Source organism: Bos indicus x Bos taurus, chromosome 6 (genome assembly GCF_003369695.1).
Source record: "Bos indicus x Bos taurus breed Angus x Brahman F1 hybrid chromosome 6, Bos_hybrid_MaternalHap_v2.0, whole genome shotgun sequence".
NCBI classification, from domain to species: Eukaryota; Metazoa; Chordata; class Mammalia; order Artiodactyla; family Bovidae; genus Bos; species Bos indicus x Bos taurus.
In genome coordinates this window covers 51,987,997-52,060,085 of record NC_040081.1, presented here as the reverse complement: position 1 = coordinate 52,060,085, position 72,089 = coordinate 51,987,997, and positions in this window count along the sequence as shown.

The following is a 72,089-nucleotide window of genomic DNA, read 5'->3' as shown; positions in this document are numbered from 1 at the left end:
TAAACAGCAAAATACCTAAAGTTAGAAATGGAGCCTGAAGACTTGACTGAATTGCTACAATCTCTTGAAAACACTTTGGGGCTTCCCTGGTGTTGGGATTCAGGCAGTAAAGAATCTGCGTGCAATGTGGGAGACCCAAGTTCTATCCCTGGGTTGGGAAGACCCCCTGGAGAAGTGAATGGCTATCCACTCCAGTATTCTTGCCTGGAGAATTCCCTGTATTGAGGAGCCTGGTGGGCTATAGTTCATGTGGTCGCAAAGAGTTAGACAAGACTGAGCAACTAAAATTCACTCATTCAATGATAACACTTTAGCAAATGATAATTTCTTTCTTATGAATGAGCAAAGTGAGTTGTTTTTGCAATAGAATTTACTCTTGGTGAAGACAGTGTGAGGATTGTTGAATTGACAACAAAATGTTTATTACACAAGCTTAGTCAATAAAGCGGTAGCAGGGTTTGAGAAGATTGACTCCAATCTTGAAAGAATTTCTACTGTGGATAAAATTATATCAGAGAGCATTACAAGCTACAAAAAAAAAAAAAAAAAAAAACAGCTCATGAAAGAAAGAATCAGTCGATGAAAGACAATTCACTGTTGTCTTGCCACAGCCACCTAAACCTTCAGCAATCACCACCTTGATCAATCAGTGGCCACTAACTTCTAGGTAAAACTCTCTACCAGAAAAAAATATTAGGATTTACTGAAGGGTTAGATAATCATTAGCACTTTTTAACAATGCTGCTGCTGCTGCTACTGCTAAGTCGCTTCAGTCGTGTCCAACTCTGTGCGACCCCATAGAGGGCAGCCCACCAGGCTCCCCCATCCCTGGGATTCTCCAGGCAAGAACACTGGAGTGGGTTGCCATTTCCTTTTCCAATGCATGAAAGTGAAAAGTGAAAGTGAAGTCGCTCAGTTGTGTCCGACTCTAGCGACCCTATGGACTGCAGCCTACCAGGCTCCTCCATCCATGGGATTTTCTAGGCAAAAGTACTGGAGTGGGGTGCCATTGCCATCTCCATTTTAACAATGAGGTATTTTTAAATTGAGGTGTATACATTACTTTTATGTACATAAAATAAATGTACACATATAAATTTCCCTGCTCCTTGGACAGCAAGGAGATCAAACCAGTCAGTCCTAAAGGAGATCAACCCTTAATATTCATCAGAAGGACTGGTGCTGAAGCTGAAGCTGCAATATTTTGGCCACCTGATGTGAAGAGCTGACTCATTGTAAAGACCCTGATTCTGGGAAAGATTGAGAGCAAGAGGAAAAGGGCATGACAGAAGATGACATGGTTGGATGGCATCATGGACTCAATGGACATGAATTTGAGCAAACTTCGGGAAATGGTGAAGGACAGGGAAGCCTGCCATGCTGCAGTTCATGTAGTCACAAAGAGTTGGACACAACTGAGAGGCTGAACAACAACAAATTTTAAAATTAAGGTGTGTACAACTTTTTTTACAGACATAATGCTATTGTGCACTTAATAGACTTCAATATACTGTAAACATAACTTTTATATGCATTAGGAAACCAAACATTTGCATGAATGTCTTTATTGTGATATTTTGTTTATTGTGGAAGTCTGGAAAAAACTTGCAATTTCTCTGAGGCATGCCTGTATTCACATGTAACCAAAGTCTATTGTAAGGTATTTTTCAAAATTAGATTTCAGAAATTTAACACAGTTAACTTTCCATGATCTTATTTTCATCATAGAGTGATAGATGCTCTTATGTCAGCCAAGGCAGAACTGAGTTACCAGAACAAAGTGAGCCCTTGATATCTCTATAGTATCTATAAATATCCACTCCAAATAACTTGTTTTATACTTATAAAAGACTCTCGATAAACATCAATTCAGTTAAAGCAAAAAATAAAAGTTTAATCTCCAGCGTCAACTACCACAGATATTCCATATGTCATTTTCTGAAGGCACCAAGTATTGTATAGTTTGCAAAACACCTAAAGGGGCCAATTTTGCTAAACAATTTGAAGCTAATGGGATCTCTTGTCACCAATGGCAGTGGGAATAGTACAGATGGCTTCATTTCAAAAAGGCACTACACTGCTCTGAATCAGTCCTTATAATAGAAAATTGAGAACATACTTGATATGGTTTCAAAATAGGAATTTTAGGGAAAACTATTACCTGATACATTCCAACATAAAAGAATGTTCACAATATAAATACCAGCTCTCACAAAAAAAGTCTCAAATCTTAATTTGTTGTTGTTCCATTGCTAAGCTGTGTCCGACTCTTTGCAAACCCATGGACTGCAGCACAGTACTAAGTGATATCATTTCTAACATAAAAATTATATCTTATATTTATGTGTAACACATGGTATATATTATATATACTTACAGTTAAAATTGCCTTATGATGCTAGCATTAAAACAGTCTTTTTATTTCCTTCAAAGGAAAAAAAAATGAATTGAGTCTGAAAGTTGAATTGTCTGATCAAGATTTAAGTACAGCTGTTAAATTACATTGTCAGCCTTGTAATAAATTCTGATTAAGATTTACACCTTTGTGAACAGATTAGCAGACCTAATTGATTTTGATCTGTTAACTTCAATTTGCAGTTTTAAAAGGTGTGACTCACCCAGATTTATGGGTTGAAGCTCTTGTACTTGAATTAGTGAATTTTGCATTTGATTTCATATTAAGAAGAATTTTGGTTAAGTACATATATTTCTGAATGGAAATTTGCGTTAACTCCTGGGTATTGAATATATTTTCATTATTGTCCCCACTTATTAATCTCCAAACATTTGAAACAATAATTTTACATCTCATTTATTATCTGTCAACCATCGGTTTCTATTTTCATGCAATTATGAGGAGAATTTATCCTGTGTTTTTGTCTTCACGTCATCCCCCTGGACTTTGCCTGCAGTGATAGACATATGGCCAAAATGTTTTAATTCAGTTGTTAACACATCATATTGCACATAACAATCATTTATCATAGAAGCTGTTAAATACTGTGGGAGAAGCCTGGACAATAATTATAAATTATCTCATAATTATATTTTAAGGTTTGAAAAATCAGTGTTTATAGATATTCATTACATGGCAATGGGTTCTTGTTCAGAACGAATATAAAAGCAGAGTGTAAGGACTGTTTCCTGGTTCTTATTTCACCCACTTTATTAAATTTTGACATCAGGTACAACAAAAATATTTTGGCAGTTGACAAATGATACAATGATTCTATATCATACAGTACTTAAGTAGGCTTAGAATATTTTATTTCAACAAATAAAATTATTTTTTATTTAAATAAAAATGGTAAAACTTATTGGGGCAGGTAATTAGCCTAAAGTACAATTGTAGCAATATTTATAAAATATTTTCTGTTTTTTTTTTAATTTTTAATTGAAGGATAGTTGCTTTATAGAATTTTGTTGTTTCTGTCAAACATCAACATGAATGAGTCATAGGTATACATACATGCCCTCCTTCTTTAACCTCCTTCCTGTCTCCCTCCCCATCCCATCTCTCTAGTTTGATACAGAGCCCCTGTTTGAGTTCCCTGAGTCATACAGCAAATTCCCTTTGGGTATCAGTTTTACAAATGGTAATGTAAGTTAATTGACATCATGAAGATTTTTATTCAGTCATTTTCTTTATTATTGCCAGTAGCTTCACTTTCCCCTAAAACTTGATCTCAGGAAATCTAAGTTGAGTTCAGTTGCTCAGTGTGTCTGAATCTTTGCAACTCCATGGTCTGCAGCACACCAGGCTACCCTGTCCATCACCAACTCCTGGAGTCTACTCAAACTCATTTCCATCACGTTGGTGATGCCATCTAACCATCTCATCCTCTGATGTCCCCTTCTCCTCCTGCCTTCAATCTTTCCCAGCATCAGGGTCTTTTCCAATGAGTTGGTTGTTTGCATCTGGCACCAAAGTACTGGAATTTCAGCATCAGTACTTCCAATGAATATTCAGGACTGATTTCCTTTAGGATAGACTGGTTGGATCTCCTTGCTGTCCAGGGGACTCTCAAGAGTCTTCTCCAATGCCACAGTTCAAAAGCATTGATTTTTCAGTGCTCAACTTTCTTTACAGTCCAACTCTCACATCCACACACGACTACTGAAAGAATGATAGCTTTGACTAGATGGACTTTTGTTGGTAAAGTAATGTCTCTGCTTTTTAATATGCTGTCTAAGTTGGTCATAACTTTTATTCCAAGGAACAAGGAGTAAGCCTCTTTTAATTTCATGGCTGCAGTCACCATCTGCAGTGATTTTGCACCCCAAAAAATAAAGTTTTTCACCATTTCCATTGTTTCCCTATCTATTCGCCATGAAGTGACAGGACCGGATGTCATTATCTTCGTTTTCGGAATGTTGAACTTTAAGCCAACTTTTTCACTCTCCTCTTTCACTTTCATCAAGAGGCTCTTTAGTTCCTCTTTACTTTCTGCCATCTGCATATTTGAGGTTATTAATATTTCTCCCAGCAATCTTGATTCCAACTTGTTCTTCATCCAGCCCAGCATTTTGCATGATATACTCTGCATATAAGTGAAATAAACAGCGTGACATGATAGAGCCTTGACATACTCCTTTCCTGATTTGGAACCAGTTTGTTATTCCTTGTCAAGTTCTAACTGTTGTTACTTGACCTACATACAGATTTCTCAGGAGGCAGGTCAGGTGGTCTGATATTCCCATCTCTTTAAGAATTGCCCACTGTTTGTTGTGATTCACACAGTCAAAGGCTTTGGCATAGTCAAGAAAGCAAAATAAGATGTTTTTCTGGAACTGTCTTGCTTTTTTGATGATCCGGTAGATGTTGGCAATTTGATCTCTGGTTCTTCTGTCTTTTCTAAATCCAGCTTGAACATCTGGAAGTTCACAGTTCATGTACTTTTGAAGCTTGCCTTGGAGAATTTTGAGCATTACTTTGCTAGCATGTGAGATGAGTGCAATTGAGTGGTAGATTGAACATTCTTTGGTGGCCATGGGACTGGAAAAGGTCAATTTTCATTCCAATCCCAAAGAAAGGGAATCTAAACTCTGAACAATGCTTCCTGATCTTCCAGTTTTCCTTCCTCCACCTCTTCTCCAAAATATACGTCACTTCTCCAAGAACTTTAGCTTTGACTGCCTGTCATTTCTTCTTTAGTATTCCTTTTATCTGCTTATTTTCCTCGATAGCCATTTTACTATCTGATTAATTCTATTACCACTCCTTTACACGTAGGCTCCAACCACTGTTCCTTTTTTCCTTCCTATATGTATGGAACAGAGGAGTTGGTTGTGGTATTTACCTTCTGCCCAACATGTGAAGTGGCAGTGAAAGCTTATAAATAAGATAATGGCATTTTAATGTAATTTAAAAAAAATTAGTGCATATAAGTTTTTAAGAAAAACATCAAACTATACATAAAGATAAGAATGGTATTTTTCCTTTTGTCTCAGGCTTCAACATGGCTCATGGAAGCACTATTATATATACTACCTACCAAAATCATATAACTTCTTATTTTTGAATAAGCTGATTCACACTATTCTTATTTTCTATAGAGTACTTATCTTTTTCATATGAGAAACTGGGTATAATATTTGAAAGAGTAGAAACTTTGGAGTCAAACTAACTGGTTTTTACATCCTTGTTCTGCTGTATGTTATATATTTACTTTGGTGAATTTACATTTATATCTGGATCAGCTGGTAAAGCATCTGCCTACAATGCGGGAGACCCAGGTTCGATCCCTGGGTTGGGAAGATCCTCTGGAGAAGGAAATGGCAACCCACTCCAGTACTCTTGCCTGGATTGTGGTTTATCCCATTTGTCAAAGTTGAAATGATTGATTTATGCAATTATTGGTTTAATATCTTCCCCTTATAGTCAGTTGCAAGTAAGAGTTCAGCTTCTTTTTTCCTCACTATTTTATAACCAACATATAACATAGTATCCAATAAATAGTAACAAACAGAGCAAACAAATAAAACATTTTTATGAGTAATGTTTGAGTGATGATATCAACTTTGTATTAGTTGAGTTTCTTCCCCTCAACATTCTAATGAAGAGATCTTGAAAAACAGACAAAAAGCATTCCAATCAAATAATTTATTATTATTTTTTTTTTGTGAGTAAAGTCCATTTATTACCATCCTTTTACTTTATTATTCATCCTTTAAATGCTAACCTATGTGTGTCCTTCCTTTTATTATTTTTTTGTTTTTGTTTTCCTCTTTTATTTTTTTTATTTTATTTTATTTTTAAACTTTACAACATTGTATTAGTTTTGCCAAATGTCAAAATGAATCCACCACAGGTATACCCGCGTTCCCCATCCTGAACCCTTCTTCCTCCTCCCTCCCCTACCCTCCCTCTGGGTCGTCCCAGTGCACCAGCCCCAAGCATCCAGTACCATGCATCGAAAAAAGCAGGTTGAGATTAACACCAGAAATCAGGATATTTTATAATCATATAACTTATCCTATTAGGTTAATCTGTTACTGATAAATTCTCATAGGTATCTCCTGGCATACTTAAAACACATATTATACAATTCAACATTTATGCCTCTAATGTACCTTGAAACACTAAAAGGCAACATTCTTAAAAAATGACAAATTTTTATTTAAATGCTAATGATGCAATAGCAAGCCATTAAATCCGTTTGTATATTCTCTGAAATATTATAGCTACACAGACATAAAAATATGACTATTAGGAACCAGGATATAAATTATTATTATTTAGCTAAAGATCACCTTTTAGTTGTGTGACATTAGGGGACTTCAGAATACCTGTATAACTTTACACTACACAGTTATTTATAAAAACATGATTAGTGACATTTTAAAACTGCAAGACAATACAAATATTTTTGTTTATATAATTATGACATAAAAGGTGATTTTTTTTAATTCTAAAGGTTTATTTGGAGTTTACAAAAAAAAATTACTATAGCAAAGAATGTGCCTTATATTGTAATTAGTCAATCATTTTAAAAACTAAATTCACTAATTTAATAAGTTAGACATTTTTAACATTTGCCATTCAGGAAATTATTCTCCTTTCTTTTTAAAACATCAGTTGGTCCTTTGGTGAGTCAGTGGGCATGGTTTTCTGTCCCCATAGATTACAGCATGCTACAGAAAGTCCATCAAAATTCAGCTCAGGTGTCTGCAATCCAGTATAGGGTTCTCATCTTTAGTCATGATGTCATGCTTCAAAGGACAGCATGATAAGAATATACTTACTCCATGACAGCTAACAGCACTGCTCAGAAAACCTTAGTTCCAGAAAAACAAAAATTTTAACTCAAAGATGTGATCACGTTAAGCCTCTTCATACCCACCTGAAACACAGAAAAGCAGAGTCTGAGGCTACTCAGCTGTGAAATAACAATGCTGTTGCAAGGCCATCACCAAACTATCTTCTTGTTTTCCCATGAAATGCATTTTGCCAAATCTATTGGATCTGATAACAAAGCAAAGAGGTGTTATATTGGACAGAGTGTTCACATATGAAACTGCTAACAGTTGGGATTGTTCATGATGGAGACGACAATAATTAACTATATTTTGTGAGCCTAATTTTAATATGGTCATCAGAAAAAGTGTTAAAACAAGGTACATAGCTTCTAAAATTAACTTTAAAAGTATTAGTAAATATGCAAATAGTTTTGATTCATATACACATATATTTTATAGACATCAGACAATATTCTAGTTACTGCATAAATTCTTTCAAAAGTTTTCAATGGATGCACTTAATTTAATGGATATAAATTTTACTCTTCACATAAATGATTTCCTGAAGTAATCTTTCCATAAATCCAAAATGTAACTTAATTAAAAAAAACACTGTAAACAAATTTATATGTTTGTATTTTCAGTAATTTTGCTTACTACATTTATTCTTTTTTAAAAAATTAATTTATTTTAATTGGAAGATAATTACTTTACAATATTGTTGTGGTTTTTGCCATACATTGACATGAATAGTCAATGGGTGTACATGTGTTCCCCATCCTGAATCCCCCTCCGACCTCCCTCTGCAGCCCATCCTTCTGGGTTTTCCCAGTGCACTGGCTTTGAGTGCCCTGTTTCATGCATCAAACTTGGACTGGTTATCTATTTCACATATGGTAATATACATGTTTCAATGTTATTCTCTCAAATTATCCCACCCTCACCTTCTCCAACTGAGTCCAAAAGTCATTTCTTTATATCTGTGTCTCTTGCTGTCTCACATATAGGGTTGTCGTTGCCACCTTTATAAATTTCATATATATGCGTTAATATACTCTATTGGTGTTTTTCTTTCCGACTTACTTCACTGTATAAAAGGCTCAGTTTCATCCACCTCATTAGAACTGATTCAAATGTGTTCTTTTTAACAGCTGAGTAATATTCCACTGTGTATATGTACCACAGCTTTCTTATCTATTCATCTTCCAGTGGGCATCTAGGTTGCTTGCATGTCCTGGCTATTGTAAACAGTGCTGTAATGAACACTGGGGTGCACATGTCTCTTTAAATTCTGCTTTCCTCAGTGTGTATGCTCATCAGTGGGATTGGTGGGTCATATGGCAGTTCTATTTCCAGTTTTTCAAGGAATCTCCACACTGTTCTCCATAGTGGCTGTACTATTTTGCATTCCCACCAACAGTGTTAGAGGGTTATCTTTTCCCTACATCCTCTCCAGCATTTGTTGTTTGTAGACTTTTTGATAGCAGCCATTCAGACCGGCGTAAGGTGGTACCTCATTGTGGTTTTGATCTGCATTTCTCTGATGAGTGATGTTGAGCATTTTCTCATGTGTTTGTTAGCCATCTGCATGTCTTCTCTGGAGAAATGCCTGTTTAGTTCTTTGGCCCATTTTTTAAATTGGGTCTTTTATTTTTCTCATATTGAGTTGTATGAGCTGTTTGTATATTTTTGAGATTGATTCTTTATCAGTTGCTTCATTTGCTATTATTTTCTCTCACTCTGAAATCTGACTTTTCACTTTTCTTATAGTTTCCTTCATTGTGCAAAAGCTTTCCAGTTTAATTAGGTTCCGTTTGTTTATTTTTGCTTTTATTTCCATTACTCTGGGAGGTGGGTCATAGAGGATCTTGGTGTGATTTATGTCACAGTGTTTTACCTATGCTTTCCTTTAGGAGTTTTACAATTTCTGGTCTTACATTTAGATCTTTAATCCATTTTGAGTTTATTGTTGTGTGTGGTGTTAGAAAATGTTCTAGTTTCATTCTTTTACAAGTTGTTGACCAGTTTTCCCAGCACCACTTGTTAAAGAGATTTTCTTTTCTCCATTGTTTATTTTTGCCTCCTTTGTCAAAGATAATGTGTCCATAGGCACATGGATTTATCTCTGGGCTTTCTATTTTGTTCCATGTATCTATATTTCTGACTTTGTGGCAGGACCATACTATTTTGATGACTGTGGCTTTGTAGTATATCCTGAAGTCAGGCAGGTTCATTCCTTCAGTTTCATTCTTCTTTCTCAAGATTGCTTTGACTATTGGACGCTTTTTGTATTTCCATACAAATTGTGAAATTATTTGTTCTAGTTCTGTGAAAAATACCTTTGGTAGCTTGATAGGGATTGCATTGAATCTATAGATTACTTTGGGTAGTATACTCCTTTTCACTATATTGATTCTTTCAATCCATGAACATGGTCTATTTCTCCATCTATTTGTGTCATCTTTGATTTCCTTCATCAGGGTTTTATAGTTTTCTATATAGGTCCTTTGTTTCTTTAAGTAGATTTATTCCTAAATATTTTATTCTTTCATCAAAATGGTGAAAGGGATTGTTTTCCTTAATTTTTCTTTCTGTTTTCTCATTGTTAGTGTATAGGCATGCAAGGGATTTCTGTGTATTAATTTTATATCCTGTAACTTTACTATATTCATTGATTGGCTTTAGTAATTTTCTGGTGGTGTCTTTAGGGTTTTCTATGAAGAGGATCATGTTCTGCAAACAGAGTTTTACTTCTTCTTTTCCAACCTGAATTCCTTTTATTTATTTTTCTTCTCTGATTTCTGTGGCTAAAACTTCTAAAACTATTTTGAACAGTAATGTTGAGGGTGGGCACCTTTATCTTGTTCCTGACTTTGAGGGAAATGCTTTCAATTTTTCACCATTGAAGATAATGTTTGCTGTGGGTTCATCATATATGGCTTTAATTATGTTGAGGTGTATTCCTTCTATGCCTGCTTTCTGGAGGGTTTTTATCATAAATCAGTATTGAATTTTCTCAAAGACTTTCTCTGCATCTATTGAGATAATCATATGGTTTTTATCTTTCAATTTGTTAATGTGGTGTATCATATTGATTGATTTGTGAATATTGAAGAATCCTTGCATCCCTGGGATAAAGCCCACTTGGTCATTATGTATGATCTTTTTAGTATGTTGTTGGATTCTGTTTGCTAGAATTTTGTTGAGGATTTTTGCATTTATGTTCATCAGTGATATTGGCCTGTAGTTTGTGTGTGTGTGTGTGTGTGTGTGTGTGTGTGTGTGTGTGTGATCTTTGTCTGGCTTTGGTATTACGGTGATGGTGGCCTCATAGAATGAGTTTGGGAGTTTAACCTTCCTCTGCAATTTTCTGGAAGACTTTGAGTAGGATAGGTGTTAGCTCTTCTCTAAAATTTTTGGTAGGATTCACCCATGAAGCCATCTGACCGTGCTTTTGTTTGTTGGAAGATCTTTGATTGCAGTTTCTATTTCTGTACTTGTGATGGGTCTGTTAAGATTTTCTATTTCCTCCTGGTTCAGTTTTGGAAGGTTATACTTTTCTAAGAATTTGTCCATTTCTTCCAAGTTGTCCATTTTATTGGCATATAATTGTTGATAGTAGTCTCTTATGATCCATTTTATTTCTGTGTTGTCTGTTGTGATTTCTCTATTTTCACTTCTAATTTTCTTGATATGATTTTTCTCCCTTTTTTTCTTGATGAGACTGGCTAATGGCTTGTCTATTTTATTTATGTTCTTGAAGAACCATGTTTTAGTTTTGTTGATTTTTGCTCTAGTCTCCTTTGTTTCTTTTTCATTTATTTCTGCCTTAATTTTAATGATTTCTTTCCTTTTAATCCTCAGGTTTTTCATTTCTTCTTTTTCTAGTTACTTTAGTTGTGAAGTTAGGCTATTTATTTGATTTTTTTCTTATTTCTTGAGGTAAGCATGTATTGCTATGAACCTTCCCCTTAGCACTGTTTTTTAATGAATCACATAGGGTTTGGGTTGTTGTGTTTCAATTTCATTTGTTTCTATGTATTTTGATTTCCTTTTTCATTTCTTCCATGATTTGTTGGTTATTCAGAAGCATGTTATTCAGCCTCCATATGTTTGTATTTTTAATAGATTTTTCCCTGTAGTTGACATCTATTTACCACATTGTGATCAGAAAAGATGCTTGAAATGATTTCAATTTTTTTTTGAATTTACCAAGGCTATATTTATGGTCCAGGATGTGATCTATTCTGAAGAATGTTCCATGTGCCCTTGAGAGAAAGGTGAAAGGGATTGTTTGGGGGTGAAATGTCCTGTAGATATCAATTAGGTCTAACTGGTCCATTGTATTGTTTAAAGTTTGTGTTTCCTTGCTAATTTTCTGTTTGGTTGATCTATCCATAGGTCTGAGTGGGGTATTAAAATCTCTGACTATAATTATATTGGTGTTAATTTCCCCTTTCATATTTGTTAGCATTTGCCTTATTTATTGAGGTGATCCTATGTTAGGTGAATATATATTTATAATTGTTTTATCTTCTTTTTGGATTGATCCTTTGATCATTATGTAGTGTCTTTCTTTGTCTCTTTTCATGGCCTTTATTTCAAACTCTATTTTATCTGATATGAGTATTGCTACTCCTGCTCTCTTTTGGTCTCCATTTACATGAAATATCTTTTTCCAGCCCTTCACTTTCAGTTTGTATGTGTCCCTTGTTTTGAGGTGGGTCTCTTATAGACAGCATATATAGGGGTCTTGTTTTTGTATCCATTCATCCAGTCTTTGTCTTTTGGTTGGGGACATTTAATCCATTTACATTTAAGGTAATTATTCATAAGTATGATCTCCTTGGCATTTACTTTGTTGTTTTGGGTTCAAGTTTATAAACCTTTTCTGTGTTTCCTGTCTAGAGGAGGTCCTTTAGCATTTGTTGAAGAGCTGGTTTGATGGTGTTGAAGTCTCTCAGCTTTTGCTTTTCTGTAAATCTTTTGATTTCTCCTTCACATTTGAATGAGATCCTTGCTGGGTACAGTAATCTAGGTTGTAGGTTTTTCTCTTTCCTTACTTTAAGTATGTCCTGCCATTCCTTTATGGCCTGAAGAGTTTCTATTGAAAGGTCAGCTGTTATCCTTATGTGAATCCCCTTGTGTGTTATTTGTTGCTTTTCCCTTGCTGCTTTTAATATTTACTCATTGTGTTTGACAGAGAAGGCAATGGCACCCCACTCCAGTACTCCTGCCTGGAAAATCCCATGGACAAAGGAGCCTGGTAGGCTGCAGTCCATGGGGTCGCTGAGGGTCAGACACGACTGAGTGACTTCACTTTCACTTTTCACTTTCGTGCACTGGAGAAGGAAATGGCAACCCACTCCAGTGTTATTGCCTGGAGAATCCCAGGGACGGGGGAGCCTGGTGGGCTGCCATATATGGGATCACACAGAGTCGGACACGACTGAAGTGACTTAGCAGCAGCAGCAGCATTGTGTTTGATATTCATTAGTTTGACTAATATGTGTCTTTGGGTGTTTTGCCATGGATCTATCCTGTTTGGGACTCTCTGGGTTTCTTGGACTTGTGTGGCTATTTCCTTCCCCATTTTAGGGAAGTTTTCAACTATTATTTCCTCAAGTATTTCCTCCTGCCCTTTCTTTTTATCTTCTTCTGAGACTCCTATGATTCAAATGTTGGGGCATTTAACATTGTCCCAGAGGTCTCTGAGGTTGTCTTCATTTCTTTTAATTAGTTTTTCTTTTTTCTCTCTGCCACATTTATTTCCACCATTCTATCTTCCACCTCACTTATCCTATCTTCTGCCTCATTTATTCTACTGTTTGTTCCCTTCACTTTGTTTTTGATCTCAGTTCCTGCATTATTCATTATTTATTGACTCTTCTTTATTTCTTCTAGGTCCTCATTAAACATTTCTTGCATCTTCTCAATCCTTGTCTCTAATCTATTTATCTGTAACTCCACTGTGTTTTCAAGATTTTGGATCATCTTTACTATCATTATTCTGATTTCTTTTCTCAGGTAGACTCCCTATCTCCTCTTTTGTTTGGTTTGGTGGTCATTTATCATGTTACTTTACCTGCTGAGTGTTTCTCTGCCTTTTCATCTTGTTTAGATTGCTGTGTTTGGGATGCCCTTTCTGTAGGCTGGCTGTTTGTGGTTCCTCTCTATTGTGGAGGCTGCTCCCTGTGACTTTTCATGGTTTCCTGGTTAGGGGAACTTGTATATGTTCTGGTGGGTGGAGCTGCATCTCTTCTCTCTGGAGTGCAATGAAGTGTCCAGTAGTGAGTTTTGGGGTATCTATGTGTTTGGTATGGCTTTGGACAGCCTATCTTTTAATGTTAAGGGTTGTGTTCCTGCTTTGCTGGAGACTTAGCATGGTATGTCTTGCTCTGAAACTTGTCGGGTCTTGGGTGGAGCTTGGTTTTAGTGTGGGTATGGAGGCTTTTGGATGAGTTCTTATCTACTAATGTTCCCTAGAATCAGGAGTTCTCTGATGTTCTCAAGTTTGGGAGTTAAGTCTCCTGCCTCTGGCTTTCAGTCTTATAGTAGCCTCAAAACTTCTGCATCCATGAAGCACAGATGATAAAACATCTAGGTTAATGGTAAAACAGTTCTCCACAGCAAGGGACACCCAGAGAGGTTCAGAGTTACATGGAGATGAGAAGAGGGAGGAGAGAGTTAAAGGTGACTAGGAGAAGGAGGGGGAGTCAAAAGGTGAGAGAGCAATATAGCCAGTAATCAAGCCCCTGTGTGCTCTCCACAGTGTGGAACACTTAGAGAGATTCACAGAGTTACATAGAGAAGAAAAGAGAGAGGAGGGATATAGAGGTGACAAGGAGGAAAAGAGGGGGAAGTCAAAAGGGCAGAGACCAATCTAGCCAGTAATCAGTTCCCTAAGTGTTCTTCACAGCCCAGAACACCCAGAGAGATTCACAGAGTTAAGTAGAGAAGAGAAAGGGGAGGAAACTGATAGAGGTAACCTGTGGGAGAAAAGGGAGAGACAAAAGAGGAGAGAGCAATCAAGCCAGTAATCACACCTCTAAGTGAAAATGGATACTAAAGATTAAAGGTACAAAATTGATAACATACCAAAAAGCAAAGATTAAAAATCTAGAGTAGAGGTTAGACTCTCAACAATACATTAAAAATACAAAACAAAATCCATCACAAAAATTATAAAAAAATGTATATATGAAATTTGATTTAAAAATAGGTCTTTTTTGCAAGGTAATAGTAGGTTATAAAAATGAAAATTAAAGGAGTAATAAAGAACTTAAATTTAAAAAAAAATTAAAAAGTGATAATAGTTAAAATATAGCTCAGAATTTCTCTGGAGCTGTTGTGGGCAGTGTGGGGTCAGCTCAGTTTCAGATAGTTTCTTGTTCCAGCTTGTACTTGTTCTCAAGATCTATAGGCCTCTCCAATGCTTAGTCAATGTTGACTACAGGGTTTTAATCTGTTGCACCTGTCACTTCCAGAGTGGTTCCCTTTTCTTTGTTTGTTTTGGCTTCCTCTGTTTGCAAGTCTCTTTGGTGTCTAATTTCTGCCCTGACACAAGGGGATGAAGGTGGTCACTTATTTAGGCTCACTTGTTCAGTTGTGTTGTGGGGAGGGAGGAACATTGCAAACAAATATCACTGGTGTGTGTGGGCAGTGCTCACAGTGTATGGGCCACACTGGGTTTGCCCCAGCTCACAGTGGCATGTGCTTTCTGGGTCTACACTACTCAGACTCCAGGGTACTATGCAGGACACTGTCCAAAGCAGACCCTGCATTTTGTGCACTTCCCAGGTCTAAGCCACTCTGGTTCAGGTTCTCGGGTACTCCACAAGGGCATAGACTCATTTGGGCATGCATTTTGTGCCTTTTCCAGATCTGAGCAGCTCAGGCAATCAGGTGCTTGGTGAGCACACTGTTCCAGGTGGGGCATGCATCTTAATCACCTCCCTGGTACTGGCCAGTTGGTTTCCCAGGTATCATCTCAGGTGTGTCATGTGTCTCCTCTTGGGAGCTGATCTCAGGCTGTGACCCTCCTGGCAGATATCAACTGTCCCAGGAATACTTGGTTAGCAACTGGGAGCCCTCTCACAGTTTGATGGAGGATGCCAGTCTCTGGGGCCAAGATTGGAGCAGCCCCTTACCTTCCAGCTCTGGCTGTCACACGGCTATCTCTCTGCATCCAGCAGGGTAGAGGGACCTATAAACAGCAGGCTAGCTCTCCTTTGGTATTCACTCTACCCTTTGTTCTTTAGAGCCTTTTGCAGGGAAGTTCTCTCTCTATCTCTTGCTTTTTTTTTTCCTCTTTGGAGATCCCACAGTTTGGGTTGCTATCTCACATTTGTTCCCTCAGATTGTCCTCAGGGCATTCAGGCCCAGTCCTTACCTCCCTGTTCATCCCCTGCTCATGGGTAGCATATGCAAGCGTCTGGGCTACTTCTCCGCTGGCAGTTGCGGTTAGGTGTCTATTCTGTGTTTTTTTTTTTTTTTTTTTTAATCCTCCCAGTTATGTTGCTCTCTGAGATTTCAAAACTCCCCAAAGACCAGCCTGTGAGAGAGTTTCCTGCTATTTGGAAACTTCTCCTCCTTCATGACTCCCTCCCTAGGACGGATCTCCATCCTTAACTCTTTTGTCTATCTTTTATATTTTTTCCTACCTCCTTCTGAAGAGAATAGGCTGCCTTTCTGGGTGCCTGGTATCCTCTGCCAGCATTCAGAAGTTGTTTTGTGGAAGTTGCTCTGCATTCAAATGATCTTTTGATGAATCTGTGGGGGAGAAAGTGGTCTCCCTGTCCTATTCCTCTACCATCTTGGGACTGTCCCCTATTTACTCTTATGTTTAGGGAAAGAGTGCAGTTCTAGTTCATTGCTATGTGCTTTAGGAGCCTAGTAAACTGAAATGTTGACAGCCTTATTTACATCTGAAATGATATTTGTAGAAATAGTAAAATCAAATTAAATTTTACTCTTTAAGTATTCAGACACCCAGATTATTTAATTAAAGTCAAAGAGATTTAGAGTCATATTAATCATAGAAGGTACTTGTTGCTTTCCTGGTGGGTCAGACAGTAAAGAATCTGCCTGCGCTGCAGGAAACTGGGGTTAGATTCCTTTGGTTGGGAAGATCCCCTGGATAAAGGAATGGCTATCTACTCCAGTATTCTTGACTGGAGAATTCCATGGACAGAGGAGCCTAGTTAGTCACAATTTTCATGGATGAATATGCTTAGGAACAGAAGGGTTTGGGGATCTATAAGTGATCACCCTACTGGTGAATGATAAATCTATATCTGATGACCATAACTCTGAATGTTAGAACCCTACACAAATGTGAATTTTATTCCAAAATTATCTTAAATACCAGCTAAATCTAGGGCAATAGATTTAATATAAATGAACAAATTCTTATAAGATTAATTATTAGGAAGATACTTTATGAATTATAAACCTATAAACTATAAATTTATATTTTATATACTATAAATTAATATTATTTAACCATAGGTTAATGTATGATAGCCATTCTCTTAGCCTAGAATGGGAGATTTATTTTTATGATAGAAAAAGGAAACCCTCAATATTAATCTAGAAAATAGAAAATTCTGTTTAAGTATTTGGTTTGTTATATGTGAAGCAATTACAGATAGAGACTTATTTCTACATGACATGCATTGATGATATATATTTCATATACAAATGTATGTAGCACATTCAATTCTACATTAATTTTTGCTTTAATTTACCATTTAGTAGTAATCACATTGTTTAAAAAAATGAAGTGTAAGAATATGTTTATAGTTAAATAAAACACTTATGACTCAGGAGATTAAAATAAAATTTTAACTTGTTAAACGATTCATATTTATTATTGTTGCTGTTGTTCAGTTGCTATATTGTGTCTGGCTCAGTTGTGTCCTGGACTGAAACACAGCAGGCTTTCCTGTACTTCATAATCTCCCAGAGTTTGCTCAAAATCATGTTCATTAAGTCAGTGATGTCATCCAACCATCTCGTGCTCTGTCATCCCCTTCTCCTCCTGCCTTCAAACTTTTCCAGCTTTAGGTTTTAATGAGTTGGCCCTTCACCCTCCTAATGAATATTCAGAATTGATTTCCTTTAGGATTGACTGGTTTGATCTCCTTGGAGTTCAAGGGACTCTCAAGAGTCTTCTCCAACACCACAGTTCAAGAGCATCAGTGCTTCAGTGCTCAGCTTTCTTTATGGTCCAACTCTCATATCCATACATGACTGTTGGGAAAATCATAGCTTTGACCAAATGGACTTTTGTCAGCAAAGTAATGTGTCTGCTTTTTAATATGTTGTCTAGATTGGTCATAGCTTTTCTTCCAAGGAGCTAGGGTCTTTTAATTTAATGATTGCATCACCATCTGCAATGATTTTGGAGCCCAAGAAAATAAAGTCTGTCACTGTTTTCATTGTTTCCCATCTATTTGCCATAAAGTGATGGGATTGGATGCCATGAACTTCATTTTTTGAATGTTGAGTTTTAAGCCAGATTTTCACTCTCCTCTTTCACCTTCATCAAGAGACTGTTTAGTTCCTCTTCACTTCACTTACCATAAGGGTGGTGTCATCTGGATATCTGAGGTTATTAATATTTATCCTGGCAATCTTGATTCCAGCTTGTAGTTCATCCAGCCTGGCCTTTCTCATGATGTACTCTACCTATAAGTTAAATAAACAGGGTGACAATATACAGCCTTGATGTACTGCTTTCCTGATTCACAATCAGTCTGTTGTTCCATGTCCAGTTCTAACTGCTGCTTCTTGACCTGCATACAGGTTTCTCAGGAGGCAGGTAAAGTGTTCTGGTATTCTCATCTCTAACAATTTTCCAGTTTGTTTTGATCCACACAGTCAAAGGCTTTAGCATAGTAAATGAAGTAGAAGTAGTTGTTTTTCTGGACCTTTCTTGCTTTTTCTATCATCCAACAGATTTTGACAATTTGATCTCTGGTTCTTCTGCCTTTTCTAAATTCAGCTTGAACATCTGGAAGTTCAGAGTTCAGGTACTGTTGAAGCCTGGCTTGGAGAATTTTGAGAATTACTTTGATAGTGAGTGAGATGAGGACAATTGTGCAGTAGTTTGAACATTCTTTGGGGTTGAATAAAAACTGACCTTTTCCAGTCCTGTGGCCACCGCTAAGTTTTCCAAACTTTCTGGCATATTGAGTGCAGCACTTTTACAGCATCATCTTTTAGAGTTTGAAATAGCTCAACTGGAATTCCATCACCTCCACTGGCTTAGTGACTCTTCCTAATGCCCACTTGACTTTGCACTTCAAGATGTCTGGCTCTATATGAATAATCACACCATCATGTTTATCAGGGTCATGATGATCTTTTTTTGTATAGTTCTTCTGTATTCTTGCCACCTCTTCTTAATATCTTCTGCTTCTGTTAGGTCCATACTGTTTCTCTCCTTTTTTTATACTTATTGTACAATATCATGAAAGTAAAGCCAAGCCTTAGAAAAGTTGTAGTCACACAAACAGAAATTATCTTCTCAATATAAATTTAAATATATAGGTAGGAATTCATATCATAATATTCTGAACTGCACAATATCATTTGACCCCGAATGTCAGTCTACATATAATATACCTTGGGTTGAATTTTATCAGTGATTTGATCGAATAAGAAAAATATATACTGAATTCCAGTTATACCTTTCTTGTAGTCTTGCCATTCGTAAGCATTCATGCTGAAAGCATCAGCTTCCCAAGCAGACAGTAGTTGAATACAATGTGATCATTTCCTTTGCTATAAAATATTCAAATTACTTTTAATTAAAGACACTAAAATTAACAAAAGGCCTATTTTTTTCTTATATATATATATATATATATATATAAATTGAAAATAAATTGTATAGGCTAAAAAATAAAATATTAAAAAAATAAGCACATCCATAAGAACAAATAAGATCTATTTTCTAAATGTATACAGGAAATAGGCAAGAGAGAAAGTAATATTAAATTTGAAATTCTTTAAGACAACTTAAAGTTTAAGACTTTCTTATCAAACCTTCAAAATAAAATTTAGCACATTGAAATTCTATAATCCTTATTTTACTCAATTCTTGGTACATCATGGTTGATAACTGGCATTTTTGCTGTTCGAGGTGTCTGTCTGCCTACCATTTATTTACATAAAGATGAATGGAAATGTCCTATTAAAGTTACTACCTTTTTAATTGTTACATTGTAAAAAAACAAAATTTTTCTGGGATAATTTTTTCATCTCTGGAGTAATTGTTTGAGTCTACAGTAGCAAATTTTAGGAATTTGCACCAATCATAAAACATTCTGTGATGAGACAGGGATCCAACTGGAACATTTTTATATTGTTCACATACAATAATAAAATTAATATTTATATTTATATAATTAATTATCTATAATAGAATTAAATATATGTAATCATTATAATTCAGTTATTTGATAATTAAATTGTTGCATGTGACTTCAGAGAGCAAAAAAAGGAACAATTTTTTAATAAAATGCATCAATAATCTAAGAGACAAGTAGGTTTTGGTACATATGCTGTAGGAGCTGCCTAACAATTTATGATGTCCAGCTTTGAACAGATGGCTCCTCTTGATAATGACATTCAACTTATAGATACGAACACTGAGAGACTGAGTGACAGTGTGTTCAGTGATGATGAAGAAGGAATTTATGTAACTGAAAGCATTTTGTGTAATGTGATGTTATGATCATATGGAAGTTACACTATAAACAGTATTTTAATATTCATTATTATGTAAAATATAAGTTGCATGTAGATAAAAGAACTTCTATGATTTTAATTTGAAATTACAAAGACCATGGGAAGATATTGGGATTGGAAAAAGAGATATTTAAGCAAACAATTATCTTGGAAAGTTATAAATCATGATAAAAGAAACACAGTGAATAAAAACTACACAGTTTATGAAGTAGAATGTTATCAATTGCTATAGATTGAATGTCTTTCCCTCACAATTTGTATGTTGAAATCTAATTCCCAATGTGATAGTATTTGGAGGTGGGAGTTTAGGAAGATGATTAGGCCTTGAGGACAGAATCTTCATGAATGGGATTAGTGTCCTTATAAAATAGACCTTGGCGTGCTTCCTTGCCCTCTTCTGCAATGTGAGGTTATAGTGAGAAGACAGTTAACCAGATACCTTGATCTTGGACTTCCCAGTCTCCAGGACTGTAAGAAATATGTATATGTTTTTATATATTTCTGCCTAGTCTACAGTATTCTGTTGTAGCAGTCCTAGTGAACTAAGGCACCAATATAGATGAAGTGTATACTCTTTCTCTACTAGAAATCAACTTGATATTAATTTCAGTACTATGTTATTATTCTTCCAAGGTGCACTTTATAAACTACTCTTAGACTAGTCTGGAAAAGCCCTATCTGTGGGTTCTACACTTAGAAAGTGCTTCATTATTACAATTAATATAAATAATGCATTTTTTAAGAGTAAGTATCTTTTTCTCTCAGGACCCAGTGATGGCACAGTATGACCCATAACTCTAAACATCCACTCCTGTAACTAGTTCTGTTCAAGTTGCTAAAGGATACTCCTCCACATCATTTTTTAAAAAAATCTTTGAGGGGAAAAAAACGTGTCTACTCTGATTGTCATGTGCTTCCACTTAAATAGAACATAAACATTCTTTCTGAGGGTGAGGAAAGTTTGTATGATTGGAACACTTAGATAAGGGGGAAAACACAATTTAATTAATGTGTCCAATAGCATAAATAGCATATGTTCTTCTAGAAGGAATTGTCATTTTCCAGAGTGCTGAACATTTTTATTTTTCTAAGTAGATTGATTCTTTAGTATGCAGGATTTGGTATTGAATTAACAACAGGTACATGATTTGCAATATTATGCAATTCATGTCAATCACTTTTGTAGATGAATGGATAAATAGATATATAGTTAGAGACAGAGAGAGATATACACACACATAAAGAGATAAATGTAAAAGCAACATGAATATTTGATACTAATTATATGCATTACTGAGAGATCTAAATACTTTTTTAAAAGATAGCATTTTATGTAAATCATCATGTTCTCAAATATTTTCTTTAGCTCAATGGCTTTCTTTATACTTCTATAATCACAATAACTGTATATTGCTTATTCTATTCACCATTTCTGTAAATATCTACTTCCTATTTTCCATCTCTTATTTCTGAGTTAAATTCACTTAATTTCTTTAGTTATGTTGTCTGGCTTAGTAATTCTTCTGTTTGCCTAATACTCTGTATCTATTAAGTTGTTAATATAAGAAATCTTTTTTATTTCTAAATATACTGACTCACACTTTTAAAACCTACTTACTCAAACTCATGTCTTGAGTCAGTGATGCCATCCAACCATCTCATCCTCTGTCATCTCCTTCTCCTTCCACCATCAATGTTTCCCAGGATCAGGGTCTTTTCCAAAGAGTCAGTTCTTCATATGAGGTGGCCAAAGTATTGGAGTTTCAGCTTAAACATCAGTCCTTCCAATGAACATCCAGGACTGATCTCCTTTAGGATGGACTGTTTGGATCTCCTTGCAGTCCAAGGGACTCTCAAGAGTCTTCTCCAATACCACAGTTCAAGAGCATCAATTCTTTGATGCTCAGCTTTCTTTATAGTCAAACTCACATCCATACATGACTACTGGAAAAACCATAGCATTGACTAGATGGAACTTTGTTGGCAAAGTAATGTTTCTGCTATTTTAATATGCTGTCTAGGTTGGTCATAGCTTTTCTTCCAGGGAGCAAGTGTCTTTGAACTTCATGGCTGAAATAACCATCTGCATTCATTTGAGCCCCCCAAAAATAAAGTCTGTCACTGTTTCCATTGTTTTCCCATCTATTTGCCTAATGACCAAGTTATTAAGTTTCAGAATAAATAAATTCTTGTTAACTATGCATTTATATAACTGTATGACTATTATATTTGCTAAAATTTCCAAATTTGGACTAAGAATTATGAGAGATAACTATCTGAATTTTCATTCTGTTTCAGTGCTTCATAGAATTATGATTTCAGATTTTTTTCTCCCATGTTAGAGAAGAAATTAAGTGCATACAGCTAATGATTCAGTTCAGTTCAGTAGCTCAGTCGTGTCCGACTCTTTGTGATCCCATTAACTGCAGCACACCAGGCCTCCCTGTTCATCACCAACTCCTGGAGTTCAACCAAACCCATGTCCATTGAGTCAGTGATGTCATCCAACCATCTCATCCTCTGCCGTCCCTTTGTCCTCCTGCCCCTAATCCCTCCCAGTATCAGGGTCTTTTCCAATGAGTCAACACTTCGCATGAGGTGGTAAAAGTATTGGAATTTCAGCTTTAGCATCATTCCTTCCAATGAACACCCAGGACTGATCTCCTTTAGGATGGACTGGTTGGACTTCCTTGCAATCCAAGGGACTCTCATGAGTCTTCTCCAACACCACAGTTCAAAAATGTCAATTCTTCGACACTCAGCTTTCTTCATAGTCCAACTGTCACATCCATACATGACCACTGGAAAAACCATAGCCTTAACTAGACGGACCTTTGTTGGCAAAGTAATGTCTCTGCTTTTGAATATTCTATCTAGGTTGGTCATAACTTTCCTTCCAAGAAGTAAGCGTCTTTTAATTTCATGGCTGCAGTCACCATCTGCAGTGATTTTGGAGCCCAGAAAAATAAAGTCTGACACTGTTTCCACTGTTTCCCCATCTATTTCCCATGAAGTGATGGGACCAGATGCCATGATCTTTGTTTTCTGAATGCTGAGCTTCAAGCCAACTTTTTCACTCTCCTCTTTCACCTTCATCAAGAAGCTTTTTAGTTCCTCTTCACTTTCTGCCATAAGGGTGGTGTCATCTGCATATGTAAGGTTATTGAGATTTCTCCTAGCAACCTTGATTCAAGCTTGTGTTTTTCCAGCCCAGCGTTTCTCATGATGGACCCTGTGTATAAGTTAAATAAGCAGGGTGACAATATACAGCCTTGACGAACTCCTTTTCCTATTTGGAACCAGTCTGTTGTTCCATGTCCAGTTCTTACTGTTGCTTCCTGACCTCCATACAAATTTCTCAAGAGGCAGATCAGGTGGTCTGGTATTCCCATCTCTTTCAGAATTTTCCACAGTTTATTGTGATCCACACAGTCAAAGGCTTTGTCATAGTCAATAAAGCAGAAATAGATATTTTTCTGGAACTCTCTTTCTTTTTCGATGATCCAGAGGATTTTACAATTTGATCTCTGGTTCCTCTGCCTTTTCTAAAACCAGCTTGAACATCTGGAAGTTTACGGTTTATGTATTGCTGAAGCCTGGCTTGGAGAAATTTGAGCATTACATTACTCACGTGTGAGATGAATGCAATTGTGTGGTAGTTTGAGCATTCTTTGGCATTGCCTTTCTTTGGGATTGGAATGAAAACTGACGTTTTCCAGTCCTGTGGCCACTGCTGAGTTTTCCAAATTTGCTGGCATATTGAGTGCAGCACTTTCACAGCATCATCTTTCAGGATTTGAAATAGCTCAACTCGAATTCCATCGCCTTCACTAGCTTTGTTCATAGTGATGCTTTCTAAGGCCCACATGAGTTCACATTCCAGGATGTCTGGCTCTATGTGAGTGATCACACCATCGTGCTAATGATTAATGATACCTATATACTGACCATACTATATTTATTAGTATTGATTTCTGAGCTTCTATAATGTTTCATTCCCAAAATATTAAACTATTATGTGATTGTCTGGATAGATCCTTCTATTCCTATTATTAATTTATTGTATCTCATTATCGGTGTATTCATTTAATCTGTCTGTGATTGTCTGTCCTACATAGTGTGTGTGTGTGTGTGTGTGTGTGTGTGTGTGTGTGCATGCACATGCAATCATGCATGCTCAGTCCCTCAATTGTGTCTAAGTCTTTGAGATCCCATGGAGTTTGGTATGCCAAACTCTTCTGTCTATGAAATTTTCCCATCAAGAGTACTAGACTGGGTTGCCATTTCCTACTCCAGGGTATCTTCCCAACCCCAGGATCAAACCCACATCTCCTACATCTTCTGAATTCTCAGGCAGATTCTTTACCCCTGTGCCACCTGGTAAACCAATATCAGTTCTGGGAAAACTCTACATAATTTTCAATAAAGTATGCATTTCCTTAAAGATAAAATTATAATAATATCAATCTAAGAGGCAGTATCACTTAGTGATTACTGAAAATGAACTTTGGAGTTTAAGAAATTTGATCCTAACTCAGGTTATGTCACTAATAGGCTTGTGATCTTATTTCCTCCACACTCCAAGCATTGATTTCCATCTCTATAAAAAAGTAGTAAGAATACTACCTCATTAAGTTTTAAGGTTTCCGTGAATATTATTTGGAAAATACTTAGTAAAGTGCTTAGCCAGTAAGGGGGGCGTCCCTTGTTTGGTTCAGCTGGTAAAGAATCCACCTTCAATGTGGGAGACTTGGGATTGATCCCTGGCTGGGAAGATCCCCTGGAGAAGGGAAAGTCTATCCACTCCAGTATTCTGGCCTGGAGAATTCCATGGACTGTATAGTCCATAGTTGTAGTGGGAATTCCTAATAATGTATTTTCACAGCCTTGAGAATTTTGACAGAAACAGCACCTGGAAAAATAGCATAAATTAAGAAACTTTGTTGATGATTATTTTTCATGTCTTTCTTAGAATAATAGCCTTTTTACAAACCTGAGTGCCAGACCCAGAAGGGAGAATGACTGGGATCATAAAAGCATGGACCTTGGAACACCAGGTTGGCGCCAGGCATGAACACTGCCTGTGCACTTGCTAATTGTTCCCACACTTGCTAATTGTTCCCAAGACTAGCCCAGAAGGGAAAGGCCTGGGGTAAACACAAGGAAATCTGGACTATGTCAGTGTATTCCATGATATTTAGGGATATGTGATTAACACAGCATGTGTCTTGAGAAAGATAAGATCTGAGAAAGTCTTATAGTCTGCACTTAGGAATAAAAGCTGGACTGAGAGTGGACTCTGTACCTCAGTCCATTAGAGGCTGCAGGTCCGCTGACCCATTGCACCAAATTTTGTGTTCTGTCTTCATTCTCATTGCTCTGTCCCAGATCTTTTGGCAGCACATGGGGTCACAGAGTCAGACACAACCGAGTGACTTTCTTGCTAGCCCATAAGGAGCTGCTCACTATGTAGCCACTGCTGCTGCTAAGTCACTTCAGTCATGTCCAACTCTGTGCGACCCCATAGACGGCAGCCCACCAGGCTTCCCTGTCTCTGGGATTCTCCAGGCAAGAACACTTGAGTGGGTTGCCATTTCCTTCTCCAATGCATGAAAGTGAAAAGTGAAAGTGAAGTCGCAACCCTATGGACTGCAGCCTACCAGGCTCCTCCATCCATGGGATTTTCTAGGCAAAAGTACTGGAGTGGGTTGCCATTGCCTTCTCCGATGTAGCCACTACAGTTACTTTTTAAAATAATTCAATATTTGAATACCTATTTTGCAACATATTCAAGAAAATGATGTTATTCTGATTCCAAGGACCACTTGGTAGCTATAATAATATCATAATATGAAGTCATAGAATAGCATTGCATCATGGTTAAAAGAGATTTTCAGTGCTTGCCATGATATAGTTGAATATGCTGATTTAAGTAACTATACTTTGAGTTTCAGAGGTTACTTTTATCATCTAAGTATGTGTGAAGGATTGAGGAAAAGTGACAGAATGGTGAATTCCACTGTCACTGTGAATTCAGTAGACCTTCCCAGAAGTAAAGTTAACTTGTGACTTTTTTTTTCCATGTTCTCCAGTTGTCTAGTCTATTTCTGATTGGCAATATCAACTCCACATCTGGACAGCTCACATATAACCAGTGATGTGCTCTCCCTCCTAAGGAGCTGCCATTCTCTCTGAGCCTTTTTCCAAGATCCCTGACTCAGTGCTTGTTGGCTTTGTAGAAGGTTTCTTTGAAATTGCTTTTGCAACACAAAAGTAAAACTCTGTAGGGAGTCATGCTGTGCTTTGCTTGGTGAGAAGTTGGAAGTAAGCAGGGTACTTTTTGTATCCTGAAATAAACAGCAGGGTCTTAAACAAGGCTTCTAAACCATGCTACTCTGAGTTTTGACTGCCAGGGGGATAAAGATAGGCACCTATCTAAACACACTGAATAGGGAGTATCCTAGCCTGATCAGGCCTTTGCTTTACAGAATTGAAGATGAATTGAAGAGAATCATGCTTGGTCTAGTTCATGCTTTTGTAGACCAATGAGAATTAGATGCCTGAGGTTTATATATAGCGTATGGTAAAATAACAGATTTCCTGTTTACTTTACATACTAATGTGACATCATTCAATTTCAACATTTAATTTCAGAAAATTTGCTCAGTTCAGTTCAGTTGCTCAGTCGTGTCCGACTTTCTGCGACCCCATGAATCACAGCACGCCAGGCCTTCCTGTCCATCACCAACTCCTGGAATTCACTCAAACTCATGTCCATCGAGTTAGTGATGCCATCCAGCCATCTCATCCTCTGTCCTCCCCTTCTCCTCCTGCCCCCAATCCCTCCCAGCATCAGAGTCTTTTCCAGTGAGTCAACTCTTTGCATGAGGTGCTCAAAGTACTGGAGTTTTGGCTTTAGCATCATTCCCTCCAAAGAAATCCCAGGGCTGATCTCCTTCAGAATGGACTGGTTGGATCTCCTTGCAGTCCAAGGGACTCTCAAGAGTCTTCTTCAGCACCACAGTTCAAAAGCATCAATTCTTCAGTGCTCAGCGTTCTTCACAGTCCAACTATTACATCCATACATGACCACTGGAAAAACCATAGCCTTGACTAAATGGATCTTTGTTGGCAAAGTAATGTCTCTGAAAATTTGTTACTAACTTATTAATTAGAAAATGAAAACATATACTGTTGTCTATGATAAATGGTAAGCATGACTTTTCTCAAGCAAAAATAATAGTGTTTATCTATTGGTTCATACTTTCTGTAGAAACAAGATACTTTAAATACTTTTTGAGTTATAAATTATAAAACGTCTTCTTTGGCCTCCTGAGCTTCAACTGTGAGGATCCCAAGTACTTTTCAGGGGGTTCACTAAGCAGTTTAGACATTTTGGGCAGGGTAATTGTTGTAGGGTATTTCTTGTGTTTCATAAGATGTTTAGTATCAGTGCATCACTTCTACTCACTAGATTCCAGTAGTCATCCGACTACCTGTGTGAGTTAACAAAAACGTCTCTAAATACTGCCAAATTTTCTACTGTTGAGAATCACTGTCCTAATATCTTATCTATGTTTTAAACTCTTACCCTATCCTGAATTGCAGTGAAGTTTTTCAGAGGCTACATGATTTGTGATTATCAAAAGAGATTATTCTGTTCACCAAAAGATGTTTCAATTTTGCTTTCTTTGTTAAAAAATTAATGTAATAAAATATATAAAAATTTGTCATTTAAAAATTTAAGTGTATTCTTTTTTAATGGCTGAGTAATACTCCATTGTGTATATGTACCACTGCTTTCTTATCCACTCATCTGCTGATGGACATCTAGGTTGCTTCCATGTCTTGGCTATTATAAACAGTGCTGCCATGAACATTGGGGTACAAGTGTCTCTTTCCCTTCTGGTTTCCTTGGTATGTATGCCCAGCAGGAGGATTGCTGGGTCATATGGCAGTTCTATTTCCAGTTTTTTAAGGAATCTCCACACTGTTCTCCATAGTGGCTGTGCTAGTTTGCATTCTTACCAACAGTGTAAGAGGGTTCCCTTTTCTCCACATCCTCTCCAGCATTTATTGCTTGTAGACTTTTGGATCGCAGCCATTCTGACTGGCGTGAAATGGTACCTTATAGTGGTTTTGATTTGCATTTCTCTGATAATGAGTGATGTTGAGCATCTTTTCATGTGTTTGTTAGCCATCTGTATGTCTTCTTTGGAGAAATGTCTATTTAGTTCTTTGGCCCATGTTTTGATTGGGTCGTTTATTTTTCTGGAATTGAGCTGTAGGAGTTGCTTGTATATTTTTGAGATTAGTTGTTTGTCAGTTGCTTCATTTGCTATTAATTTCTCCCATTCTGTAGGCTGTCTTTTCACCTTGCTTATAGTTTCTTTTGTTGTGCAGAAGCTTTTAATTTTAATTAAATTCCATTTGTTTATTTTTGCTTTTATTTCCAGTATTCTGGGAGGTGGGTCATAGAGGATCCTGCTGTGATGTATGTCGGATAGTGTTTTGCCTATGTTCTCCTCTAGGAGTTTTATAGTTTCTGGTCTTATGTTTAGATCTTTAATCCATTTTGAGTTTACTTTTGTGTATGGTGTTAAAGTGTTTTAGTTTCATTCTTTTACAAGTGGTTGACCAGTTTTCCCGGCACTACTTGTTAAAGAGATTGTCTTTTCTCCATTGTATATTCTTGCGTCCTTTGTCAAAGATAAGCTGTCCATAGGTGTGTGGGTTTATCTCTGGGCTTTCTATTTCGTTCCATTGATCTATATTTCTGTCTTTGTCCAGTACCGTACTGTCTTGATGACTGTGGCTTTGTAGTAGAGCCTGAAGTCAGTCAGGTTGATTCCTCCAGTTCCATTCTTCTTTCTCAAGATTGCTTTGGTTATTCGAGGTTTTTTTGTATTTCTATACAAATTGTGAAATTATTTGTTTTAGCTCTGTGAAAAATACTGTTGGTAGCTTGATAGGGATTGCACTGAATCTATAGATTGCTTTGGGTAGTATACTCATTTTCACTATATTGATTCTTCCAATCCACGAACATGGTATATTTCTCTATCTATTGGTGTCCTCTTTGATTTTTTTCACCAGTGTTTTATAGTTTTCTATATATAGGTATTTAGTCTCTTTAGGTAGATATATTCCTAAGTCTTTTATTCTTTTCATTGCAATGGTGAATGGAATTGTTTCCTTAATTTCTCCTTCTATTTTCTCATTATTAGTGTATAGGAATGCAAGGGACTTCTGTGTGTTGATTTTATATCCTGCAACTTTACTATATTCATTGATTAGCTCTAGTAATTTTCTGGTGGAGTCTTTAGGGTTTTCTATGTAGAGGACCATGTCATCTGCAAACAGTAAGAGTTTTACTTCTTCTTTTCCAATTTGGATTCCTTTTATTTCTTTTTGTGCTCTGATTGCTGTGGCCAAAACTTCCAAAACTATGTTGAATAGTAGTGGTGAAAGTGGGCACCCTTGTCTTGTTCCTGACTTCAGGGGAAATGCTTTCAGTTTTTCACCATTGAGGATAATGTTTGCTGTGGGTTTGTCATATATAGCTTTTATTATGTTGAGGTATGTTCCTTCTATTCCTGCCTTCTGGAGAGTTTTGAATCAGTTCTAAATAGGTGGATGAAACTGGAGCCTATTATACAGAGTGAAGTAAGCCAGAAAGAAAAACACCAATGCAGTATACTAATGGATATATATGGAATTTAGAATGATGGTAATGATAACCCTGTATGCGAGACAGTAAAAGAGACACAGATGTATAGAACAGTCTTTTAGACTCTGTGGGAGAGGCAGAGGGGGATGATTTGGGAGAATGGCATTGAAACATGTATAATACCATATAAGAAATGAATCGCCAGTCCAAGTTCGATGCAGGATACAGGAATCTTGGGGCTGGTGCACTGGGATGACCCAGAGGGATGGTATGGGGAGGGAGGTGGGAGGAAGGTTCAGGATTGGGAACACATGTACACCCGTGGCAGATTCATATTGATGTATGGCAAAACCAGTACAGTATTGTAAAGTAATTAGCCTCTAATTAAAATAAATAGATTTAAATTAAAAAATAATAAATGAAAATAAAAAATAAAAATAACCTAAAAAATAGAAAAAAAATTAAGTGTACAGTTCATCATCATTAATTGCTTTCATAATGTTGCACAACCATCTCTACTATGTTCAAATATTTTTTATCACTTCCAATAGAAAATCAGTAAAAATTAGTAATTCCCATTCCTTCTTCCCTTCAGACCCTGGATAATCTCCAATCTACTTTCTCCATCTATATAAATATTACATATATAATAAATTTAATCATATATATGTGTCATTTGAGTCTAGTGTATTTCACTTAGCATAAAATTTTCAAGGTTCATCAACGTTTGGCATATATTAGAACCTCATTCCTTTTAGTGGCTGAAAAGTATTCTATTTTTATGTGTTTATACATTTTGCTCATTCATGCATCTGTTCAGGAATACAAGGTGTTTCCATTCTTTGAATTATGGGTATTTCTATAATGAACATTAGTGTAAAATTATTTTTTTGAGTCCTTGCTTTCAGTTCCTTTATGAGTATATACATAGGAGTGGTATTAACAGATCCTATGGTAGTTTTCTGTTTAACTTTTAAATGCTATACCAAATTATTTTCCATAGAAATTGCACCATTGTAACAGTCCCATGCAGAGAAGCTCCTGTTTCTCTACATCTTTTATAATACTTATTGATTTACATATTTTTGACTATTGCCAACCTAGTAGATATGAAGTGGAAGTGGTTTATAGTTATGGTTTTGATTTACATTTACCCAATAATTAATGAACATTTTTTCATGTATTTATTTGCTTTTAGTGTATCTTTGCTAAAATTTCTATTCATATATTCTGCCATTTTAAATTAGATTGTCTTTTTGTGGTTGAGTTTTAAGAATTTTAAATATCTATGTTTATTCTGGATATTAGGCCCTTCTCAGATATATGATATGCAGATATTATTTTCTGTGCTATGGGTAGTCTTTTCATTTTCTGGCAGTGCACTTTAATACACTTACAAAAATTGGTGAAGTCTAATTTATTATTTTCTGTTGTTTCATGTATTTTGGAGACATATTTTAAAATCCGTTGCCAAATCTAGCGTCATAAAGCCTTACTTTTCAAAGAGTTTTATGGTTTTATTGCTTATACTTAGGTCTTTGATCTATTTTGGATTGATTTATGTATATGTATGAGGTAGGGGTCTAACTTCATTTTTTTTTTTTTTTTTTTGCGTGTGTAAATTCAGCATAACAATTGAGCTTATTGAAGACTGTTTTTCCCCCATTTGATAGAAATGGCACCCCCACCAAAAAGCCATTAGCCACAGATGTATAGTTTTTTTTCTTGACTCTCAATTGTATTCCAGTGATTTATACATATGTTGTATATTCCTATACTAGTATACCCTGTTTTGATTACTGTAGCATTTTAGATACTTTGGGAGTCAGATGCTAAGAATTTTCTGGACATGTTCTTTTTGCAAAGTTATTTTGGCAATTCAGAATTCCTATTCTCAGTTTCCTGAGTTTTTTTTTTTTTTTAATCATGTAAGGGTGTTATATTTTGTTAAATACTGTTTCTGCATCAAATGAGATGATCATACCTTTTAGTTTTTTTCTACTCCCACTAATAGTTTCAGTTCAGTTCAGTCACTCAGTCATGTCCGACTCTTTGCGACCCCATGAATCGCAGCTTCCATAGACTCAGTAATGCCATCCAGCCATCTCATCCTCTGTTGTCCCCTTCTCCTCCTTGCCCCAATCCCTCCCAGCATCAGAGTCTCTTCCAATAAGTCAACACTTCGCATGAGGTGGCCAAAGTATTGGAGTTTCAGCTTTAGCATCATTCCTTCCAAAGAAATCCCAGGGCTGATCTCCTTCAAAATGGACTGGTTGGATCTCCTTGCAGTCCAAGGGACTCGCAAGAGTCTTCTCCAACACCACAGTTCAAAAGCATCAATTCTTCGGCACTCAGCCTTCTTAACAGTCCAACTCTCACATCCATACATGACCACTGGAAAAAAACATAGCCCTGACTAGATGAATCTTTGTGGCAAAGGAATGTCTCTGCTTTAGAATATGCTATCTAGGTTGGTCATAAATTTGCTTCCAAGGAGTAAGCGTCTTTTAATTTCATGGCTGCAGTCACCATCTGCAGTGATTTTGGAGTCCAAAAAAATAAAGTCTGACACTGTTTCCACTGTTTCCCCATCTATTTCTCATGAAGTGATGGGACCAGAAGCCATGATCGTCGTTTTCTGAATGTTGAGCTTCAAGCCAACTTTTTCACTCTCCACCTTCACTTTCATCAAGAGGCTTTTGAGTTCCTCTTCACTTTCTGCCATAAGGGTGGTGTCATTTGCATATCTGGAGTTACTGAGATTTGTCCCAGCAATCTTGATTCCAGCTTGTGCTTCCTCAGGCCCAGCGTTTCTCATGATGTATTCTGCATATAAGTTAAATAAGCAGGGTGACAATATACAGCCTTGATGTACTCCTTTTCCTATTTGGAACCAGTCTGTTGTTCCATGTCCAGTTCTAACTGTTGCTTCCTGACCTTTGTATAGGTTTCTCAAGAGGCAGGTCAGGTGGTCTGCTATTCCCATCTCTTTCAGAATTTTCCACAGTTTATTGTGATCCACACAGTCAAAGGCTTTGGCAATAAGCAGAAATAGATGTTTTTCTGGAACTTTCATGCTTTTTCCATGATCCAGCGGATGTTGGAAATTTGATCTCTGGTTCCTCTGCCTTTTCTAAAACCAGCTTGAACATCAGGAAGTTCACGGTTCACATATTGCTGAAGCCTGGTTTAGAGAATTTTAAGCATTACTTTACTAGCATGTGAGATTTGTGCAATTGTGTGGTAATTTGAGCATTCTTTGGCATTGCCTTTCTTTGGGATTGGAATGAAAACTGACCTTTTCCAGTCCTGTTGACACTGCTGAGTTTTCCAAATTTGCTGGCATATTGAGTGCAGCTCTTTCACAGCATTATCTTCCAGGATTTGAAATAGCTCAACTGGAATTCCATCACCTCCACTAGCTTTGTTCATCGTGATGCTGTCTAAGGCCCACTTGACTGTACATTCCAGGATGTCTGGCTCTAGGTGAGTGATCACACCATCGTGATTATCTTGGTCGCGAAGATCTTTTTTGTACAGTACTTCTGTGTATCCCTGCAACCTCTTCTTAATATCTTCTGCTTCTGTTAGGTCCATACCATTTCTGTCCTTTATCGAGCCCATCTTTGCATGAAATGTTCCCTTGGTATCTCTAATTTTCTTGAAGAGATCTCCAGTCTTTCCCATTCTGTTGTTTTCCTCTATTTCTTTGCATTGTTCACTGAGGAAGACTTTCTTATCTCTTCTTGCTATTCTTTGGAACTCTGCATTCAGATGCTTATCTCTTTTTGTTTCTCCTTTGCTTTTTGCTTCCCTTCTTTTCACAGCTATTTGTAAGGCCTCCTCAGACAGCCATTTTGCTTTTTTGCATTTCTTTTCCATGGGGATGGTTTTGATCCCTGTTTCCTGTACAGTGTCACAAACCTCCATCCATAATTCATCAGGCACTCTATCTATCAGATCTAGGCCCTTAAATCTATTTCTCACTTCCACTGTATAATCACAAGGGATTTGATTTAGGTCATACCTGAATGGTCTACTGGTTTTCCCTAGTTTCTTCAATTTAAGTCTGAATTTGGCAATAAGGAATTCAGTTCAGTTCAGTCAATTAGTCGTGTCTGACTCTTTGTGACCCCATGAATCGCAGCATGCCAGGCCTCCCTGTCCATCACCAACTCCCGGAGTTCCCTCAGACTCATGTCCTTTGAGTCAGTGATGCCATCCAGCCATCTCATCCTCTGTTGTCCCCTTCTCCTCCTGCCCCCAATCCCTCCCAGTATCAGAGTCTTTTCCATTGAGTCAACTCTTCGCATGAAGTGCCCAAGGTACTGGAGTTTCAGGTTTAGCATCATTCCCTCCAAAGAAATCCCAGGGCTGATCTCCTTCAGAATGGACTGGTTGGATCTCCTTGCAGTCCAAGGGACTCTCAAGAATCTTCTCCAACACCACAGTTCAAAAGCACCAATTCTTTGGAAGGAGTTTGGTGCCAGGTAAATAGCAGGGAGAGTCAGAGCCCCACCCATCGAAACAAAACCTAGTTTCCCCTCAGTCAGTCTCTCCCATCAGGACGCTTCCATAAGACCCATTATTCTCCATCAGAGGGAAGACTGACTGAAAACCACAATCAGAAAACTAACCAATCTAATCATATGGACCACATCGTTGTCTAACTCAATGAAACTATGAGCCATGCCATGTAAGGCCACCCAAGATGGATGGGTCATGGTGGAGAGTTCTGACAAAATGTGGTCCATTGGAGACAGGAATGGCAAACCACTTCTGTCTTTGTGCCTTCAGAACCCCATGAACTGTATGAAAAGGCTAAAAGATGAACTCCCCAGGTTGGTAGGTGCCCAGTAGAATACTAGAGATCAGTGGAGAAATAAATTCAGTAAGAATGAAGAGACAGAGCCAAAGCAAAAACAACACCCAGTTGTGGATGTGACTGGTGATAGAAGAAAAGTTCGATGCTGTAAAAAGAAATATTGCATAGGAACCTGGAATGTTAGGTCCATGAATCAAGGCAAATTGGAAGTGATCAAACAAGAGATGGCAACAGTGAATATCTGTATTTTAGGAATCAGTAAATTAAAATGGACTGGAATGGGTAAATCTAACTCAGATGAGCATTATATCTACTAATGTGGGCAAGAATCTCTTAGAAGAAATGGAGTAGCCATCATCACCAACAAAAGAGTCCAAAATGCAGTACTTGGATGCAGTCTCAAAAACGACAGAATGATCTCTGTTTGTTTCCAAGGCAAACCATTCAATATTACAGTAATCCAAGTCTATGCCCCATCCAGTAATGCTGAAGAAGCTGAAGTTGAATGGTTCTGTGAAGACCTGAAAGACCTTTTAGAATTAATACCCACAAAAGATGTCCTTTTCATTATAGAGGACTGGAACACAAAAGTAGAAAGTCAAGAAACACCTGAAGTAACAGGAAAATTTGGCCTTGGAGTACAGAATGAAGCAGGGCAATGGCTAATAGAGTTCTGCCAAGAGAACACACTGGTCATAGCAAACACCCTCTTCCAACAACACAAGAGAAGACTACACATGGACATTACCAGATGGTCAACACCAAAGTCAGATTGATTATATTCTTTGTAGTCAAAGGGGGAGAAGCGCGATATAGTCAGCAAAAACAAGACTAGGAGCTGACTGTGGCTCAGATTATGAACTCCTTATGGCCAAATTCGGAGTGAAATTGAAGTAAGTGGGGAAAACCACCAGACCATTCAGGTATGACCTAAATCAAATCCCTTATGATTATACAGTGGAAGTGAGAAATAGATTCAAGGGACTAAATCTGATAGAGTGCATGATGAACTATGGATGGAGGTTCATGACATTGTATAGGAGACAGGGTTCAAGACAATCCCCAAGAAAATGAAATGCAAAAAGGCAAAATGGCTGTCTGAGGAGGCCTTACAAATATCTTTGAAAAGAAGAGAAGTGAAAAGCAAAAGAGAAAAGGAAAGATACACCCATTTGAATGCAGAGTTCCAAAGAATAGCATAGAGAGATAAGAAAACCTTCCTCAGTGACCAAAGAAATAGAGGCGAACAATAGAATGGGAAAGACTAGAGATTTCTTCAAGAAAATTAGAGCTACCAAGGGAATATTTCATGCAAGGATGGGGTCAATTAAGGACAGAAATTGTATGGACATAACAGAAGAAGAATATTAAGATGAGGTGGCAAGATTACACAGAACTGTACAAAAAAGATCTTCATGACCCAGATAATCACGATGGTGTGATCACTCACCTAGAGCCAGACATCCTGAAATTTAATGTTAAGTCGGCCTTAGGAAGCATCACTATGATCAAAGCCAGTGGGGGTAATGTTGAGCTATTTAAAATCCTAAAAGATGATGCTGTGAAAGTGCTGCACGCAATATGCCAGCAAACTTGGAAATGAAGCAGTGTCCACAGGATTGGAAAAGGTCAGTTTTCATTTCAACCTCAAAGAAAGGCAATGCCAGAGAATGCTTATACTACCACACAATTGCACTCATCTCACACGCTAGTAAAGTAATGCTCAAAATTCTCCAAGCCAGTCTTCAACAGTATGTGAACCATGAACTTCCAGATGTTCAAGCTGGTTTTAGAAAAAGCAGAGGAACCAGAGATCAAATTGTCAGCATCCGTTGGATCATTGAAAAATAAGAGAGTTCCAGAAAAAGCATTTATTTCAGCCTTTGATTGTGTGGATCACAATAAACTGTGGAAAATTCTGAAAGAGATGGGAATATCAGATCACCTTACCTGCCCCCTGAGAAATCTGTATGCAGGTCAGGAACAACAGCTAGAACAGATGACACCACCCTTATCGCAGAAAGTGAAGAACTAAAGAGCCTTTTGATGAAAGTGAAGGAGGAGAGTGAAAAAGATGCTTTAAAGCTTAACATTCTTAAAACTAAGATTATGTCATCCAGTTCCATCACTTCATGTCAAGTAGATGGGAAAACAGTAGAAACAGTGACAGACTTTTTTTTTGGACAGGGGTGGGCTCCAAAAATCACTGCAGATGGTGACTGCAGCCATGAAATTAAAGATGCTTACTTCTTAGAAGAAAAGTTATGACCAACCTAGATAGGATATTAAAATGCAGTGACATTACTTTGCCAACAAAGGTCCATCTAGTCAAAACTATGGTTTTTCCAGTGGTCATGTATGGATGTGAGAGGTGGACTATAAAGAAAGCTGAGTGTCGAAGAATTGATGCTTTTGAAAGGTGGTGTTGGAGAAGACTCTTGAGAATCCCTTGGACTGCATGGAGATCCACCAGTCAATCCTAAAGGAAATCAGTCCTGAATATTCATTGGAAGGATGGATATTGAAGCTGAAGCTCCAATACTTTGGCCATCTTATGTGAAGAACTGACTCATTTGAAAAGGCCCTGATGCTGGGAAAATTGAAGGCAGGGGGAGAAGTGGACGAGAGAGGATGAGATGGTTGGATGGCATCACTGACTCAATGGACATGAGTTTGAGTAATCTTCAGGAGTTGGTGATGGACAGGGAGGCCTGGTGTGCTGCAGTCCATGGGGTCACAAATGTTCTGGCAGGACTGAGCAACTAAACCGAATTGAACTCTTCCTATTAATGTTATAATCTATTGATTGATATGCTTATGCTAAATCAACTTTTATTCCTGTGATAAATCCCACTTGGCCATATGTTGTTCGATTCATTTTGCTAGTATGTTGTTAATAACTTTCACTTTGTTATTTGTAAACAATTTATAAATTTTTTATCCAATATTTTTTTCCTTTGGATTCTTTATCTGTCTTTGGTGTCAGGATAATGCTAAACTCATAGAATGAGTTGGAAGTGTTCCATTCTCTTCTATTTTTTCCATATATTTGAGAAAAATTATTTTTAACTTTTTAAAATGTTTGATAGCCTTCATCACTGAAGTCATCTGAATTATTTTTTGGGGAAAGTTTTTGATTACTGATTCAATATCTTTAGTTTTATAAGTATATTGATATTTTCTATTTATTCTTAAATCAGCTTAGGAAATGTGTGTTTATAGGAATTGCCTATTTTGCTATATTATCTAATATGTCAGAGCACAATTTTATATATTTCTTTATAATGCTTTTCTTTTTGTAAAATTGGTAGTAATATCCCTGTGTGAATGCTAATTCACTACAGTATTGTCTGACTGTTGCGATCTGTCAGGCTCCTCTGTCCATGGGATTCTCCAGGCAAGAATACTGGTTGGGTTGCCATGCCCTCCTCCAGGGGATCTTCCAGACCCAGGGATCGAACCTGCATGTCTTACATCTCTGCATTGGCAGGTGAGTTCTTTATCACTAGTGCCACCTGGGAAACCCAGTAATATCCCTATTTTCACTTTCAATTTCAGTTATTTTTTTTTCTCCTCTCTTTTTTCTTTATCATTAAAGTAAAATGCTTTTCAATTTTGTTGATCATTTAATAGAGCCACCTTTTAGTTTGTCAATTATCTTGCTTTTATAACCTCTATTTTATTTACCTAGTTAGTTGCTCAGTCATGTCCGCCTCTTTGTGACCCCAGGTTCCTCTATCCATGGAATTCTCCAGGCAAGAAAACTGGAGTGGGTAGCTGTTCCCTTCTCTAAGGGATCTTCCCAACCAAGGGACTGAACCCGAGTTTCCTGTATTGCAAGCAGATCTTTACCATCTGAGCCACCAGGGAAGCCCTCCACTCTAATATTTAGTATTTTCTCTCTTTTACTAATCTTGAGCTTAGTATGCTGTTCTGTTTCTAGTTACTCAAGGTGTAAAATTAAGGTTTGGATTGAGTTCATTCCTCTTTTTTAATGGATGCATTTTCAGCTATAAATTTCTCTCTGATCACTGTTTTTGTTGAATCCCATTAAGTTTTGGCATATTGTGTTTGGCATTTTTATTCATCTATAAGTATTTTCTAATTTCCTCTGTATTTTTTCCTCTGTATTTTTCCTCTGTATTCCTCTAATTTTTTTTTTTTTTTCTTTTTGGACTTTTTGGTTGTTCAAAGTGTGGCTTTCAGGTGATGCTAGTGGTAAAGAACCCATCTGCCAATGCTGAAGACTTAAGAGACATGAGTTCTATCCCTGGGTTGGGAAGATTCCCTGCAGAAGGAAATAACAACCCACTCTAGTATTCTTGCCTGGAGAATCCCACGGATGGAGGAGCCTGGAAGGCAACAGTCCACAGAGTCACAAAGAGCTGGCCATGACTGAAGCAATTTAGCACACATACACACGAGTGAGCTGTTTCTACATATATGTGAATTCTCCAGTTTCTTTTCTGTTATTAAAGTGTAGCTTCCTTCCATTAACTTCAGAAAAGATAGTTTCCATGATTTCAAGTATTTCAAATTCATTTAGACTCATTTAGGGGCCTAATGTGATCTGTCTTGGAAAATGTTCGATGTGTCCTTAAAATTGTGTTTTTTGCCTTTAGCTGTGCCTTATAATTTTTTCTTCATCACTGGATATGATGCATCAGGTAAAATGATCTTCTGTAAATCAGCTTTTAGCAATGTGGTAGTTAGGTAGTGGTGGATAGGAATTGTTCTATAGTTCTCTGATTAGGTCTATGTTCTTTTGCGCACCTATACCTTGAACTGTGAATTTAACATGTGTTTCTCAGTGCAACCCCCAATCCCTACCCCTTAGATTAGACTTGATGGCTAGAGACAGCTGTATTTGGATATTTTCCCTCCTTAGGGCAGTTAGGCTTTGATGGTACTCTGGGAGGTTAGGCTCTGGTTAACTAATTTCCCCTGAGAGACCTTGTTACGAACAGAATGCTCTGATGTATTTCATAATGGTTCCTTTTCCCTTCCCCTGATGGAAGACAAGGGGATTTTTCTTAGTATTTATTGTCGGAAAATGGTCAGGCTCCTGTAGATATAGTGCACAGTATTGTGGGAACTCCCTTCTGACTAGATTCCCCTTGAATTTTTAACTCTCAGAAATTGTTGACACTGAGTCTTCAGCAATTCGCTGCTTACTGCTCAGATCGTCTCACCCCAGCACTGTTTCCTAAGGCAGTTTCTGGCCTTGATAAGTCAAGAACCCTGTAAATGCCTCTGTCTCTCTAATATTGGAGGCAACAATTAGCCCTGCATTCTTTCTTTTCTTGTAGATCCAAGAAGAGTTATTGACTTTTCAGTCTGTTTTACTTTTTACTGTTTAGGACAGTGTCAACTTCTAAGCCTCCTACATGTGTAAATGGCTTTGCTTGTTTTTTGATATTTTGGGGGGAAATAAAATCTGAAAATTGTCGGTATTTTACTGTTTTCTTCATTTTTAAACTGTTTCTACATAATATAGAATTCTGTGTTATTACTCCCTTCTCCCACCGTCTCATCCAATATTTAAAGCTGTTTTCCCTATGTATTCTAGATTCTTCTTCATTTTCCTGATGATAGGTCTATACTTATTCTTATCAGGATTCTAAGTAATGAATAATTCCCATTTCAACTTCCATTTGCCTTTTACTATTTTTTAATTATTATTTATGGTTTTCATCAGGATAAATGATAGGGTGCAATATGATTTTTTTAGATTTGATGGCATCGTCAAGTGAAATTTGGTCATACTTGTTTTGATTTTTATTTCAGTGTTCATCTCTCTCTCTCTCTCTTTCTCTCTCTCTCTCTGTGTATGTGTGTGTCTATTCATTTTGTCTTTTCTATTCTTCAGGAAATCCAATTTTACTCCAGTTATGCCTCAGTTAGATCACTACATAGTGTCTCACAAGTCATTAAAACATGTTCACTTTCTTCAATTTTTCTTTCTCTTAGTGCTTCTGTTTGGATAATGATGTTTTGAATATGATTACTCTTTTACAATTATGTTTTGCAAGTTGTATCCAATGCCTTTAAAAAATCTAGATATTGAATTAATTATAGGAGTTTTGTTTAGTTCTTTATTATAATTTTCCAGTATCGTCTAAAATTTGTCATCCCTGCAAACATACTGCCAACTTCTTATGATTCATTAAATATGTATCATTTAATTTTAAGAACTTGTCCATGTATTACAGTATCTGGACTGTTTTTGTTTCTTTCATATTGACTGATTTTTTTTTTCCTTTATAGTATGAATGTCATTTTTTAAATGTGCTTTCTTAAAATTTTGGACTGTATTCTCAGATATTCCCTTTTCAGTGTAGTCTTACCCACTGATTAATATCTGGCACTTGAATATATGTTTGCTCATTAATTTTGTCTTTTAATCATAATAATGTTTGCTCTATGCTGCCAGGATATATATATATATTTTTTTTCTTATTTGTCTATTGCTAAAAACATGGCTCATAGGACTGTCAAAGACACACAGAAGACACCAGTAAGTCTTGTTCAATAAATCAATTTATTTATTCATGAATACATTTTGTACACCTTTAAAATAGTTTAGACTATTTCCCATGAATATTACATACCTAAGTAAATTTTGAGTTCCTGTCTTCAAATAAACTCAAAGCTATAGTACTTTTCATAGGTAAAGCTCCTTCTATGCTTAGAGAAACAAGCTTATTTTAGAAAATTTAAGAAGACATATTAACATGAATATTGTCAATAACTTCTAAACACTATCTAAGCTAAATAACACAGTAGAAGTCCTCAGGGAGCATTTTCATTATTAAAAGTACTTAAAGGAGTGAATGAGTGACAAATAGATCCTTAAAGATTCTCTTGGGGAGACAAGATGAGTAATTTTTGTGTCTTTGTAGTTTAAGGTCCTTAGAAACCAAAGTGTAAATACAAACTGTATAAGGATTTGATAAATATCACTAATGATTGTAAGTAAAATTCATATATGTACCACATGTAAACAAATAAAATATTTATCAAAAATATAAAAAATTTTTTAAATATGCTATTATGAAGGAAGATACAGATAGGACCAAGAGGAAATGGAAAATCTGAGAGAAGACATTTTTCCTTTCTGAACAGTCAAGAAATTAATGTAGTTAATTTTTGGAGGGGTAGGAAGTTGCTTATTTTCTTTGTTGGAAAGGAAAATTATCAACAATGAATTACAAGTGGAAATACATGTATTTTTATATGGTAGTGTGAAAATTTATTTCAAACAAACAAAAGATAATGATCTATGTGCAAATTATCTAAAATTATAGAGCTTTCCTAAAATAAAATTAGATTTTCTAAATTGAGCTTTATGTGCCTCTAAATAATTACTAATCTTTTTAACACAAAATTGAAGTTCTGTATATCCAATACTCATTTTGGGTTTAGAAGTCTTCAGAACCTTTGATTTAGTCAGCAGATGACATTACCCAGCTTCAACAATACTGAAGTACTTTCTTCTGATGCTATAGTATAAGGAGAGCATTTCTTCCCTTTTTCATGAACTTGAACCACAGAGCAAACTACCTTTATAAACTGTTTTTAAAAAATAATTGCTAATATATTTTAAGTTTTGGCATATTTATTAAAATATAAAAATATTTAAATTTTTATGTTAAACATCCAACTAAAAGTATATAGTCACCTTTGATATAATTTTTACTTCAAGGTGAATTTTATAGAGGGATCTATTTCACATTTTGGAACATATTATTTAAATTTAATTTCTTCTAGAGAGATACCTGTTACTAAACAACTTACAACAGTATCCTTCTTTCTTATTTTTAAAATATTGATACCGTTCTCCCAGTTTTTACAGTTTGCTACACAAAAGAGCTTTATCAATACATGTGTTTTGTTAATATGCCAAATATATGTAGATATACATACATATAACAAGCATATATATGTATATATACATATATATAGAAATGTATATACACACACATGATCAACATTGAAAAGTATATAACACAAAATAGTCATGCAACTGAAAAATGTTGAATTTGTAAAATAACAAATGAATAAGTGGAAACAACCTAGACTGTGAATACCTTATCTCATTTGATTGGGCTGGGAAATGTTCTCATACATCATATATAAAAGAATGAAAAAACACTATGATTGACTATTCAATCATAGATTGAACATGATTGACAGTTCAGTTCAGTCACTCAATCCTGTCAGACTGCAACACTGTGGACTGAGACACGCCAGGCTTCCCTATCACCAACTCCCAGAGCTTGCTCAAACTCATGTCCATTGAGTCAGTGATGGCATCCAAAAATTTCATCCTTTGTCATCCCCTTCTCCTCCTGCCTTCAATCTTTCCCAGCATCAAGGACTTTTCCAAGGAGTCGGCTCTTCGAATCAGATGGCCAAAATATTGAAGTTTCAGCTTCAGTATCAGTCCTTCCATGAATATTCAGGACTTATTTCCTTTAGGATGGACTAGTTGGATCTCCTTGAAGTCCAAGGGACTCTCAAGAGTCTTCTCCAATACCACAGTTCAAAAACATTGATTCTTCAGTGCTCAGCTTTCTTTATAGTCCAACTCTCATATCCCTACATAACTACTGGAAAAAACCATAGCTCTGACTAGATAGGCCTTCCTTTGTTGGCAAAGTAATATCTTTGCTTTTTAACATGCTGTCTAGTTTGGTCATAGCTTTTCTTCCAAGGAGCAAGCATCTTTTAATCTCATGGCTGCAGTCACCATCTGCAGTGATTTTGGAGCCCCTCAAAATAAAGTCCATCACTGTTTCCATTGTTTCCCCATCTATTTGCCATGAAGTGATGGGACTGGATGCCATAATCTTAGTTTTCTGAATGTTGAGCTTTAAGCCAACTTTTTCACTCTGCTCTTTCACTTCCATCAAGAGGCTCTTTTGTTCCTCTTCACTTTCTGCCATAAGGGTGGTATCATCTGCATGGCTGAGGTTATTGATGTTTCTCCTGGCAATCTTGATTCCAGTTTGTGCTTCATGCAGCCCAGCATTTCACATGATGTACTCTGCATATAAGTTAAATAAGTAGGGTGACAATATACAGCCTTGATGTATTCCTTTCCCAGTTTGGAACCAGTCTGTACTTCCACGTCTGGTTCTAACTGTTGCTCCTTAACATGCATACACGTTTCTCAGGAGGCAGTTAAGGTGGTCTGTTATTCCAATCTCTTGAAGAATTTCCCACAGATTGTTGTGATCTACACAGTCAAAGGCTTTGGAGTAATTAACAAAGCAGAAGTGGATGTTTTTCTGGTGTGATTGACTGTAGTTTGCATTTTTCCTCTTAAGTTCAATATGATCAATTCAGTGGAAGTTCAGTTCAGTTCAGTCACTCAGTCGTGTCTGACTGTTTGCAACCCCATGAATCGCAGTAAGTTAGTACTATTTAAATTGAGGGTGGAGATTTGCGCTATTCTACAAATGTTACTAGTTCATTATGAGGTTAGTGTATAAATTGATAGTAACCTTTTGTAACCATATAATGTATATAATTCCAAATATAATGTATAATGCATAATTATATATTATAAAATATACAATCTCATATAATATATATAATTCCAGTTTAATTTGGAAACTTTTGTATCTATATAATGTATATAACTTATGACATAGTAATTCAAATTTCTAGATTATATTCCAGAGATTTATATAAGAAGTTTCGTAGCAGCAATATTGTTCTAGCTCCAAACTGAAACCTGTTTTAGTGTGCATTAGCCACTGAATTAATAAATAAATTTTGGTATATTCATATATTGCATCTTCGCTGGTGGTTCAGATGGTAAAGAATCCACCTGCAATGCAGGAGTGTGCCGTGCTGTGCTTAGTTGCTCCATTCTGTGCGACTCTGCAACCCCATGGACTGTATGAAGCCTGCCAGATTCCTCTGTCCATTGGATTCTCCAGGCAAGAATACTGGAGTGTGTTGCCATTCCCTTCTCTAGAGGATCTTCCTGACCCAGGAATTGAACCAGAGTCTCTTGCATTGCAGGCAGATTTTTACCGGCTGAACTACCAGGGAAGCCCAATGCAGGAGACCCAGGTTCAATCCCTTGGTCCAGAAGGTCCCCTGGAGAAGGGAATGGCAATCTACTCCAGTATTTTTGCCTGGGAAATCCCATGAACAGGGGAACCTGGTGGTCTACAGTCCATGAGGTCACAAAGAGTCAGACATGACTTAGCAATTAGCACACATATTCTTATCATTGAATCTTATCGCACAGTGAAAATAAATTAGGTGAAGTAAAGCAATATAATTAGCATGCTTGAATTTCAGGAACATAATGGTGAATGAACAAACAATTGAATGAAAGTATCAACAGTGTGATTCTAATCATATAAAGTTTGAAAACAGAAAATTGAAGGATAATTTGTTGTTTTAATTTTTTATTATGTTTTTTTTTACTTTACAATATTGTATTGGTTTTGCCATACATCAACGTGAATCCGCCACTGGCGTACACGTGTTCCCAATCCTGAACCCCCCTCCCACCTCTCTCCCCACACCATCCCTCTGGGTCATCCCAGTGCACCAGCCCCAAGCTTCCTGTATCCTGCATGGAACCTGGACTGGCGATTCGTTTCTTATATGATATCATACATGTTTGATTAGCAACATTTTTTTTTAATTTATAAAGAAAACCATGAAGAAATAAATAAGAATTTCCAGATAAGGTAACCTTTGAGATAAGCATCATAAGGACTCTTGTGGCTTTTTAAATACTAATTTTGTCTACTAAAAAAGTAAAAATTTTTTACTAGAAAATTAGTAAGTTCATTCATAGATGGATACTTTCTATTAGCTTAAAAAAAATACTCGAATCAAAAATCAGTGAACTGTAGTTGGTAATTAAGACCCCTGCTTCCCAAAGTTTATTTTTGTGTTTGTGCTCAGTCATGTCTGACTCTGCCACCTCATGGACTGTAGCCCACCAGGCTGCTCTGTCCATGGAATTTTCCAGGCAAGAATTCTCGAGTGGGTTGCCATTTCCTTTTCCAGGGATTTTCCTGACCCAGAGAATGAACTTGCATCTCCTGAACTGGGAGGTGAATTCTTTACCACTGTGCCACATGGGAAGTTTATATATTATATTATATATAATATATATGTATATATATAAACTCTCTATATATGTATATATAAACTGGTCATCTTATTATTATTAGATTTAATGCATCCTAGGTAGGATCTAATACTCTGCATATTTAATAAATTCCCAATTGAAGTCTATCCTTTCCGTTTTCAGTCTACACCTTGAGTATCAACAACCTGCTGCTGCTGCTAAGTCACTTCAGTCGTGTCCGACTCTGTGCGACCCCAGAGACGGCAGCCCACCAGGCCCTGCCTCCCTGGGATTTTCCAGGCAAGAACACTGGAGTGGGTTGCCATTTCCTCCTCCAATGCATGAAAGTGAAAAGTGAAAGTGAAGTCGCTCAGTCGGGGAATGAGCCAGTGAAAGATAAATAAAGATGTACTGAAGAAAGTTATAGCAGCAAAATATTTCACAATAAAGGAGCTGTCAGAGATACTTCACAATGTTGAAAATATCAAGGATTATCATGGGGGTAGCCAATCCAAACTTAGAAATAATTAAAACAGTCTACTAAGTTATTGGAAGGATGGTCACTTGATGTTAAAAGTTGTATGTTAAAAAGGCAAGAACTGTTCAAACAATTTTTGATATACATTTTCAAAGAAATAGAAACAGTTTAATGTTTTAAATAAGTGTGCATCAAATACGTATGTTATATTTTTATTTGTCTTTATAACAGATATTAACATATTTTGAATTTTTATGTATTACGAAATGATATAATCTTTCACATGAATTAACTCAATCATTTTCCATACTTTTAGCTTTCATAGTCATTTTTATAGTCCCACACAAATGTGCAAAGCAATTGCTTATGGGATTACTCTGAAGATTATCCTTAGCATCAAACTTCATGTCTCGACTTCCATAAATATTATGATGTATATTTTAATTAATTATGAAAATATCACATATTTAGATATATAGCTTTATTTTCAACTTCAAATAATGCAATGAATATATTTCTAAATTGATGATTATGTTTATTTTTACTCCAGCTCACTTATTTTTTTTATTCATTGATTTTCCTGGGATGCTAATTCTAAGATATATAGTTTCCTAGTATAATTTGTACAGATTAAGTAATGTTCACAGATGTTTAGTTTCCACAGTATCACATAATTATTAAAAATTATTAGATAGTTGCTTACAAATCCATTAGAACATTTAAATAATAAGCTAAAGAGAATTTGAAATAGTCTGAAAACTTATTCAAATAGAGATCTCAGTTGTTAAAAAAAATGAACATATGTTTAAAGCATATTGCACTTATCTGTGTGAATTTGTTGACCTAAATTGTTTTAAGAGAAGTTGGTACATTTAGTAAAACAAATATAGTTGGAAATACTTCTATGGATGCTTCAGATAGAAAATAAAATGTAACCCAATAATTCAGATAACAAAATATGCATTGTCATAAGACAAAATACTGCCCTAATATTCCAGATGATTTTAGCTTCCATGTTGGCAACCACCAGTCAATATTTCATAGCAAAAAAATATTAATTACTTTCCATTTTAGATAAATTTTTTAGTCTTTCTTTCCACTCGTAGGTGTGCTCTCTGAAAAAAATATGTAAAAGGTGTATTGAGATACAATTCACATACCATACAATTCATCATTTAAATTTTATCATAAAATGTATTTTTTCAGAATTGCAACCATCACACCAGTAAATTTTAGTACATGTTCATTACTCCATACATAGACATATATCCATTAGCAATCACTTGCCATTTACCACCAACTCCCCAGACCATAGCAATTATTAATCTACTTTCTATCTCTATGGATTTTCCTCTTCTGGTTATTGAAAGTTCATGTAAAATGTGAAAGGAATAAGAGTGTATGTGGTGTTTTGAGAGTGGTTTATTTCACTTAGAATGATAGTACAAATATTCATCAATGTTGTAGCCTGTTCACTCCAGTTTATTGATGAAGAATATTCCATTTTATAGATATACACATATTGTTCATTATTTCATCAACTGATAAATATTTAGGTGGTTTCCTTCCTGGAGCTATTATGAATAGGTCATAAATATTCGTGTAGAAATCTTTGTATGGATTTATGTTTACTCTTGGGTATATACATAGGATGAAATTGCTGGGATATATGGTAACTATATTTTTAAACTCTGGGGAAAATGCCAGACAGTTTTCCAAGAGAGATCTACCATTTTATGTGCAGCAGTATATAAGGATTCCAATTTCTCCATATCCTGACAAACATTTGTAGATAATTTCTTTCAATTAAAAAAAAAAGGCCATCCTAAAGGATCTCATTGTGTTTATGATTTATATCACATTATTGATTAAGAAAGTTGAACATCTTTTAATATGCTTACTGATCATTTGTATCTTTTGTAGAAATATTTATTCAGATCATTCAATTTTTATTTGAGATATTTATATTTTTATTCTGACATTTTTGTTCATTATATTCTAAATATAATTTTTATTAGATAAATATTTGTAAATATTTTGTTCCATTTTCTGTGTTGGCATTAAACATTTTTTTTAATCAATTAAGATATATTACTCAGCCATAAAGGAGAACAAACTAATGTCATTGGCAGAAACATGGATGGACCTAGAGATTGCCATACTGAGTTAAGTCAGACAGAGGAAGACAAATAACATACTGAATCTAAAAAAAAAAAAAAAAAAAGAGGTACAAATGAACTTATTTACAGAACAGAAATAGAGTCACAGATGTAGAAAACAAACATGGTTACCAGGGGATAAGGGACAGGAGGTTATGGCTGAGTAATGTTCTCTTCTTGCAGAAGGAAATGGCAACCCACTCCAGTGTTCTTGCCTGGAGAATCCCAGGGACGGGGAAGCCTGGTGGGCTGCCGTCTATGGGGTCACACAGAGTCGGACACGACTGAAGCGACTTAGCAGCAGCAGCAGCAATGTTCCCTTCTAGGAGAAGGGCATGGCAACCCACTCCAGTATTCTTGCCTGGAGAATCCCGTGGACAGAGGAGCCTGGTGGGCTACAGTCCATGGGTTGCAAAGAGTTGGAGACAACTGAGCAACTAACACACGTGCACATACATTATTCTGTTTCTTAGTGCTTGCACACTCAGTGGCTCAGTCGTGTCTGACTCTTTGAAACCCTGTGAACTGTAGACTGCCAGGCTCCTCTATCCATGGAACTTTTCAGGCAAGAACAGTAGAGCAGGTTGCCATTTCCTTCTCTAAGAGATCTTCCTAACCCAGGGATGGAACCTATGTCTTTTGCATCTCCTGCATTGGCAGATGAATTATTTACCACTGTGCCACCTGAGAAGGCCCCCATTACTCAGTAATGGAAGTAATTTCATTACTTCCCAGGTGGCACAGTGGTAAAGTATCTGCCTACCAAGCAAGAGACATGAGTTTGATCCCTGGATTGAAAAGATCCCCTGATGAAGGAAATGGCAACCCACTCCAGTATTCTTGCCTGGAGACTCCCATGGACAGAGAAGCGTGGTGAGATACAGTTCTGGGAGGTCGGGTCACAAAAGAGTCAGTCATGACTTCGTGACTAAACAACAACAACAATATTCCATTATGTTACATAACACATCCTTATACATTTCTCTACTGATGGACATTTAAGTTGCTTCCATTCCCTGGCTATTGTAAATAGTGCTGCAATGAACATGGGTGTGCATATATCTTTTCAAATTATTGTTTTCTCCAGATATATGCCCAGAAGTGGGACTGTTGAATTCTATGGCAGTTCTATTTTTAGTTTTTAAAGGAATCTCCATATTTTTCTCAATAGTAGCTATGCAATTTACATTCTCACCAACTGTGTAGAAGGATTCCCTTTTTTTCTCACCCTCTTTAGCATTTATTGTTCATAGGTTTTGAGCAAATAGTTGCTTGCCACAGGGACGGGTAGTGAGGGGGGAGGGATGAGGAAATAGGTGGGAAGATTAAGAGATACAAACTACTAGTTACAGAATAAGTGAGTCACGGATTAAATGTAAAACATAGGGAGTATAGTTCAATTATACTACAATATCTTTGTATGGTGACAGATAGTAACTAGACTTATAATAGTAATCATTTTGTAATGTATAGAAATATCAAATCACTATGTAGTGTACCTGGAACTAATGTGTTTACAGTCAATTATACTTCAATTAAAACTTCATAGACAGTGGGAGGAAATGTATCAAAATGCTAATGATGGTTATCTCTGGTGGGTGGGGATTATGAGTGATTGATATTTTTACTTTATGCTTTTATGTATTTCTTGTTGTCTACAATGAACATGTATGGCTCATAAAATTAGGAAAGAACAAATGTCATTAAAAATGGAGGGAAAAACACTTGTGCAAAGGTGATTTTCAGAAAAAATAGTAATAATCCTAGCTGGCAAATTCTTGAATAAATCATTATTAGTAGTAGGAAATGCTTTATTGGCTTTTTCCTAGCTTTGCTGCTAGAAAGCTTTCTTATTTCCTACTTTTTACCTACATTCTTCCTGTGTTGTTATTTTTTAACATTCTTAATTTGTGCCACTTGGCCATTGTTTCCATCTTTGTTGTGCAATTACTCCTTATATGATTGAAAATACATATAGAGATAACTGGCTTTTTTCCCCCAACATCCTTCTTACTCCCCTCTATTCCACCCCATCCTAATTTCCTACAATAAAAATCTTCCCATTTTCTTATATTGAATACGTATGGCAATGTCATGAATATAAACAGTGATGGATTTAAATCATCACCTACTTTAAAATAGACTATTTTCCTTTTATTTTTTAATATTACATATATTTTATTTCAGAAACTTTATGAACAATCAGACCCAGAAAGTTTCAGGGTCATAATATTAAAAACACAAACAGATAAACAAACTAAATACACAACTGTAGAACCTAACACTTTAAGAAGAAAACACACCTAACATGAAATTTCAGTCAGTTTCATTCTGTGGTTGAGTTTCTATGCTATTTAGTAAATAAACATTTGCTCCAGTAACCAATATTAAAATATTGAAACCAATCAATATATACCATATGTGAAATAAGCATACTTATTTTATTATCTTATCAGCTTACTCATTAAAGATAATGTAAGACAAAATGTAAAATCCACAAAGTGGAACTACAATTTCAAAAGCATAAGCTTCTATTAATTGTGACAGCTTGCCCTTCCTTAATATCTACCACTGCCTAAAATCAACATATTAAGGTCATAAAATGAAATGTTAAAAGGTAAACTCCATTAGTCAAAAATGTCTATTGAGTCAAATATTCCCTGGAGAGCAGAGGTTTGGAAAATTTTGAAAGTATATTAATTCACTCAAGCTGTGGGCAATAAATGACAACTGCATAGAAATACATTGGCCTGAATATGCTAGCATATGCTGCAGAAATGTCTAATTTACCATCAGAAAATAATTGAGTTTTTGATATCTCAGGTTAATTATGTATTTTTTGTAATGTTAAATTAGCAATTTTTAGAAATATGAAAAATAATTATAATTACTTGTATTTTATAAATATTTACAGAAGTTAAATAATTTATCCAGAGAAAAAGGTTAGTAAAAATTCTAATATAATTGCTTAATCTTAGCAAATTATATAGCTAAATGAAATGAAAAAAATATTGCTTGTGGATTTGGGAGGATATGGATTTTTCCTGTAAAAATGTATATAGGCCATTATACACAAATGGGTCTTGAAATTTTAGGGAATCTATGGACTTCCTAAAATGTGCAAAAGGACCCCTAACTTATCTAGATAGGATTTAAGTGAGGCTATCAGAACTTCTCAGGCTATTCTTTGGGTTTAACACACCAAGTTACACAGAGGGATGGCATAATTAAATAACACTTCCAAATTTCTTATTGAACCGAGCAGCTAAGATGTATGTATGTATGTTGGTATAGTGCCCAAGTGGCTCAGTGGTAAAGAATCTGCCTGCCAATGCAGGAGACACAGAAGATGTGGATTTGATCCCTGAGGTGTATAGATCGCCTAGAGAAAGGCATGGCAGTCCACTCTAGTATTCTTGCCTAGAGAGTCCCATGGACAGAGAAGCCAGTTGGGCTACCGTCCATAGGTTCTCAAAGAGCTGGACATGACTGAAGCAACTTGGCACACACATACTGCCCAGCATTGAAAGTTCTGTGCATATATTAACTTATCTAATGTTTAACCACGCATTAACATACAGTGTTTATTACCCAAACTTTACAGGGAAGAAAACTGAGTCTTAGAGAGGTGCAGTAACTCTACATTTCACAGCCAAGAAAGTAAATGCCAAGTTTGAACTCAGCTAGAGAAGACAATGGCAACCCACTCCAGTACTCTTGCCTGGAAAATCCCATGGACGGAGGGGCCTGGTGGGCTGCAGTCCATGGGGTCGCTAGGAGTCAGACACGACTGAGCGACTTCATTTTATTTTTTCAGTTTCATGCATTGGAGAAGGAAATGGCAACCCACTCCAGTGTTCTTGCCTGGAGAATCCCAGGGACAGGGGAGACTGGTGAGCTGCCGTCTATGGGGTTGCACAGAGTCGGACACGACTGAAGCGACTTAGCAGCAGCAGTCTGCTGCCAGAGTCCTTGCTTTCAGTCATCATCTTCATAGGAATAATATTGGGTATACATTTCACTTTTTGTAAAGACAGTTGCTCTCAATTTTTTTAGTGTATCTTCAAAAAATTAGTTTATTCCCTAGAAAGACTGACAGAAAATGTTAAGTATATAAACTCTGAATTATGGGTTATGGGAATACTTTGTAGACACTAGATCCTTTTAATTGGTTCAAATTATCTGATGAATCATTTTTTGTTGTTTTTTTATGATTATTTTATAGCACCAATAATTTTCCTTTATAAAAATGGGTTTGCATGGTTTCAGAAGAATATATAGGTCTGAGGTGGAGACTTCTGAAGTTCATTAGGAAGAATTTAAGACGTGAAAATAATGTATTGTCTTTCCAGTTAACAGAAATGTAAAAGGTAAGGCAAATAGGGAGACACTTACCTATTTGAAAAACCTCACATATCCCTGGGTAATTTCACTTCCCTGGAAATCACTGGTCTCTACCTACTTCCATATTACTACTCTGAAATTATACATTGTAATAAGGTAGACACTACAGGCTGTATATCTAGCACCCAAATTATTATTATTCTTCCACAGACTTAGAGTGAATGTGAAGCATCATATTATTATAGAATCTTGTATCAGAATTTAATGGTTCACATGTAATAAATGAGACATATGTTTTGATTTTTTAGTAATAACTCTTATAAACTGTACTATGAGTTTGTTTAGTTTTTGAACTATAATTGACCTACAACACTATGTTAATTCCTGGTGCACAACATAGTGATTCAATTTTTCGACAAATTTCAAAATGATTACCATCATAAGTCTAGTTACTATCTGTCATAACACAAAATTATTAAAATACTATTTCACATCCTCATGACTTATTTTGTAACTGGGAGTTTATATTTCTTATTCCCCTTCAATTATTTTACTCATCCTCCCCACCTCCCTTCTGGCAGCTGTTTTTTCTCTACCTATGACTCTGTTTCTGTTTTGTTATGTTTGTTCATTTTTGTTTTTAGAATTCCACATATAAGTAAAATCATATATTTATCTTTCTCTCTCTGACTTATTTCATTTTGAATAATCCCCTTTAGGTCCATCCATGTTATCCCAAGAAGCAAGATCTCATTCTTTTTATGACTAAATGATATTCCAGTGTGTGTGTGCATGTGTGTGTGTACCATATCTTCTTTATCCATTCATTTAACAATGAGAAGTGGATTTCTTTAGTGTTACATTTGGATTTCTTTTCCTTTATCTTTTGTATATGCATTGTAGGCTTTGGTTTGTGGTTATAATTAGGTTCATTAATATTGACCTATATATAGGTCAATAATACACACACATATGCATGTTCCATGTATATATATTAAGTATTACATATATATATATGTGTAACTTAGTTTCTTGTAAGCTGATAGTCACTTAAGTTTGAATGTATTCTAAAATCATTGCATTTTTTGTTCCCCATCTCTCACCAAGGCTTATGTTTTTGATGTCATGATTTGCATCATTTTTTGTGTGTACAACATAACTACTTGCTCTGGTTATGGTTGATTTTACTATTTTTGTCTTTTAACCTTTATATTAACCCCTTTTAAGTGACCGATTCACTGCCTTTGCTATATATTTTCTCGTTAGTGAGATTTTGTTCCTCTGTTTTCTGAGTTATGGTATTTTCTGCTTAGAGAAGAACTTTAACATTTCTTACAAGGCCAATTTAGTGATGAGGTGGTGATAAATCCCTTTAGTTTTGCTTGTTTGGGAAATTCTTTATCTCTCATCAATTATGAATGATAACCTTGTCAGGTAGAGTATTCTTGATTATAAGAATTTTTTTTAACATTCATTATTTTAAATATATCATTCCACTCCTTTCTGGCCTGCAAAGTTTCTGCTGAAAAATCAGCAGGTAGCCTTAGTTTGCACTGTATTGGGGTCACCTTGGTCAGACAACTGAATCTGGAGTGGCCACAACTAGGGTTGCCCAGGTGTGCCATGCTGGGACTGCATTGGAAGGATGGAAGAGGAGATGGAGCAGGCATGCACTGGAGGCCCGGGAAACACGGCTTCAGGGCTCAAGTTCCCTGGGTTTGCCCTGCCCATGCTGTTGAGGTAGAGAGGGAAGGGGGAAATGGTGCTCTTTGATGTCTTTTGGTCCCTAGAGAGAATTCCAGCAGTTCTTCATCCACTTGGCAGAGACTCTAGGGTTAGTAAATGGATTTCCTTTATATAAATACACACATATATATATTTTATATATATATATAAAATAGTCTAGTGCCCTTTGAGCTGCTGTTTTTCTGCTATGGCCCTGGGTGAACATGTCTACAGACCATCCCCACAATGATATCCCTTTCTGTGTGGATGAGTTTTCCATCCCTACAGTTTCTCCATCTCTTCTACCAATCTCTGTCACTATTCTGTCATTTGTTGTACAGATTCTGTTTAGTCATCCTTTAGTTATTCCCTGGAGAAGGCAATGGCAACCCACTCCAGTACTCCTGCCTGGACAATCCATGGATGGAGGAGCCTGGTAGGCTGCAGTCCATGGGGTTGCTGAGAGTTGGATGCGACTGAGCAACTTCACTTTCACTTTTCACTTTCATGCATTGGAGAAGGAAATGGCAACCCACTCCACTGTTCTTGCCTGGAGAATCCCAGGGACGGGGGAGCCTGGTGGGCTGCCATCTCTGGAGTCGCACAGAATCAGACACGACTGAAGCAACCTAGCAGCAGCAGCAGCAGCAGTTCTTCCCTAGGAGGAACTGTTCTGTCTATTGAAGTATATCTGACATGTCTGTGCGAGAAGGTGAGTTCAGGGTCTTTCCACAGAGCCATCCTGAACCCCTCTCCCAAAGTAACTAGGTTTTTTATTTTTTTGTAGTGAAATGTTTAACTTCCTTTCTCATTTCCTCTTCTATATATTGTGTAGCTCTTTTCTTTGTGGTTACCGTGGAGATTACATTTAACATCCTAACGTTATAACACTCTAATTTGATCTTAAACCAGGTTAACTTCAATAACATAAAAAATCTCTGCTTTTCTACAGATCTGTCCTCATCCTTTCTTTTGATTATTGATGTCACAAAATTACATCTTTATACATTATGTGTTCCAAAACATAAGCAAATAATCACTTTTAAATGCATCAGTCTCTTAAATTATATAGGAAACAAAACATGGAATTACAAACCAAAGTACATAAAACTAGCTTTTAGACTAATAGTTTGCTTTAATGTTTTAGTTTCTTAAATCATGTAGAAAACAAAATTATAGTTATAGTAATACAAACAAAGGTGGTTAATTTTGTTTGTGAACTTCACTTGACTAGAAAGAGACGTCCAGTGTCTGTGAATCCTTTACCAGTATGGGTGAGTAGAATCCAATCTGTGAGGGGCAAAAGCTGAATTCTCTCTTCTGGAGTTGGGACATCTATCTTCTGCCCTTGCACCTTGGACCTCCTTGTTCTCATGCCTTTGAACTCCAACTGAATTATACAACTGGATTTTCTGGTTTTCCAGCTTACAGATGGCAGATTGTGGGAATTTTTGGCTTTTATAACCCTTCAAGTCAATTCCTATAATAAATCTCATATATATACATATATATGTATATGTATTTGGGAAGTGAGGACAGAAACAGTTTGAGATATGACCACTTCTACAGGCTGAAGCTGAGAGCAGTAGGCTAGTCATATAAAAAAAGCATTAACTGTCTGCTTCATGTTGTTTTCCAAGCTGAGATGAAGACCTGCTATTCTCATTATCTAATTTTTCAACTTACCTCTGATTTCTACCAGTCAGAAATATTTCTTTTCTTTCTTATCCTTAAGGTATTTCACTTTTGATTGTGAATTCTAGTACTTAAGAGTTCGATTATGAATTTGGAGAAAGGACCTAAGACAATTACGGAAGAGGTGGTTACACATTTTGAAAGATTATTTTATACTCTGGAGATGAACAATATAAAAATGAGGAAAATTTAATTGTACACATCACCATTATTTGATACTTGGCATGACTATCAAATAATGGTGATGTGTACAATTAAATTTTCCTCATTTTTATATTGTTCCTGTAATACCCAAAGGTCAATAGCTACATAGAAAGGGGTTTCCAGTAATAATAATAATATACATTTTAATTTATTTATTTTTGAATTGAAGAATAATTGCTTTACAGAATTTTGTTCTTTTGTGTCGAACCGCAACATGAATAATAATATATTTTTTATGCTATGGAAATTCTAAGGTCTTCCAGAAGTCCTCAAAATTTTAATTGTAACAGAGTAGTTCAAGAGATATATTGTAAATTATTGGAGAACGAAATGGCAACCCACTCCAGTATTCTTGCTGGGGAAATCCTGTAGAGAGAGAAGCCTGGCAGGATACAATACATAGGGTTGCAAGAGTAGGACACAAATTACCAACTATACCACCATAACGTGCTGAATTATAGCTGCCACCTGGTACCTGTAAAGGAAGAGTTACTAGATAGGTTTCCTTCACACAAGCTTAAGCTAATGAGAATCTTCATAACAGTTTACAATGACTACAGTCTTCCCTTGGTATCCAAAGGATTGGCTGTAAGACCCCCTACTGATACCAAAATTCACAGGTGCTCAAATCCATTATATAAAATGGCATAGTATTTGCATATAACCTATGTACGTCTTCCTGTATTGTATACCTTAAAGCATTTTGCAGTTACTTATGATACGCAATACAATATAAATGTTATAAAAACAGTTGCTGGCACATGGCCAATTCAAATTTTGCTTTTTGGAACTTTCTGGAATTTTTATCCCCTGGATATTATTTGATCCACAGTTGGTTAAGTCCATGGATGTGGATTCCACATACAAAGGACCAACTGTTATCTACAGGAGTTTGCACAAATTGACATAAAACAATAAAATAGCAAAACTTCAAAATTTAATATTAAATCTTTAATTTTATGAATTATTCTCATTTTTACCATAATAGATACTAATAAATTGTTATGATTGAAAAGTTAATATGAATATATTAGTAAGACAGAGTAATTCTTGTATTTTTGATGCCCTTATCATTAATTCCACTTACCTGATTGTTGTTGCTCACTCAGTCATGTCTGACTCTTTGCAACCCCATGGACTGCAGCACGCCAGGTTTTCTTGTCTTTCACCATCTCCCAGAGCTTGCTCAAACTCATGTCCTTTGAGTCGGTGATGCCATCCAACCATCTCGTTCTCTGTTGTCCACTTCTCCTCCTGCCTTCAATTTTTCCCAGCATCAGAGTCTTTTCTAATGAGTTGGCTTTTCACATCACGTGGCCAAAGTATTGGAGCTTCAGCTTCAGCATCAGTCCTTCCAATGAATATTCAGGATTCATTTCTTTTAGGATTAAGGGTGGTGTCTGCATATCTGAGGTTATTGATATTTCTCCCAGCAATCTTGATTCCAGCTTCATCCAGCCCAGCATTTCACATGATATAATTTGCATATAAGTTAAATAAGCAGGGTGACAATATACAGCCTTGATGTATTCCTTTCCCAATGTGGAAACAGTCCATTGACCCATGTCCCATTCTAACTCTTGCTTCTTGACCTGCATACAGGTTTCTCAGGAGGCAGGTAAGGTGTTCTGCTATTCTCATCTCTGTAAGAATTTTCAACTGTTTGTTTTGATCCACAGAGTCAAAGGTTTTAGCATAGTCAATGAAGCAGAGGAAGATGCTTTTCTGGAATCTTCTTCCTTTTTCTATGATCCAGTGGATGTTGGCAATTTGATCTCTGGTTCCTCTGCCTTTTCCAAAACCAGCTTGAACATCTGGAAGTTCACAGTTCATGTACTGTTGAAGCCTGGCTTGGAGAATTTTGAGCATTACATTTTTAGCATGTGAATTGAGTGCATTTGTACAGTAGTTTGAACATTCTTTGGCATTGCCTCTCTTTGGGATTGGAATGAAAACTGACCTTTTCCAGTCCAGTGACCCCTGCCAAGTCTTCCAAATTTGCTTGGCATATTGAGTGCAGCACTTTCACAGCATCACCTCTTAGAATTTAAAAAAGCTCAGATGAAATTCCATAATCTCCACTAGCTTTGTTCATAGTGATGCCTCCTATGGCCCATTTGACTTCACACTCCAGGATGTCTGGCTCTAGGTGAATGATCACACCATCATGGTTATCTGGGTTATTAAGATATCTTTTGTATAGTTTTGTATATTCTTGCCATCTCCTCTTATTATCTTCTGCTTCTGTTATATTCAACCTATCTAATGAATCTTCTTAAATTTATTAATGGGACAAATCAACCTGGTTATTCTAGCAACATTGTACTCTAAAAATAGGAACATGTGTACCTACAGATCTTTTGCATCCTCAATATTGCAACTAATAAATGGATTTCTTTGGAAAATATGACTATATTTTATCTTCTAGTTAAAAGAGTTCAAAACACTGCCAAATTCAGGACACTTTTAAAAATGTGATCCATACCATGCTGCTTGTACTTTGTTCTTAAATCAGAGTATTTCAAATAAATTTTCTGATAGTCTGCCAATGTTGTGTTTTGGCAAAACTGGGCTCTCAATCTTATAACATCTTCCTGAGAGAAAATGAGTAGTTACTGATAACATTAGGAGGTATATACTCTTAGGACTGAGTTGAGCTAAGAGAAGTGTATTTGTGTGAGCTGAATTGCCAGGTATTGGAGTAGTTAATTAAAGCCACAAATCCAAAATGAAGTTAAGTCTTTAACACTTACTACAGTGGTATAAGCCAGAGGATGAAACTGGAAAAATGATCAGCTCTCTCTATTCCATTCTCCCCCATACAGCAGGGCACTGGTGGGGATCAGGTGGATCAGTACAGGCAGGGGGGAATCATCTCACTGTTGAGCAAATCCAAAGAAAAATGTTACAGTAGTTTTATGGACCTCGGTTTGGACAGAAGATAGGAGACAAAGGATTAGGAGTGGCGGTACTAGGTACTGAGTTAAAATGGTAAAAACTTTCTTCAATGAAGCCTCGCTTCTGTGTCTCTAAGGAAGCATCAGCAGAAGTACCTGAAGAATATCTCTGGCCAAGGCCTTCGATAAGAGACCTAGGAATGAAGGTGCTTAGAATGGAGCCCAAATACTGGAAACAGTTTGACTGGCTAGTTTGTATCCTTGAACACAACTCCTCTCAGAGACTGTAGTGCCTGGGCTGTGCACCATATCTGGCATGGGGAGAGCAGACTTCCCCCATGAGACTTTCCAGGGGACATCTTTGTCAGGCCTATGGTCAAGCCTGAAAAATCAGATAGGTTCTTAACCAGGAGCTGGATTCTGCAGACTGGCCTGTAAATCCATTCTGTGAAGATGTAAATTATCCTAATTAGGATCCAGCACAGCTCTTGGCACTTAATAGTTATAAAGTGGACATTTCTTGCCAAGGCTAGTATTTTTTTAATTTTAATAAAATCTTTAAAAATATTTTTTCATGTATGGCTTAAAGAATGTTAACCCAGCAGTGTGGTTCTTGCAAAATATAGCACAAGAGTAAACATCAGAAGTTCAATTTTGATTTTGTTGTTAGAGAATGCTGATTTTCTTCCTAACAGCTTAGTTTACTTAAATTATACTTAGAGTTTATAAAAGCTGAAACTTTTTTTTTTTTTTTTTAGCTTTTTGGTTGACAGATATTAGTCTTTCTCTTTTATTAATGCTGGGTCATAAGACAAATCAGTGAATGTGCTGCAATGCTCAGGAAGCTGTGTTAATGTTCACAAATATAATACTATGGGAAAAGTATTTGAAAAATAATATATATAATCATTGTTAATGAAATACATTCTAGTATAAAATAAAATGTTAAAAAAAAACTAATAAAAGCAGTCACATTTGCACAACATGGATGGACCTAGAGATTGTCATAATGAATGAAGTAAGACAGAGAAGGAGAAATCCCTTATATGACATCCCTTATATGTAGAATCTAAAAAGAAATGATACAAATGAATTTATTTACAAAACAGAAAGAGACTCATAGACTGAAGGTAGGAGCTTTTGGTTGCCTGGAGGAAGGATGCGAGGAAGGAATAGTTAGGGAGTTTGGCATGGGCATGTACACACTGCTATTTTTAGAATGGACAACTGGGCCTAACAAGGGCCTACTGTATAGCACATGGAACTCTGATGGTATATGTATATGGCAGCCTAGTTGGGAGCAGAGTTTGGGAAAGAATGGATACATGGATACGTATGGCTGACACTCCAATATTTTGGCCACCTGATGTGAAGAGCTGACTCATTTGAAAAGACCCTGATGCTGGGAAAGATTGAGGGCAGGAGGAGAAGGGGACGACAGAGGATGAGATGGATGGCATCTCCAACTCAATGGATATGAGTGTTGGTAAAGTCCAGGAGGTGGTGATGGACAGGGAGGCTTGGCATGCTGGGATTCATGGGGTCACAGAGTCGGACATGGCTGAGCGACTGAAGTGAACTGAACTGATATGTATGGCTGAGTCTCTTCAGCTGTTCACCTGAAACTACCACAACATTGTTAGTCAACTACACCCAAATACAAAATAAAAGGTTTAAAAAGAAAAAAAACAAAATTAGTTACCCAAGGTAGGGGGTGAGATAAAGTAGGGTACATGGGGAGAAGGGTAAGAATAAGCTTTCTCCATATATATTTTGATATATTGTTTTGCTAACTCTGCTATATGTATGTTGTTATGTATTCAAAACAAAAAAATAAAAAACAAATGTAAAAAGAACAACAACAAAAGTAATGTTGTTTGCAACTGATGGACATGGATGAATGAAGCCTAGAAACGTTAGTACCAACTAAGAGCTAACAAATACTCACTGAGTATTAACTGGGCATCAATCACAATTTGAAACATTGTACATGGATTAATTAATTCTACCAAATTACTCTGAATTAAGTGTTATGGTTGTAAAGAATCAGACATGACTGAGTGACTAACACTACTACACTGCTGCTGCTGCTGCTGCTAAGTCACTTCAGTGGTGTCCGACTCTGTGCGACCCCATAGACGGCAGCCCACGAGGCTCCCCCGTCCTTGGGATTCTCCAGGCAAGAACACTGGAGTGGGTTGCCATTTCCTTCTCCAATGCATGAAAGTGAAAAGTAAAAGTGAAGTCGCTCAATCGTGTCCGACCCTCAGCGACCCCATGGACTGCAGCCTACCAGGCTCCTCCGTCCATGGGATTTTCCAGGCAAAAGTACTGGAGTGGGGTGCCATTGCCTTCTCCGCTCCAATACAGTACTTAATCTTTATTATAAAATTGGCAATAAAGAGACACAGAGAGGTTGTCATTTTCTCATATTTCACAAGCAGTAAATAGGAGATTCAGATTTTTGTTCTAGAGCTCCTGCTTCTAAAGTAATTTTTTCTGTATAATGTAAGATTTTGTTAGTAAATAAAAATGTATAGGATACTAAATTTATAATATCATGTCAACATAGGTCCAATACAACTTTTTACAATCCATAACTGTGAAATTTTGATTTGATTTAAAAAGCTTCTTATGTAGTAATTTAAAAGGTCTCAGAATGTTTCTATATAAAATTTTAACATTAAAATCTACACTATGTAATTTTTTCTTTGTCCCTCTTTTCTCTATCATACTTAAATAAGAGTGAACTTTAAGCTCTACCTTCTGGTTAAACAAAGCCAAATGCCAACTCTAAAGCAACGACACAGCCAAAAAATGTTTTAAAGTCTTTTTCATTCAAATATTTTAAAGCTTCCATTAAAATATAAAGAAAAAATCTCCTTAAAATTATTCTCTTGCATAAAACAACTTAAAGAGAAGAAATACTGACTGGTCAGAAAGATGTCAGAATGTGCCTCTCAGAGTACATTAAACAAAACAAAACAAAAACTCACACAACATATTCTCTAAGTTCAGAATAAGTTCAGATAAATGAATGCTTGTCATTGAAAGAGCTTCCTAGTGTCAAGCCTGGATGTTTAGGGGACTGTTCAGGGGGATCAAGCTGTGCTACACATTGGGAACCCTGCCAAATGAATGACATTTCCTGAGAACACAGGCAGAATTTCAAGAAGTTGCCTTGTCTTTCCTAAACAGTTGGGTTAAAGGGTATTTAAAAAAGAAAAAGACACATTCAACCTGCTGGGAATACTAGGGAGAAAAGCCAACAAATCTTTAAATTTACTGAGTTGAAAATAAGCTGTATGGCAAGAAGTAATAAATTATGAAGTTTGATATGTTTTGGCTTTGGGGCTTACTTTTTCATTTGAAAAATATCTAAATATTTTCTATCTTTTAAGAATTTATATTTTAGAAAATCATGCGAGTAAATATTTTATATGGCAAAAGGAGATGATTGTATTTGGTCTTTTCTAACCAAGTGTTAGTCACTCAGTCTTATCCTATTCTTTGTGACCCCTTGGACTGTAGCCTGCTGGGCTCTTCTGTCCATGGGATTTTCCTGGAAAGAATACTGGAGTAGGTTGCCGTCTCCTTCTCCAGAGGATCTTCCCAACCAAAGGATCAAACCTGGGTCTCCTGCATTTAAGGCAGATGGAAAAAGAGTTGTTGGATTTGGTCTTATTCTGACCAAAAATATGTAGAAATGCCATGGAGACAAATATAATTTAAATTCTAAAAATAAAACAATATCAGGAAAAATTCAAGTGACAACAATGCATTAGCACCATATCTGAATTGACAGTTGGTATTTCACAATGGTGAAGGCAAGATAAATTATCTTAAGCATAATCAAGGCAAAATCCCAATTGAACTCCTTGCATAAAACTGAGAACCTCTAAGGAATTGATTTATTGAGTGCCAGAGGGTAGAATAGAGAAAGGCATTAGAAGTGCTAAATATTTAAAAATCATCTAGATCTGAAAAAAAATAGGAGTCTTCATATGGAGGCACATGCTGAGTCTAAAACAAGATATTAAAAAAATAAAATCCATATTATCAAAAACAGAAATAATCACATATTATCAAAGACACAGAGATCGCAGTAACTAGAGATAACAAAATTATTTACAAAACATACTAACTGCATTATCAGCAGTATTCTCACTAAAAACTGGAAGAAAATATTTGTTGAACTAGAATTCTATATCCAGATCAGTTATCATAAATGAATGAGGGTAATACAGAGATATCTTAAAGACTGGGTATCACTCATGTGTTCCCACCAAATGAATTACAAAAATATCAATATATAAAGTTAGGAGGAAAGGTTGAGATGCATGTAGCAAGTTTAGCAAAAAAAAAAAAAAAGGAAAATTTTTGGTATATATAATTAATCATTCACTGAATAAAAATAATGTCTTATTTAAAGTTGAAAACATAATGGATCTCAAACTCCAGATAGCATAGCTGAAAGGAAGAAAATTGTGTTGAAGCATTCTAAAATTCCTGTGAATTTTTTCAAAGGGTGATAAGAGATATTGATTACATTAGGAATTTGTGAAATTGAATACATTTATTAAATTAAAACATAGCTATTAAATAGTATTATAGAGATGTGAATCTTTCAAAAAGTGGTTAACAAATAGTTGATCAATAAAAGTCAAGGAAGAAAAGGAATAAAAATAAATACATAACAAATAAAATTTTTGAAATAGGATATTGGGAATGTGATGACAAAATAAATAAAAACAAAAATCAGCTGAAATCCAATAAAAATCATCTAGAAATATAACAATATGTAAAACTTTTGGAGAAAAATAGGACATTTTCTTGAAAGAAGTACAAGTGGACCCAAAGGCATGGAAAGCTATATGTTCTCAAGGCTACCATTATTATGATGATGGAAATCCCATAGTAACTGGAATAATTTCACAAATTGACAAAATAGTTTTGAAATTTATGAGTATGGTCAAGAATAGCTATAGTGCTTTCCAAACAGAAGAAACAAGGATGCAATTAGGGAATGGACTCTCAATTTTTCTTTTTTAATATGTACCCAGATTATAGAAATTTTTCTCAAATTGAATGATAGCTTAATCTTTAAACTAGATGATATTAAACAAGCCTTTGTTTTTTTCTCTATTCAGTTCAGTTCAGTTCAGTCACTCAGTCATGTCCAACTCTTTGCGACCCCATGAATCACAGCACACCAGGCCTCCCTGTCCATCACCAACTCCCGGAGTTCACCCAGACTCACGTCCATAGAGTCAGTGATGCCATCCAGCCATCTCATCCTCTGTCATCCTCTTCTCCTCCTGCACCCAATCCTCCCAGATTCAGAGTAAATCAAATTTGTTGAGATTTTTTTTATAGTTTTAATCTTTTATGAAATAGATGGGGAAACAGTGAAAACAATGTCAGACTTTCTTTTTTTGGGCTCCAAAATCACTGCAGATGGTGACTGCAGCCATGAAATTAAAAGATGCTTACTCCTTGGAAGGAAAGTTATGACCAACCTAGATAGCATATTCAAAAGCAGAGACATTACTTTGCCAATAAAGGTCTGTCTAGTCAAGGCTATGGTTTTTCCAGTGGTCATGTATGGATGTGAGAGCTGGACTGTGAAGAAAGCTGAGCGCCGAAGAATTGATGCTTTTGAACTTCGGTGTTGGAGAAGACTCTTGAGAGTCCCTTGGACTGCGAGGAGATCCAACCAGTCCATTCTGAAGGAGATCATCCCTGGGATTTGTTTGGAGGGAATGATGCTAAAGCTAAAACTCCAGTACTTTGGCCACCTCATGTGAAGAGTTGACTCATTGGAAAAGACTCTGATGCTGGGAGGGATTGGGGATAGGAGGAGAAGGGGACGACAGAGGATGAGATGGCTGGATGGCATCACTGACTCGATGGACATGGGTCTGAGTGAACTCCGGGAGTTGATAATGGACAGGGAGGCCTGGCGTGCTGCGATTCATGGGGTCGCAAAGAATCAGACATGACTGAGCGACTGAACTGAACTGAACAGTGATTACACATTAGGAAAAGTAAAAAAATAAAGATCAAATCTCCCAAATTCTACTTATTAAACTATGGTTATTTACCATCATTTAAATTCAGTAAGCTTATTTAATAAAAGGAGAAATGAATTATTACATTTGAGTAGACAACTGGTAATCATATAGAAAAGCAATTTAAAGATTTCAAGAGCATTATATTCTTAGAATAGTTTTTGTTTTCTTCCCTCTTGCTGCTGCTACTGCTGCTGCTAAGTCACTTCAGTCGTGTCCGACTCTGTGCAACCACATAGATGGCAGCCCACCAGGCTCCCCTGTCCCTACGATTCTCCAGGCAAGAACACTGGAGTGAGTTGCCATTGCCTTCTCCAATGCATGAAAGTGAAAAGTGAAAGTGAAGTCACTCAGTCATGTCCGACCCTTCCCGACGCCATGGACTGCAGCCTACCACGCTCCTCCATCCATGGGACTCTCCAAGAATCTTAAAGCCAAAGCAATATGTTACCAAACCAGAAATTAAAGACTTATTCCATGTGCATAAATTAAGCATACTTTGTAGGATTAGTATCAAAATATTGGATATTTCACTGAAAATATTAAAGAGAAAAGTATGTATATTATCCAGGTTTCCTTCAACCCTATGGGTGAGTCACACACAAAGTAGAGAATGTGATCTCTTGATCTGAGCTCAATTGCTAATTTATGATGGTGCAGTAATGTTCAGAATATTTGGCAATTCTCATTTAGAATTGTCCTCAGAGCACTGGAATAGTCTCTTTATTATATGTTCAGTTCAGTTCAGTTCAGTTGCTCAGTCGTGTCTGAGTCTTTGGCACCCCATGGACTGTAGCACACTAGACCACTCCGTCCATCACCAACTCCTGGAGTTTACCCAAACTCATGTCCATTCAGTCGGTGATGCCATCCAACTATCTCATCCTCTGTTGTCCCTTTCTCCTCCTGCCTTCAATCTTTCCCAGCATCATGGTCTTTTTCAATGAGTCAGCTCTTCACATCACATGGCAAAAGTATTAGAGTTTCAGCTTCAACATCAGTCTTTCCAATGAACACCCAGGACTCATCTCCTTTAGGATGGACCAGTTGGATCTCCTTGCAGTCCAAGGGACTCTCAAGAGTCTTCTCCAACACCACAGTTCAAAAGCTTAAATTCTTCAACACTCAATTTTCTTTATAGTCCCACTCTCACATCCATACATGACCACTGGAAAAACCATAGCCTTGACTAGATGGACCTTTGCAGGCAAAGTAATGTCTCTGCTTTTTAATATGCTGTCTACGTTGGTCATAACTTTCCTTCCAAGGAGTAAGCGTCTTTTAATTTCATGGCTGCAGTCACCATCTGCACTGATTTTGTATGTAGTGATAGCAAAACTGTTTAGAGTTATTCTTCAAATATCTATAATTTAAGCATATTATAACCCAAACCTTCTTTTGAAAATGTGTTTAGATTTACATCAAACAAGTAAAATATATTTTGATGTAAAATTGATAAAATAGTAAAAACAAAAATAGTCTTAGAAGTGTAAAATTCTTTTATTCTTGAAATAATCTAATATTTGTTGGGAGGTTACTATTTGCAAGACACTTAACTTTTTATTCCTAAACAGAGTGATAATTTACTGTCAACTTCATGGAAAAGAAATGCAAAAAAGCAAAATGGCTGTGTGAGGAGGACTTACAAATAGCTGTGAAAAGAAGAGAAGTGAAAAGCAAAGGAGGAAAGAAAAGATATAAGTATCTGAATGCAGAGTTCCAAAGAAAAGCAAGAAGAGATAAGAAAGCTTTCCTCAGCAATCAATGCAAAGAAATAGAGGGAAACAACAGAATGGGAAAGACTAGAGATCTCTTCAAGAAAATTAGAGATACCAAGGGAACATTTCATGCAAAGATGGGCTCAATAAAGGACAGAAAAGGTATGGATCTAACAGAAGCAGAAGATATTAAGAAGTGGCAAGAATACACAGAAAACTGTACAAAAAAGACCTTCACAACCAAGATAATCATGATGCTGTGATCACTCACCTAGAGCCAGACATCCTGGAATGTGAAGTCAAGTGGGCCTTAGAAAGCATCACTACGAACAAAGCTAGTGGAGGTGATGGAATTCCAGTTGAGCTATTTCAAATCCTGAAAGATGATTCTGTGAATGTGCTGCACTCAATATGCCAGCAAATTTGGAAAACTCAGCAGTGGCCACAGGACTGGAAAAGGTCAGTTTTCATTCCAATCCCAAAGAAAGACAATGCCAAAGAATGTTCAAATACTGCACAATTGCACTCATCTTACATGCTGCTAAAGTAATGCTCAAAATTCTCCAAACCAGGCTTCAGCAACACGTGAACTGTGAACTTCCAGATGTTCAAGTTGGTTTTAGAAAAGGCAAAGGAACCAGAGATCAAATTGCCAACATCTGCTGGATCATCAAAAAAGCAAGAGAGTTCCAGAAAAACACCAATTTCTGCTTTATTGACTATGCCAAAGCCTTTGACTGTTTGGATCACAATAAATTGTGGAAAATTCTGAAAGAGATGGAATAGCAGACCACCTGACCTGCCTCTTGAGAAACCTATATGCAGGTCAGGAAGCAACAGTTAGAACTGGACATGGAACAACAGACTGGTTCCAAATAGGAAGGCTGCATATTGTCACCCTGCTTATTTAACTTACATGAAGAGTACATTATGAGAAACGCTGGACTGGAAGAAGCACAAGCTGGAATCAAGATTTCCAGGAGAAATATCAATAACCTCAGACACGGATGACACCACCCTTATAGCAGAAAGTGAAGAGGAACTAAAAAGCCTCTTGATGAAAGTGAAAGAGGAGAGTGAAAAAGTTGGCTTAAAGCTCAACATTCAGAAGACGAAGATCATGGCATCTGGTCCCATCACTTCATGGGAAATAGTTGGGAAAACAGTGGAAACAGTGTCAGACTTTCTTTTTGGGGGCTCCAAAATCACTGCAGATGGTGACTGCAGCCACGAAATTAAAAGACGTTTACTCCTTGGAAGGAAAGTTATGACCAACCTAGATAGCATATTCAAAAGCAGAGACATTACTTTGCCAACAAAGGTCCAGCTAGTCAAGGCTATGGTTTTTCCAGTGGTCATGTATGGATGTAAGAGTTGGACTGTGAAGAAGGCTGAGTGCCAAAGAATTGATGTTTGAACTGTGGTGTTGGAGAAGACTCTTGAGAGTCCCTTGGACTGCAAGGAGATCCAACCAGTCCATTCTAAAGGAGATCAGTCCTGGGTGTTCATTGGAAGGATTGATGCTAAAGCTGAAACTCCAGTACTTTGGCTACCTAATGCGAAGAGTTGACTCATTGTAAAAGCCTCTGATGCTGGGAGGGATTGGAGGCAGGAGGAGAAGGGGACGACAGAGGATGAGATGACTGGATGGCATCACCGACTTGATGCACATGAGTTTGAGTGAACTCCGGGAGTTGGTAATGGACAGGGAGGCCTGGCATGCTACAATTCATTCGGTTGCAAAGAGTCGGACAGCACTGAGCGACTGAACTGAACTGAACTCTCTCAGCTTTCAAAGAAACAAACAGTAACATCTGTTGAGCATTTAGAAAATACAAAATACAAAAGTTTCCATTAACAAACATATAAAAAGTTATATACACTTACTTATATATGCAAATGCATGCAGAAATGAAATGACTTTTTAAATCCTTGTAGTAATTTTCACTACTAAGCCTTTGAATTTAGAATCAACTTTTAAATGGCATCCAACTCAACATAATAATTCTCATTTTGAAAATAGCTTGTCAATTATTTTGTCATTCCTGTGGCACACTGTGTTTATGTCAAATAAATCATGTTAAAGAATTATGTATATGAGCAATCATTTATCATTCATAGTTTGTCACTTTGGAAGTACAGTACTGAATCATTAACTAGATTTTGATTTTGCAGTGTAAGCAAAGGCCATCTTAAGAATGTGTGTGCTGATTGTTAGGGATTTGGAACACATCTTGCCATAGGGTTAGAGCTAAGCAAGAGATAAAGTCTTTGATTTCAAACATGGATATCTACTGCCCCCATTGTGGTGTGCCTTTCACATCATATTCTATATATACAGCATGCTGTATGGGACAGATAGAGGGAAATCTCTAAACTGATTATATCATTAATGAAAAAAAAAAAAAAAACAGTGTACACATATATACACAAAATTCTTTATGTCTCCTTCAGAACTTTCTTAACCACCAACTCTTGTTTCTCTATTGTTGCTTTTGTGTATCTATTTAATATATATTTCCTCTTTAGTTAGCAGTCATATAGTCCAACTTTTTATGAAGTTTTGATTCCCATTCCTTCCAGCAAATATATTTAAAACCCATTATATAGGCAAAGCATAAAACCGATGGTGATACAAATGGATAGTAAGTTATTTAAAATAGTTGAACTCTGATGCTCAAACTTTATCACCACTATTCTCTCCCACTTTGTCACTTTTCATTTTGGGTTAGCATTCATGCAATTTGCTTTTTGATCTCACAAACTTGCCTGTCAAGCAGTAGAAATAGCAATTTTCTGTTTTATAAACTTCTGGAAACAGAATAACTAGTAGTGGAGGAGACTAAAAACTTAGAGGAAAGGCTGATGGGATTGGTAGTAGCAGATGGGAAGAACAGGAGTCTTGAATTGATTCATGTGGGAAAATGGATGCATGCATGTTTGATTATTTTAAATAGTTGTAGATAAAAAAGAATACAATGTCAGGTGTTCATCTATGCTAAATAATTCTTAGGAGATCCGTTAAAACTTAGAATAAACTTATTGTTGCTACTCTATTCACAGTAACTAGTTTCCTAGATCTTTACAAGTTTTTCAAACTACACCCTTTGATTCAAAATTAGGAGGAAACAGTCCTCAACATATTTCACAAATAGTTATTGCCTTTTATTCTCCCAGATTACTGATGTAGCACCCAGTGATGCCTAACTCGTTAAAGTGTCTGGAAAAAATGACTTTGTCTAAAAATCATGTTGTAATTGATTTTCCAACACCATTCCTTTAATGCATCACTTTAAGGCTCTTGCTTAAGTCAAATCTTACTTGAGGTACACAGAACACATTTATAAATAAGTTACCCTCTACTTCTCACAAGGAGGTAGGCTTCTAGCTCCATTTAGCAGCCCCAGAAATGTTCTCATTGCAGGGTTACAACCTGTAGGTCTTACTGTTAATCAACTTTATGACTTTACAAGACACATATAATTTTGTCTGTGGAATTCTCCAGGCAAGAATACTGGAGTGGTTACCCATTCCCTTCTCCAGGTGATCTTCCTGACCCAGAGATCAAACCCAGGTCTCCTGCATTGCAGGCAGACTCTTTACCATCTGAGCCACAAATAATTTTTATAGATTTTTCACTTCTAGACATCTCCATCTTGTACATGTTGCTGTCCTTCTTTCTAAATTAGAATTTTCAGCTGAAGACAGAAACAAATGTTTTTGACATAGTGGCTAATGTTGTGTATATGATTAGAAGAAAAAGGATCTAGTTCCCATTTATATAGATCATACGGCAAGAACCATACCCATAAACTATTAAGATGTAAGGAAATTCTGTTAGTGTGTCTGAGTGCATAGGCTTATGTAAATATGTGTTTGTGTGTGTATGTGCATGCATATGTTTATATGTATATAGCTTCATATAAGAATAAGAATCCACATGAAAAGGAGTAGCATCAGACAGGAAAGTGATAAAATGTGTTAGCTATTTCATTTGTTCATATATATATGGAGAAGTAAATGGCAACCCACTCCAGTGTTCTTGCTTGGAGAATTCCATGGACAGAGCAGCCTGGTGGGCTACAGTCCTTGGGGTCACAAAAAGTTGGACATGACTGAGCGACTAACACACACACACACACACACACACACACATACACATATACATATGTGTGTGTGCATGGAACAAGGTACTTTAATAATCAAACCAAGACTGTACACATAAACCAGTACTGTCTCTTGCAAAACACAATGTATGTGTGTACACACACACATTTCATAGTTTGCATATACTGATGTGGATTTGTGCTAAGCCTTTCTTTTAAGAAAGAAAGATTCTTTAAGGATCAACAAATGTATATAGTGGGTTTGCCATCTAGTCATTCCACAGAAAGTCCGTGAAAGTGTAACTCATAACTTGTAAGCACTGAGTTCATGTTGGTAGTTACACTGCCTAATTCAATATTCCTCAAGTAGTAATAGCCCAATAGAGCCAGAGATTTGAAAGTATTTATATTTATAGGTTATGTAAATAAGTAATATTACATAGTTTTTTTAATTCTATTAAGTATGGTTTGATATCTGTCTCAAGTAAATTTCCCTCTGCAAAAAAAATAATAAATTGGGCACTAGACTAAAAGCATATTGACTAAATAGAATCAACAGCTCCTTTTTTAATGCACTATTTTGTTTTAAGCCACATTGCTTTTTCATAATGTTAGTTTATCGAGGCCTAAATTGACATTAAATATTTGCAAGTTCAAAAGAGTAAGGGAATCTGTTTGAACCTGTCTTTCTAGGAAGGACTAAATGAAATAGAGTGGGCTTGAACAGCTGGTTCTAAAAGAAAAGGATCACTGGGGTCATTTAGAAGGAGAGACAGTATTTGTGATCAATATTATCAATTGTTAACAACTTTTTCAGTCTTAGTGTTTACTTTATATGAGTAAGTAATAGAATACAAGAGACACAAAAGCAAAATGCAGAAATATATATTGTGTTACATAAAGGTTTAAGTTGGGATCAGTTCCATTGCTGAGTCTCAAATACTTTTTTCAGCTGAAAGTCATCTTCATATGTATGTATATATGACCAATTCTATTGCTGAATCCAGAAATAAAAATTCTTCACTTGTATCTTACAGACATATGCATATATTATACATATAGACATTTGTGTGTACACATGTATACAAACCT